Consider the following 67,078-nt stretch of genomic DNA (forward strand, 5'->3'; position numbering starts at 1 on the left):
ACGACCACGCCGTGTTCCTCACCAGGCAAGATTTTGGTCCCGCAGGTATGCAAGGTACTGTATTTGTCTCAATCAGGTACGTGCAGGTCGCTGGGGGAGAGCCAGCCCAGGGAGAGGACTTCTCTTCCGACGTGGTGCTGACGGCGCTGGCCAGCGGGTCTAGAAAAAAATGATAAAAATCAGGATTTTCTTTTTAATGTGCAACAGAGGAAGGAATTAGTCCAGGACATCAACAAGAGAAATGCCTTTTTTTACGTTCAGTAAACCTTTTGCTTTTTAAACCGCTTAGGCAGATGACCATTAAAGCCTGATTTTACATGGGTCGGTTTCGTGGCCATCTTGGGGCCCAACACTGGAGTGTTCGTGCTAAATTTGGGACTGAAAAGGAAGCTTGGGGCAATAGCAATGCCCAAACACGGGGTCAACATACTGAGGAGCCCAAGGAAAAATCAGCATGGGTGAAATACTAGTTTTTATTTCGTTTTTCTAGACCCTTCCTGGCGGAGCGACTGTGTCCCAAGGCCTTGGTGAAAGGACCTTTTTTGGCATGCGGGCTCAAGGACGTGCCTCGCTGCACTCCCTTACGTTGGGAAGGAGCCTTGAAAATTGGGATTTGCTTGGGAACATTCCCGCATGGTGGATACATGCCTTGAGGAACAGGCTGGGTTATCGGAGAGGGGGCCGAGGCTCCTTTCTTGCTGCTTCCTCCTTTCCTTCCCAGAGCTGCAGGTAAATCGCATGCAGAAGGTTCCAGCCCCTCTACTACCTAGACCAGGGCTTGGACTGCAGGGACCTGGAGTTGTGTTGGCTCCCATGATCCAGGAAATCTGATTTTTCTCACCATGCTTCCAGGCTCACAGGTGGTTGGCCCTGCTAAGTGGCAATGATGAGCTCACATCAGAAGGTGTTGATAAAATTAATGGAATAGCCCTGCTCTAGGAATGCTCATTCCAGCTCCTTGCCTTGTTCCCCATGGATCTGGCCTCTACTTGTGTCTCCGGGTGCCTGTTTGCTTTTGGCAGAACTTGTGGCTGTCATGTTCTTGTCTGGCTGTGTTGCATGGTCCAACGCATGGTTGATGTTTGCCCACCAGGAACTACCCTCCCTTTGGGCTGCTGGAATTGTAACATTCGGCTTCCTCTTGCTTCCTCTTCTCCAAATGATGTCCTTTCCCCTCCTTACCCTCTTCTTGGCTCAGAGTTACAAGCAACCAAGAGTCAGGCTGTGGTGCCTCCACATTCACAACACTTGCTGATGGAGTTTGTCTGCTGGTGGTGTCTGAGCTGCCTCTGGGAAGGTGCCAGAAGGTCCTGTTACCAGTTGTGTACCTTGTGAGTAACAGAGATGGGGTTAAAATTTGGGTCTTAAACCAGTGAAGTCCTCTCAAGCTGGCTCTGAAGTGATCTCCCCAGCTTATGGTGCTTGCTCCAACACCACGTCACCCTTGCACACGGCCGGTGGCTTTCTCCATATGGAGCTGCCTCACCTTGGCCAGCAGAAGAGATGACAAGTGACTGATGAAGCTTGACATGGGTCTTGGCGTGTGATTGCGAGACATTGCGGTCCTGTAGGAGAGCTCTCTGGTGCAGGTCCAGGCCGAGCCTTCGAGGCTCGAGAAGCCTTCTCCTGTGTGCATCTCTCTGTGCACGGGAGCGGGCCCGGCCAAGACTGAGTAATTTTGGAGAGCTGAGGTAATTACTGCTTTTTTGAATTAAAGAGAAGTTGGACGGCGTGAAGCGGAAGGACCACAAGGCAGAGCCCTCGCACGCGGACTACAGACGAAGCCTATTTTTTGATGCATTATTTTATAGTCAAGTCCAATCACCAGAATCTCTCTCTCAAGCTCTTAATTTGGCCTGCGTTGAAAAGATCCTTGCCATGGTGGTTTTTCTTGGAAGTTACCTGGCATTTTGCGGGCAGAAGTGTATTTTGCAGTTCACCTTAGGCTTTTGCTCTGGAAATCACATTCAGCCAGCTTCTGCTTTGAGTTATGCTCAGGGAAAAAAGAATCTCTTTCTTCCCACAAGACGCCCTGTGGATGTGCCCTGCAAGGGTTAGTGTCTGGGCTTGTTATGAAAAATGGAATTGTTGTGACAGGAGAGATTTCCTTTGAAAGTTCCGATGCAGGACGACACCCTGGAAAATCTTCTCTCTGCCGATAAACACCCGTGTCAAGGGAAACGCCACCCTGGTCCTCTCAAACAAGTAGCTTCCTCCATGTCTCTGTTGCTTAGAGGTTACACACATGGGTAGGAAGGATTGAAAGTGCTGAGCCCAGCTTGAGAGAGCTCTTGGTGTGGCTTGTTCAGCCCAAAATCCAGAGATCTCCTGCCTCTTTTTCCTACCCTTTTCTTTCTTCCTGTGTCTTGGCTGACGGCATTTTCCAGGCGTCCAGCTATGCGGTGGCAACATGTCTCTTGTCCTCTTTGGACATCAGGTCTTCTCAGTATGGCCATAAAGACAGCTATGGTTGACATTAGCCTCCCTAATGTCCAGATGGGGCTCGGAGATGTTTGATCATCAAAGTCCCCTCTCCAGCTGCAGCTGAGCTGCCCTCTTGACTCACCAAGCTTGACTCTTAGAGCTTTCCTATCGCAAACTGTGGAGATATCCAGCATGGTCCTGCCCTGCTTTCGCCAAAGCTCCTGCGAATTTGTAAGGACTTCTCTCCCCAGCTTCCTTCCTGTGATGCCAAAAAAGGTCTTTTCTTTGGAAGGAGGGGAGAAAAAGAGAAAGAAGAAAAGAAAGAAAAGGAGAGATTCATTGTAAAGTTCATTTTAGAAGGTGACCGAACTGGGCAGAAGTAATGTGTGGAGAAAAAGAAGAAGAAAACGGGCAACGAGGTGATGCTGCTCGTGGGAGAGGAGGCACCTGCTGCCCCACTGCACTGCACTTGATCGAAGGGTCATGCTGGGGAGGTTCATGGTCCTCCTTGCTCTGTGGTGCATGGGGATGGCCCGGGTTTTTGGAACGGAGGCACGTGCATGCACGGGTGCCTGGCCAAGGCCCATGGTGACATGTCTCTTTTTAGACTATCGGTGGCCTCAAGAGGCAGCGAGCGGGCTGGGTTAATCCCTGTGGCCCAAAGTTCTTTCTCTCTCTTTTTCCTCTCTCCCTCCTCTCTCTTTGGGCAGGGTACGCGCCGGTGACGGGGATGTGCCACCCGCTCCGCAGCTGCACCCTCAACCACGAAGACGGCTTCTCCTCGGCTTTCGTTGTCGCCCACGAGACCGGCCACGTGTAAGTCACCCAGGGAGCAGCTAGCACCGCTCGTGCCTCCCAGTCTAACGGGGAGCAAGAAGCCCAGCCTAAACGCCACCTTTAAGAGATCTTATGGGCTGATGTGAGGCCAAAAGTGGCTCACGGGCTTTTCCAACAGGTTGGGGATGGAGCATGATGGCCAGGGCAACCGCTGTGCGGACGAGACCAGCATGGGGAGCATCATGGCGCCGCTGGTGCAGGCCGCCTTCCACCGCTACCACTGGTCCCGCTGCAGCAAGCAGGAGCTGAACCGCTACATACAGTAGGTCGGGCCTGAAGGCCCTTTGGCCACTTGATTTGCATCAGGGCTGAGGAAATTCAGACCCCTTAATCTCAGGGAGAGGGGTGAAGGTAATGGAAGGAGTTGCGGGAGGTTGCTCCTCAGCTTCCCTTGCCCCCGCGTGGTGTCTGTGCAGCTCCTATGACTGCCTGCTGGACGATCCCTTCGAGCACCAGTGGCCCAAGCTCCCCGAGCTCCCAGGCATCAATTACTCCATGGATGAGCAGTGCCGCTTCGATTTCGGCGTAGGCTACAAAACGTGCACGGCGGTGAGTACGGCCCCTGTATTGAGTATCCTGCCGATGCTCCCCATGCGACGGGGTTGTGTCGCACCATCGTGGGCTCCCCCAGCCTTCCCTGCCCTCGGGGAAGGGTCTCGGGAGGGTGTCCCCTGCGGACGTGAGAGCTGCACTGCTGCCTCCTTTGCAGTTCCGGACCTTTGACCCCTGCAAGCAGCTGTGGTGCAGTCACCCGGACAACCCCTACTTCTGCAAGACCAAGAAGGGGCCGCCACTGGATGGGACCGAGTGCTCATCGGGCAAGGTATTGGCGCCAACACCACTGCGCCCGCGGATGGGCATCAAGCCTAGGTGCTGGGCTTTTAGACCAGCCTTTGGGGTAGGTCTTGGCACTAAGGAATGCTCCAAATCAGCCCTTCTCTTTACCGTGGCCAGCAGCAACTCCCTTGAAGAAGTCGCCTTGTGCATATTTTCCCCTCCAGTTATCCAATGCAACTGTTTTGAGAAAAGCTCATCTGTTGGGCAAGCTCATGTGTTGGGCAAGCTGGAGAAAGTTTTGGGGTGGATCTCCCCTTCCTGTCTCCCTGTTGCAAATTTGAGATCAGAATTTCCGATGTGTCACAGCCACAGTTGCCCTCTTCCCTTGGGAAGAGGCAAGCGTGCAGGCAACGCCGTCTCCGCTCTCTTGCAGTGGTGCTTCAAGGGTCACTGCATCTGGAAGACCTCAGAGCAGCCCTACAGCCAGGACGGCAGCTGGAGCTCCTGGTCCAAGTTTGGCTCGTGCTCCCGGACGTGTGGGGGAGGCGTGCGCTCTCGCAGCCGCAGCTGCAGCGACCCGACGTACGTCGGGATGCGGGAACAGGCCGAGAGGGAGCTCGAGGGGCTCCGTTGGGTCGGAGAACTGAGCGGAGCTCAGCCGACTCACCGTGTCTTCCAGTCCGGCGTACGGCGGGCGTCACTGTCCTGGGGCCACCTACGAGTACCAAGTGTGCAATCCCGAGGAGTGCCCGGGGCCCTACGAGGACTTCCGCGCGCAGCAGTGCGCCAAGCGCAACTCCTACTACACCCACCAGGGCGCCAAGCACGCCTGGCTCCCCTACGAGCACCACAACGGTGAGCGGCCCTTGTCTTTCCTAAAGCATCTCTTTGCTTCCGCTGACCAACCTTTGGGTGACCCTTGTCTCGTCTCTTCTCCTCGCCGCAGACGCGCAGAAGTGCGAGCTCATCTGCCAGTCAGCAGGCACGGGGGATGTGGTGTTCATGGAGCAGGTGGTTCACGACGGCACCCGCTGCAGCTACAGGGACCCATACAGCGTCTGCGTCCGGGGCGAGTGTGTGGTAAGGGGCTCCCCATCCCCGCCATCTGCTCCTGCTGGAGGAGGAGGAGGGCAGGGGACCCACGGGCACGTGTGGCAGAGAGCTGACGGTGCGCTTGCCTCCCGCTGCGCCGCGGCAGCACGTCGGCTGCGACAAGGAGGTGGGCTCGCTCAAGCAGGACGACAAGTGCGGCGTGTGCGGCGGCGACAACTCTCACTGCCGCACGGTGAAGGGCACCTTGGCCAAGGCGCCGAAGCAGTTGGGTGAGAAGGCAGCGGTGGCACGCGCCGGCTTGCTCCAGAGGTTGTGGTCCTGATGGCTCGCTTTTTCCTCCGTCCTCCCTTCCTCCTCCTCCTCTTCCTCACTCTCTTTCAGTGGGCATTGTGAAGATGTTTGAGATCCCTGCTGGGGCGAGGCATGTGCAGATTGAAGAGATGGAGCCAGCGCCCCATGGCATCGGTGAGTCGTGAGCTGGCGCCCACGGAGCGGGAAGCGGGAGCAAAAGGTTGATTGGGTGCCCGGGTCCTGTTTGGGTGAGATGAGTGGCCCTGGGCAAAGTCAACACTGTTGTGGCTAATGAAACCCTCTGACTGCTCCAACCGTCGTTTCATGCTCAGGGCGGCGATAGCAGGGGGCATAGGTGGGAGGTGTGATGGGACATGTCCAGGGTTGATGCAGTGGACGCCTCGGTTGAGACCATCTGCTTAGAGGAGCTTCGAGGGCTTGTGCTCCACCAGGATCGTCCTCACCTTGATGTCCTTCAAAGCTGGCGGCCAGAAGAAGTGACCTTGTAAATACCTGCTTTCTTCTCCAGCCGTTAAGAATCAAGCCACGGGGGACTTCATCCTTAATGCCAAGGGCAAGGAAGCCAAAAGCCACGTGTTCATTGGGATGGGCCTGGAGTGGGAGTACACTGTGGAAAATGGCAAGGAGACCTTGAAAACCAGCGGCCCCCTGCACGAAGCCATCAGCGTCCTAGTGAGTCCTGCCAGCAGGGTTTGGGCTAGATTTCACAAAATAACTAAATCCTGTGAAATTCTCCCCTTCTTTAGTTTCTTTTGCTCTTTTTATGCCGCATATTCAGTGCCACGTTGGCGTTGCCCACTGCTTTGTCTCCGATTCCTCCCATCTCCATCACCTCCTGCCGTGGTTTTCCTTCCCTGTTTGCTCCGCGCCGATGGTCCTCCCTCTTCCTCCAGGTCGTCCCTGAGGAGGAGGAGGAGGCGAAGAGCAGCCTCATCTACAGGTACATCATCCACGAGGACCTGCTGCCCATGATCGGGAGCAACAACGTCCTGCTCGAAGAGATGGATTCCTACGAGTGGGCCCTCAAGAGCTGGTCGCCGTGCTCCAAGGCGTGCGGAGGAGGTATCGCCCCGTCTTCGGGGCACGCTTGGGAGGTTGCCGGGGTTCACTAGGCAGCGCGCGCCTCCCCCTGCCTCCCGCAGGCATCCAGTACACCAAGTACGGCTGCCGCCGGCGCAGCGACAACCGCATGGTGCCCAGGAACCTGTGCGAGCACGGCAAGAAGCCGAAGCCCATCCGACGCCGCTGCAACGTGCACGAGTGCTCCCAGCTGGCGTAAGTGCCCCTCGGCCACCGAGCTCCCCCTCTCCCTGCCCCGTCCTAACGTGTCCCTCCCTGGCAGGTGGGCGCCCGAGGAGTGGGGCGCCTGCAGCAGGACGTGCGGCAAGCTGGGGCTGCAGGCGCGGGCCGTGCCGTGCGTGCAACGGCTGCCCAACGGCACGAGCCGCGCCGTGCACGCCAAGTACTGCGGCGGCGAGCGCCCCGAGAGCCGACGGCCCTGCGCGCGCCCGCCCTGCCCGGCCCAGTGGCGCACGGGCGCCTGGTCGCAGGTGAGAGGGCGGCGCCGCCGCTCCGCGCCGCTGCCGGCGCCGGCGCCCGTGCCCACGGCCGCCTTCTCGCTCTGCAGTGCTCGGCGAGCTGCGGCGAGGGCATGCAGCAGCGGCAGGTAGTATGTAAGGGCAGCGATGGCAGCGCAGCCGCGCGCTGCCCCGGCGGCAAGCCGGACGCCGTCCAGGTGTGCCACGCGCCCGGCTGCCCAGGTGAGCGGGGGCTGCGGGGCACAGGGCCTTCAGGGGGGCTCCCCGGGGGGGAACGCGCTCCGTGGCAGCCTGCGGGCGCTCTCCCGATGCCGCTCGCTCGCCGCAGGGCAGCTCCCTGGCGTCACGGCCAGCGCCGGCGCCAGCGAGCCCGTGACGCCCCAGGTGCAGTGGGCGCCGCCAGAGGGGCCCCCGAACCCCGTCAGCAAGGTCTCCTCCAGTAAGTCTGCCCCTCACCTCCTCCCCAGTCCCTGCGGGCTCCAAAAAGGAGTCTTTGGGGGGCATCGTGGTGGCAGCGGCGCCGCTGACATGGTGTACTTGGGTGCTGTCCCTCCTCAGAGGAGCCCTGCCTCGGGGACAAGTCCATCTTCTGCCAGATGGAAGTGCTGGCCCGCTACTGCTCCATCCCCGGCTACAACAAGCTCTGCTGCGAGTCCTGCAGCAAGAAAACCCCAGCCACCGGCTCACCGAGCGCGCCCGAGGAAGCCAGCCCCACTGCGCCAAGGGGACCAGAGGCCACCGGCTCCCCGGCACCTCAGGATGCCACCGTGGACACGTCCCCTCCGCCGAGCCGGCGCGTGGGCGCCGCACAGCCCGGCACCGTGCTCAGGACCGCCGCGCCGCCCGCCACGTGAGGCCCTCGGCCAGCCCCGGCCTCCCTCCCGCCGCCTCCCTCCTCTGCGTTGCCTCCCTCTCTCCTCCCGGCCACCTGCCGCCATTCCTGGGCGCCCTCGGCAAAGCCGGGATGCTTGGAGACGGACTGCCTCGCCCTGAGATTTCCCAGGGAAGCCGCTTCCTTCTTGGGATTTTATTGTCTCTCCCTGCCCTTCCCAGCTGCGACACTTTTAGTTCCGAACGGTGACGTGGAAAAAGGTCACAAAAGAGCAAAACGTGTCAGCTCGCTTGGCTGCGAGTGACCCGCCGGCGGGGCCGGCCTCTTACCTCCGTGGGTGCCTTGAAGCGACAGGTCCCTGATTTTTCCCTTGAGGTGCTACCCGTCGTGGCAGGGTTGTGGCGGCTCCTCGCCCACCACGATACCCCGAAACGCGATGCCAGGGCTGGCTCACTCCGGACGCCGAGAACATGGGGCCGGGGCTGCACCACGCTGTCCCCAGGGGAACCTGGAAAAGGGGCTGCATTCCCTGCCCCAGGGAGCTCGCCAGTCTCCGCGCGCGGCTCCGTGGCTTGGCGTGGGGATGAGGAACGCTGGGCGCGGACGAGCGCGCTTCCCGCACGCCGTTGGCCTTTGCACCCTCTATTTATTGAACCAAAGAGCCGCGCTGCAGCCGCTGCGCTGGAGGCAGCGACGAAACCCTGGAGCTCTCCCAAACGAGGGGACAAGGCGCATGGTGGCGGAAGGGAGGCCGCCTTGCACGCCACGCTGGGGCCGGCCGGGCGCATCCGCTCATCCAGGTGCTGTAACCCTGTCCGCTGGGCCGCTGTATAAAGTTTTGTACATACGAGATTCAGAGCTTTTTAATTTTTAATATTTATTAATATTTTTGTTGGGTTCTTTTTTTTTTTTTTTCCTGAACTCTAACAATATAAAAAAATAAACTAAAATCCACACCGACTGCTTTCAGTCTTCCGCGTTTGTGCCACGGGGTGGGTACGTGTTTAGCCCGTGTGCCGCGCTAGGCGTGGAAGGAATGTATAGGTAGGTATATACACTTAAATATATATAAAGAGGCGTGCACAAATATATAGCTTGGCTGTTCCAAAGCTTCTGCTGCACACGGAGCTGCCGCGCTCAGGGCCGTGCCGGGGCGGCCAGGCGCTGGCGGAGGCGGCCGATGAAGTCGGCCTGGCTCTGCGGCACCACGCGCTGCAGCACTGAGGCGGGGATCCAGCCCTTGGGGAGGGGGAAAGGAAATGCTGAAATGGCAAATAAATGGCAAAATGGCAAATAAATGAATAAAACGAGCGCTGGGTGGGCGCCTTGCCTTCAGGTCCATGCAGAGGAGCCAAGTGAGGTGGGTCCGGCCCGGATCCCCTGCCAGCGGCTGCAGGACCATGCAGCTCAGCTGGGCCTCGGCCCTGGCAGCGGGGAGCGCGTCAGCACCGGGGGGCTCGTGGGGCGCTCGCGGGGAGCTCGTGGGGAGCGTGTTTACCTGATGCACCCCGGGGGCGGCGGTGGGGGCCGCTCGCTGGCGGGGGCGGCCGTGCCCACCAGGTAGACGACGCTGCCGGCGCGGTGCCGGCGCCGCACGCTCACGAAGTCCCGGGCTCCCACGAGGTCCCCGGGGCTCCGGGCGGTCACCTCGTGCGTGAGCAGCGTGTCGGGCCCCGCGCACCGCAGCACCTGTGTGGGCATGGGCTCCCCGTGAGCTCGGCAGCCCCGCATTTCCCCCCGTTTCGTCCCGCTGGTGCCTACCTTGACGCGGCCGAGCGCCGGGTACCACTCGGGCATGCGCTCGATGTCCTCGAAGAGCTCCCGGTGCAGCCGCGCCAGCGGCGCGTTCAGCACCGCCTCGGCACGGAACACCCTGCCCAGCCCCGGCAGGGCCGCGCTGGCCACGGCGGTGCCCGCCGCCTGCGAGAACGTGGCGTTACCCTCAGCGTGCCGCCCCGTGTGCTGCCCCGCGTGCCCCGTGCCGCCGCTCCGTTACCCGCGTGCTTTCCATGCGCCAGCCGTGCTGCTGCTGCAGGATGCCCAGCGCGCTCTGCAGGGCCTCGCTGGCGCTGGGGTCCATGCTAGTGAGCCGGCCGAAGCTCGTGGCACCTTTCGCCTCCGGATCCGTGTCTGTAGGAGCAAGCCGGGCAGCGTGGTCATTGCATCCTCCACGCCTGCTCACTCCGGAGCGGAGAGCCCGCTGGAGGACGGGGACGCTCACCAGCATCCTTCCCTGCAAGCTGCTGGACACAACACGGCACCTTCGAGGGCTGCCGCCGAGCGCCCCGTAGCAGCATCCCTCGCACGTCCGTCTGCATCGCCGCCGCCGTCAGGCCTGGGGAGGAGAGGCGCGCGCGGCGGTCACGCGAGCGGTCGCAAGGCCCCGCGCCCCGGGCGGCCGCGCTCACCGGGCAGCCGGCGCAGGTGGTCGTGCACGATGCCACAGCACAGCTTGCCGGTGGCTTGCAGCATGGCCATGAGTGGGGCCGCCCGCCGAGCCGCCCGCCCTGGCGCCCTTTATAGCAGCCGGGCCGAGCGCGCGCTCAAGGACATTGCGAGCCCGAGGAGGGGCCGTCGGGAGCGCAAAGGAAAACGAGGCCTGGGGGAGGTTTCTTGAAAGGGACCCCCCTTCCCCTGGCTCTGAGCGAGGCGCCGAGGCTGTCTTGCACCTGATTTGGGGAGGTTTTGGGTCAAACAGGAGATAGGGGCACTGCTCGCGCGGGCACGCAGGGATCCTCCTGTTCGGAGCTGAGGGCAAGCGCCCAGGGAAATTATGGGGCGTCCTTGAGGGCCGCTCCGGACGGGATCGCCCCGTAACCGGCAGAGCCTTGGTGCGGGGGAAGCCCTGGTTTTCAGCAACGCTTTGGCCGGTCTCCAACACCCTCGTGGCGATCGCAAGGGGAGGATAAGCTCACGGCAGCGCGCGCCAGGGCATCCCTGCCAGAGCGCACCAGGTTTTGGGGACAACGTGCTGGTAGCCACATGTCTCTGCAGCGCCCTAAGGGTGGACCCATTTCCCTGTGTCCAGGAAAAGCTAAGGACCAGCAAAGATAGAAAAACACATCTCCTTTATTTCCGCTCGTAATCAAAACGCTCGGAATTAGCATCTCCAGGTCAAAAATCAACCAAATTTCCTTGGAAGTGCAGATCCTGTGCTACTTTTGCATCACTGTCACCATTTGGGCAATATTCAATGTCCCTCGTTTTCCTAAAAAAGCATGTTTTCTAGTACAAAAAAAAAAAAAAGGAGGGGCTATGAGAACGGGCTGAAGAAACGCAGCTCTTCCTTCGGAGCCCAGCTTTTGTGGAGGAGAGCAGGGTGACTCGAGAGGGGAATTCCAAACAGCAGAGCGATGGTTGCCCGAGTCCAGCTGCGATTTTCCTGAGCTGTCACCCCAAGCCCCCAAATCCACGCGGAGCTGCCCTATCTCTCCTGGGAACAGGGCCTTCCGCGTGGAGGCTCGGGGCGACCTTCTCTGCAGCGCCCGTCTCCTTTGAAAGAGCAGGGGAGCTGCTGCTCAGGCGATAAGAGAGGCCGGAGGCTTCTCCTCTACTATGTAAACTTGGCATCACAGAGAGAAGAGGAGGCTCCGGGCGGGAGCCACCCCACCACACATGACTTCTACGTGTGTAGGTACAAGAAGGGGGGCACGTGGCGGGAGGGGAGCGCCCTGGTTCTCCTAATCTTCGCTTGCCGCCAGCAGCAGGTTGCACATCTTGGAGTTGGCCCTGTGCAAGGCGAACTCCCGCCCGGCCAGGGCGCCCTGCCGGCCTTTCCGCACGGTGCTGCTCTGGCTCCCAGTGGATTTGGACACGGTGAAGATCTCTCTGTGGGAGCAGAGCGGGTTGGTCAGAAGGTTGACCCATCCATCTCCCGTACCAACATACCCCCACCTGGGACTTTGTATTTCCAGAAGACTTAATGTTTGGGCGTGGTCTTTCCACCCATGTCGCCATGAATTTGTGGAGCCCTTCCCTAGTCTCCCTTCTGGTTTTGGCCCACCCCGCGCAACAGGGCTTGAGTCCCATGGGGTTTCCACACTGTCCTTTGGGTGGGGAGGAAAGCAAAAGGGAGGTTTTTTTTGGGTGTCATCGTGCTCCTCATAGCCATAGGCTGAAATGGAGGAGTTTTTATTTGGGAAGAATATACGAGAAGGATTGGTACCTGTCAGTCCATGGTACCCGTGCTCTCTATTTGAGCTTTGTGCCTCGGACACCTAAAGCCTGACCAAGACTGATATATTTTATCGGCCCCTCTGAAAGACATATCCGGACGAGTGTAAGAAAGCAGAGCTCTTAATCTTACATATTAACAGAGAGATAAATAAAGCATAAAAACTGCACAAAGCAGTTTATTGTCTTAATACCATAGAAAACTACCTAGAGGTTTTCTGGGGAGAGGATATAGATGCCCTTTAGCTCAGCTCTTTCCCTGGGGCTCTCTGAGGCTCCCGTTGGCCTTCTCCTCACGCCCCCTGTTAGGAGGACCAACCTGTGCTTGCTTGGATTAAATTCTCACGGATGCTGAGCCACTGAGCAGAGAGGCGACGTCCCCGCTCCTTGGGCCTGGGCTGCTGGCTATGTCCTTCACCGCAGCTTCAGGACTCACCTGTATGGGACCTGGTCCTCTCTGAGCTGCAGACACATGAGCACAGGGCTCTCAGAAAACCGCAGGGCTGTGTCAAAGTGGATCGAGGTCTCCACCTCGGTCTGGCTTCTCACGGTAGTTTGGAAGAAAGGGGCATCTAGTTCTGCCTGGAAATCGATGGCTAGGCTGGCCCTGCAAGAGCAAAGAGCACAGGTCTGGTCATCAGGCCTGGTGCTGCGCCTGAGCACACTGCAAGCACCCCAATTTTAAGTCTACCTCTGGAAAGAAAGTGTTGTCAGTGCCCATGAGCCCCCTACCCACATCTCCACTCTTCCCGGGCAGAGGCAGGGCTGGACACACCGCGAGAAGGGCACAGAGACAGTTGCCAGGCAGTCTAAGCATGGGCAGCCCTCGCGCTGGGCCGTAAGACCCTTCTGGGTTGCCTGCATTCCCAGAGCCATCTCCCATCCGCTGACCTTGTGTTGATGCTGGTGTTCAGGTCCTGCTCCCATATGCTCACGTCCATGTTGGCTGAGATGTCAAGCCCAAGCCCACCCTGGAGTTTGACCACTACTTGTAGACCAGACTGGAGTGGAATGACCTGTGGGATGGAAAAGGCAGTACTTGCTCTGAGACCGGGCATGGAACTTTTGGTCAAGACGCTGATGTGGGCAATGATGTGAGACTACAGGGACAGTCTAGCCTAACTCCCCTGGCTGGATTTGCATGGTAGGAACTAGAGCTATGGGTGTCCCACAGCAGAGGACAGCCATGTAGGACAGCCATTACCAACCCTAGAAGGCCTTCAGTAGTGCCATTTCACTTTTTGATTTGGGTCCCCAATGAATAATATGACTCATCAGGTACAGGCACTCACTATACTTTGACATCTGTGGCCCAGTCTGTGGGGGCAGAGGCTCCATCCATTACCTGGTAATGGTCCATCAGCAGCAGATTCCCTCTGACCACACTCGTGGGTTCTCCGCTGCTTAGCAGGACCTTGGCCATCAAGTCTGCATATCCCTTGAAGAACACAACTGGCCGCAAGTGAACATTGAAGAAAGCGGCAGACATCCCAGCCATGAGCTCTGGCTCCTCTTCGCCTTCCGAGGTGTTTTCTCCCAGCATAGACTCCATCCCTTGGGCTTCAAGAGTGACCTAAGGTGCAGAGATAGAGCCGTGTAAAGCTAGTGAGGGGGTTTGATGCCTTGTGATGCTACTTGAAATATCACAGTTGCGTTGGTGGGTCGCTCTATAGGTTGCCCACCTCAGCCACGTGAAGCCAAAGGCCACGGCTGAACAGCGAGAAGTTGGAGATGCTCTTTCTCAGGAATCCACCCTCCACAAACAGAAGTTCCAGCCCGAAAGTGGAAAGCAGATCCTGGGTGACTGAAAGACAGAGAGGTGCCTATGAGCAGCCGGAGCAGCAAGATGGTAGCAGCAGGTGACTCACTGATTTGGGGCAATGAGTCATGGGATAAAAACAGATCACAAGGGGTCCAATAACAGCTGGAGGGGATCAGCGCTGAGGAGCCTATAAAAGAGCCCACTAAGGAGTTGCAGTCCCTGCTGAGGAGCAGGCAACTTGGATGACAAGAAGGTCCATTTTCCCATGCCTGGTGCAATGGTGCTGGTGCTCAGCTGTGCAGGTGGGTCCTTATAAAAAGCCCATCTGATTATTATTATTTTGCTTCCACACTCCCCTAACTAGAGCGTTGTAAGTGCAAGGCTAGAAGGAGATGGCTTGAAGAGGGCTAGAAGTGATTGCTGGCAGGTGGGGGTTTAAGCAGATATCTAGCAGGCATTAATTTCTGTGTCTCTGAAGTTTGATGGCTTTCTTTATCCCAGCCCAAGGATTCTCTGCTTTGAAATGCTTATTAAAAATACCTAAGGAACTGCCTTATCAGGCAGAGCCCAGAGACTCCCTCCCACGCTCTGCCACCTTCAGATGAAATTCCTCTCTCAAATGAGCAGGGGAAAATAGGTAGAAGTGGGTAGTTGAGAAGAAGCCAGAGGAAGCTGTGTATGTATGAGGAGAGGATGTGATTATATGGGGGTAACACCTGCTTTTGGGCTCTGCAAGATGCTTGGAGGAGATGCTTGGAAATCTCAGGCTAGTTTGGGGGGAGTTTCTGCAGATTGGAGCCACCCATTGGGCCTTTTGAGGTGGTGGGGGGAGAAGTGTGGTCTGTGGTGTTACCTGCCAGGGGTCCTGTGAAGGCAGAGGACATGCTGACTTTGGAGAAGTAGTTGTAGTTGTTTATCCGGGGGTCTCTCATGACATCCTTCACTATCTTTCTGGAAAGAAGAAGGAAAAGGTGCGTGAGAACTGGAAAGGAAGGAAGGGGAATTTGCAGTTATGGTTCAATAGAAGCCACATTCATCTCTGGGAAAATGTTAGTGGGCCTTAAAGCACAGGAAAGAATGAAATAAGAATTTTAAAACTGCAGGAAAAAAAAGTGCAACCTCCCAACCCTTTCTGGAGCAAGTGCTGTGTAGAGGAGTGCCCGTTTCTGTTTTACAAGGCAATGATCCCCAAAAGAGTGCTCAGGGTTTATCAGAGTTGGCCACTCAAATGTTTGTGTGCAACTTTTGCCTAGCTTGGAAATTTTTGTGCTTTTTGGGTTGTTTTGTGCCCATAGAAAGATTAAGCCTGTTACAAGCTGTGCACGGAGCTGCAAGCTGGAGCTTTGGCCTCCAAGGACTCTGCTGTTGGGCTTCTGCTGAACTCAGCAAGCGGCTTGGGTGCAGAGTTCAAAAGCCACAGCTGGGGTGCAGAGAAGGAATAAAAACATGGTAGACTGATGGTAGAGGGGTAAAAAAAAAACCCTCTAACTTTCCCTTCTTGACCCACCTTGCTGGGTGGTGCTCTGTGTGCAAGCTGTTCTGGACCTTTATCTGCAGGAGCGTGGCCATTTCGGCCTCCAGCTCCTTGGTGGCCAGTAGGATGTTGATGACATCCATGAGCAAAGGCTCATTGTCCAAGAGGATGTCAGCAGCAGCCAGGCGGCACGTCTTCTCGTAGCTCTTCCTTGTCTCATGGAAAATCCTCCTCATAGCTCTCTTCACCTGCTGTGAGAACACAAAACTGATGGAAATACTGACCAGCAATGTGCCAAGAGCGGTGGCCAAGCCTTGTGGGCTCTGCTTGGCACCCCCAAGTGCCTTCGTACCTCGCTGGAGATGTGCTGTGCAGGGAAGCTCCGCAGAGCAGCCACCGCTGCAGCTGCCACCGCTGCAGGGCCGTCCTCGGCATGATGCAGGAGCATGGGGATGGCCTCGGGCAGCGCGGCGTTCCTCAGCGCCACCAGGTACACGAGCACCTCCGGCTCCTCCTCGGTGCTTCCCAGGCCCCGCAGGAGGGTCTCCACTCCGCGTGACACCTCCTGCATGGGTTTTACAAGAGGGTCGAGGAGGATGAGGAAGTGGGGGATGCATTTTGTGTGACTGTGGAGGAAGGGGAAGGGTGGCCAGGCTGGAAAACCCAATGGGCATCCACTGGGGAACCCACCTGTGATCCGCACAGCTCCTGCTGACACAGTTTGCCAACAAGGGAACCTATGACAACAATCCCTGTCTCCCAGATCTCTGGTGCCAGCTGCTTCCCTTGGAGCTTGTCCTGGGGGGAGGATTTTTTCACAGCAGGTAGTCTGCCAAATGCATTTATGCCCATTTCTGGTGTCCGGCTTGGACCCTAAAGGAAAGTCCTCTACTTACTAACACCAAGGTGAGAAGCTCTTTGGAAGGCCGGGGGGAGAAAGCTGCTGCGTAGAGGAACGTCTCCAGCAGGGACTTGGGGGCCTTGTCAAAATCCAGGTAGTCGGAGAGAGCTGCCAAGGATGCTGTGGAGTGCGCGGCCACTGCTGCCTCCACAAAGAAGGGGCTGGAGTGAGAGGAGAGGGCTGTCAGAGCGGTCCGAGGTGCCCGGTGGGATCAGCCACCTTGCCTCAGCCCTGAGCACTAAGGAAAGCCAGGAGGGGGTCTGCACTGTGGAGGAAAAGCTGGGAAAGCTCCTGCACTAGGCATGGGTTATGGAGCAGCATGTCCAGAAGTGACCCCAGGGTCCCACCACAGGTGTGGAGAGTCCCAAGGGGGGCTTACACCATCTCTTCTCGAGCTTTGCTCAGCAGCTGCAGGATATCCCTTTTCTTGGCTGTGCGAAGCATCTGGATGAATCTCTGGAAGCGCCATGTCGTTGCCACCTTGGCTGTGTCCATCTTCATTTGCCGGTGGTCAGAAACCTTCAGGTACGTCCGGAGCTGCAAAGACAAGGTTTGCTTTACTACCATTGTCAAGTGCCATTTCTCCCCATTTCCCCAGATCCAGAAACATCCTGAAACAGTGGCACTGACAGAAGGGCAGTGGGTGCAGACCCTCCGGTAATGCAGGCTGGCTGTGCCCAGGGGCTGGTGTTTTCCCTTGGTGCTGGCCAGCACATCTTCCAGGCTTTGTCCTGGTACCTCTGCAGGGCCAAGTGTGGAAGAAGACACTAGCTCAAGTTGTTGCCTGTCGAGGGAGAAGCAGTGGGAAACATGGTTTAGACCCTCCTTGGCTTAGAGACTGGTTGGTTTTATGCAGGTTTGGAGAAGGGAGATGCAGAAGATGTGAGATTTTTGTGGAGGCTGAAGCAAAAGGAAAGCATCATCTTCAACAGCTGGATGGTCATCCTGTGCTGTCCAACATGGACACAGGGTCTTCCCTCACCTTGAGTTGATCTTGACACCAGTGGTGGATCTCAGGCTCAGGGACACCATGTGGCTCTCCTCTACTAGCACTGACTGGATGAGGTTGTCCCTCACCAAGCAGAGGCTCTTGCTCATGGGTTGCCACTGGACTCCAAAAATCTTAAGAAAAGGAAGACCAAAGGAAGAAAAAGTCAGTCTTTCTCACATTCTGTCTCCTCCTTAACTGTAGGAAGCAAAGCAGGTAAGGAGCCCGTCTCCTTGCAGGCCTGGGAGATGGTAGCCCCTGGTGAGGACCACAGTGTGCGGATACTCTGGCTGACATGATAGGAAGGCTGGTGACACCGTGTGGACGGTCTCTCTTATTACACTTATATTTGCCAACACTGGCTCTACAGCATCCCCAACAAGTGTCCTGTGTGGAAGGAGGCAGCACTGGCACAGAACACCTGCCTTGTCCCAATAAACATCTACAAGGGCCTTCTCTGAACGGAAGAGAAAGCTAAGCAAAAATAATCACCGGTGAACTTCTGTCAATACAGACTGGCTTCTTGGCTGTGCTGTGCAGTGTCCTTGGGGAGGCTGTCTGCTTTATTTTCCTCCCAAAAGAAGTGATGCATGTGCCAGACTTCACCCCTTGCCTCTGCTTCATCTCTTGGGGCTAGGGGCTCAAAGACCATCTGTAGTGCGGTTTGAGGAAGACTTAACTAATCCACCAGTGGAGCCTTCCCACCACCATCACTGAGAGCAAAGGACTTGCCTTGTTTGCGGTGGCAAATCCAAACTTTGGCTTTGTGCAGCTGAGGAGATCTTTTGTCTTTGTGGCTGAATTGTTGGAAATGGCATATGTGACTTGACAGCTGCCAGAAACGTCCTCCTGGAAGTTGGATGTAAGAAATCATGGTGAGCAGATGCCACTGCAACTTGAGAGCCTGAAGAAAGTGATCTAATCTATGCCCAGCTCCATGCCTACCTCCACTGCTGTGCCAGGATGGGGCTGGACCTGGAGCAGACTGACAAGGCCTCGCTTCAGGTTTGAGACCAGGGGACTCTCTGCTTCATTTCCATACAAGGCTTTGACCTGGAAGGATGAAATGGGTGTCTGGCCATGTGGCAGCAGGTTCTCCCCTGAAAGGTGTTTTCTCACAACCTAAGCAATAGGAGATACTCTACAGCCCTGAATAGCCAGGCTTGACTTTGTGGATTTATGCCTGCAAACATTCTATCTCTCTTTAAGCCTAGCTTTCATTTTTTTCTTTCTCCCCAAAACTTAGGAGAGAGGAAGGTGGAAAAGTAACTCCTGTCTGGAGATTAAGGCCTAGGCACTGCTAGAAAATGATGCGAGTCTGGATCGAGGCCCCAGATTGGGGCATCTGGGGTACAGCCTGTTCTTATTCCTGCCCCTTGGTCAGTTTGCAGTGACATGGTGGCTGCAGGCTGCTTCCAGCTCACCTTCCCACTGTTCCAGGAGATGAAAACTGGCTGCTGGAGCTCTGCTTGGATCTCCCGGCTCAGCATAATCTCCACGAATGGGTCTCCAGCACCATCCTGGCTCCTCTTGTGCTCTGGTGCATGGTGGGCTTTTAGATCTTGGATCTATAATGGTGGAAGAGAGCAGAAGGCAATGCTAATGCAATGAATTCACCATTCCCTACTTTAAAAAAAAAAAAAAAAAAAAAGTTGCTTCTCATAGCAGACTAACAACCCTTGGGCCACCCTGTGTACCTGCACCTGGAGCAGCTCTTCCCCTGCTTGATGCCTCCAGAGCCGGTGCACCTGAACCAATGCTTCAGCCTTCATCCAGCTTCCCTGTGGGGACGGCTTGGACACATAATCCAGCTGCACATCCAGGGAATAGCGGTACTGATACAGGATCCCTGGATGGAATGAAAGCGGCTGCAAGCTGCCTATGGAGAGAAGTTCTGGTGCTTTTAGTTAAGAGAAAAACCTGTCCTGCTCTGTGTTGTACCTTTCCCCCCTCATCTTTCACCTCCCTTTGAAGAGCAGCTCTGGCAGAAGTGCTCATCCTTAAATTAAATTGCGGGCCTCGGGATATGTTTAAGTGAACTGGGGATATGTTGAAGCGAAGTTGGTGGGACAGCTTTAGACCAAAACCATTCTCGGCCTTTCTTCTACCGTCTAGACTTGTTTGCAGTCACTTGTCTCATTCATATGCAAACATGGTTTGGGGAGTTTGCCCTTTTCTAAAGCTATTCAAATGCTTCTCCTAATCTGATGCCTTTTTCTGGGTTTCTGCAAGGATTGAAAGCATAGCTACTTTAAAATCCCTCTGAGAAATTATTGCATCCTTCAGGAATAGGGGGGAAAAAATGCACATTTGAGGATTTTTGGAGAGGAAAATGCAATTACCCTGCAATTGCTATTCCTGTAGCTGTTGCAGCACTAACTCTTCCCTTAGCATCTAGCAGCAGCTTCCCTTGCGGAGGGTGCTGAGCATTGGGAACCCATGTGTGGAGTCTCTTACCTTGAGCCGTTCTGCCCCAGGCCAAGCAAAGCAGGCAAGCGTATCCCAAAAGTGCCTGCGGACTCATGGTGGGATTCGGGAGCTGGGAAGGAAGGGGGTGGGAGGGAGAAAGGACTGCGCAACAAAAGCAGCTGAGATCTGTGCCCAGCCTCCTCCCTGTCCCCACGCCCAAGGGAAAGCAAATAATTAATCCTTGCACCAGCCCCCAGCGGCCACGGAGGGTTTGGGAAATCCAAAGATTCCTGCCAAAGGCCGGTGGGGGTGGAAGTTGCACAAACTGAGCTGCTGGGAGTGCTTTTGGGTTCATGGCAATGCTGGGAGCAGGGTGCTTGGAAAGCTGCTCTGTCCCTTAGCAGAGCATCTCTTCCCACCCTGCTGTGGGAGTGGGAAAGGGGAGATCGGGAGCAGGGACTGCTTTCCCAAAGGAGAGAGTTGGAGGGGGAGAAGGGCAGAGCAGCAGCATCTCCTCTCTGGGGAGGGTTTCCAGGCTCCAGTTACTCAAGAGATTCAGCTGGAAGTGGGGGCTATGGTCCCCCCGGAACCAGCCTCCAACCTGGCCAAGTGCGGGAGGTACAAATGGGCTTTTTTTTTTTTTTTTAATAAAAAAAATCCTGAGGGAAAGGGTTCAGAGACTGGTGATGGGCTCTCCACATCCAAAAGCCTTGCATTTCATTTAATCAGCCCCCTAGAAGTGGAAGTTTGGGTCAAGTGGAGGAGACTGGGGTTGGTAAATGCTTTAGGATCAGGATTTGGGGGGTGGGAAATAGCTTTGGCTGTGTTATTTACTGCTCTTCATGCAAGGGGAGTTGTGACAAGCCAACCCAAAGACCATTGAGCAGCCTGCAGATCTGGTTCCCAACAGGATCTTTATTCAGAAAGCAGCTAGAGTTGCACTGCAGAGCGTTGCGTGGATGGCACCTGGCTGCCTTGGCTTCTCTTCCTGGAGTGGATGGAGCTGCTGGGCCTCCGTGGTGCTGGTGTGCTCTGAGAAAACATTTGGGGTGGATTCAAGTCCTGCTGAATGTCAAGGAATGTAACTCTTTGGCTTTTTGAAATGTTCAGGAGAGCAAAGGAAGGATTGCCTAAGGAAGGGAATTTATCTGTTGCCCCATTCCCACATCCAGCGATGGGCTGGATGCCCTGCTGCATGGTGTCACAGAGAAGATAAGGTGGCAGTGGGCAGGAGAAGTGATCACATAGCTGGGAAGTCACAAGGGATGGCATTTTTGGGTCCTCAGTGAGTGTCTAGACTAACCCAGCCCATTCTGGATCCACCACGGAGTGGAGCTGGTCAGCGTGGCCGGGTCACCCTGCCGGGTCAGCAGGGACCTTTGTCACCCAGTTGGGACATAGAGAGTGGACTTTGGCAGAGCTGCAGGCAGGGTGGAGAGAAAGCTCTTGGCTTGACATCAGGCACCTCCCATTTGGATGGGAGGGAAGGGGTTAAACCCTGGCAGGATGGAGCTGCTCATCCCTATCCTCAAGGCAAGGGGACAACACGGTGCTAACCTGCTGGCAGCCATGGGATGGCCTTGCTGGGGGGGTCCCCGATTGGCATCTGCCTGCCCGGCAGGGACATGGGAAGCTGCTCCATAAGCTGGTAGTGAGGCGGGAGCGGGCTCAGGGCCGGCCCTTCATCCTTCACTGTGCAGGTGGGCATGTCGGTCCGGCCTGCGGAAAAGGGGAAGGACAACCATCAGGGAAGAATCCACGTAAATCCTGGTGTTTTCCATTAGGTCCTGCCAGGGTCAGGAATCTTTAGGTGCTGGCACTGTGGGATGGCCCCCCTGTTTGGGCAGGATTTTTAAATGATAAAAATAAGAGTGGGTTTTTTTTTTTTTGCATGAGAATTATTCCTCTGGGAATGTCCTAATGCACCAAATGGGATCTGAGGGGTGGGAAATAGAGGTATGGCATGGATGTATGGTGAGCAATGGGTGCCTCCTCCTCTGGCCACTCTGGTGTTGGGGCTCCCAAGCATCCTCAGGGCCTCTGCTACATGAGCTCACTTGGTTCTGCAAGGGAAAGAAATGGGGAAGAAAAGCAAAAGAAAAGCCAGTTGCTCACCCTCTGTGCCAGCTGTTGCAAGCTCTTGGTTCCCAGAGCACCGACCAGGCTCGTGACACCCAGCGGCAGCAAGCGGCTCGCTTGGGATTTATAGGGAGCTGGTGTTGTCACCTCTGGGCCAAGTGATGCTTCCCACCAGGAGAAGCGGCCGGTGACTCCGTGCCGACGCCAGGAACACGCTGAACCACTGAAAAAGGAGCCTGCTGGGAAAATCCCCGGAAAAAGAGCTGTGTGCTGATGCCGCTGGTGCTTTAAACTTCTGGAAATCAGTGCCCATCTTCTGGTGAACTATGCAGCTTTTCAGGGACCAGTTATTTGCTTTTTTTCCCCCCTTCTGGGAGCCATGGGTGAAGGTCCCTGGGTTTTGCTCCAAAACCTGCTGGGAGAACAGATCAGACTCAAACAGTTTGGGGAGTTTTTCTGCTATATGGGAGCTTTTTGTTTAAGCACTCGAGAAACCACGTGCTACCATTCCAGAGACCTCCTGAGGAGGTGACGCTGGCTGGATATGATAGCTTGATCCATTAGGGGAAAAGAAAAAAGGCCAGAGAAGCCAGCGTTGGGATCATCTTTCCATTGCCCATAACCCCTGGGAGATGCGTGTGGGTTGTGAGGCATTTTGCCAACTCTTTGCATTTTATTTACATTTTTTACAATTAAGTAGGTGGTGGATAAGATTGACAAGTAAGATACGATTTGGGAGCTTGTCAGATGGAAACCTCTAAACTCTCTGGGTGATTGAAGAGGGGGAGGACATGAAGGATGTTTTCCAGCGTGGGATTAGTGTATGTGCAGAAAAATATGGGAACTGTGTGTGTACAGGGCAGCTGAGAGGGATTTTTATTATTATTTTAATGCAAACAGCTGCTCCTGGGAAGGAGCTAGAGGCTGTCTCGGTTGTGGTTTAGCTGTCTGGGAGCAGCGCTGCTCTTGAGGCTGGGCTGAACGTATCCTGCTGCCAGTGGAAAGCAACTTGCAACACATACAGATTAATCCCAGTTTTTAAAAATAGTCATTGGGCAAATGCACTCTGTTTCTGTTGCACTTGGGAATTAGTGCCCTATGGATTGTGCAGGTTTTGTTTACTCTCCAGGCTTCCTCTGCAGCTCCTGGGGATGTCACTCGATGCCGTAAAAACCCCATGCTGCTCGACTGGCCTGGCCAAAAGCAGCAGGATGTGGTAATCAGTGGAATTGCTCCAAGCTGGGTGGGATCCCGGCAATCCGGGTGGCGAAAGGGTGCTTTTTTTCCCCTTCATTCTTGACTGCTTTCAAGCTGGGCTCTTCGCATCAACCCTTCACCAAGCTAGTCCTGCTGGTCTGGAGAGAAATGGAAGACCCCGTTCAAAAGACGTCTATAAATTCTGCTCCAACCCACCTCACCCCGTTTGGGACCACCCTGCGCTCCCATGGAAGCGCCTGACCTTGGGCTCCACTCGAGGAGCTTCTCGCAACAGCCGCGTGTTGCCGACTGACCTCCGTTTCCTGCCGAAACGCGGGTTTTGGGGGCAGAAGCAGCTTTTTTCGCAGCGGGGCGGTCCGCGGGGCGGTGCGCGCTCCGTGGGGCGGTGCGCGGTCCGCGGGGCGGGCGCTGCGCGGGCGCAATCTCGGCGCAGGGCGGAGCGCGGCGCAGCCGGGAGCGGAACGGCAGCGATGGTGAGCGCCTTTCCCTCCCTTTTCCCCCCTTTTCCTCCTCTTTTTTCCCTCCTCTCCTCCTCTGCAGACGCTCTCCCTCAAGCGGCTCCGCTAGCCGGCGGCCGTCAGGAATAAAGTCCCCGGGATGTGTCCCCAATCCGTGCGGCTGACTCCTTGGCTTGCCGATCGCGTTAGTATCGGCACAAGTGAATATTGCATGGCCTAATCATAGCAGTTAGCCCTTCCTCTAATAACCGAGTCTGCCTTGGTGCTCTGGGAATTAAGGGAAAATCCTTTAGTGGAGGTATTTCTCCTGTATTTCTTTAATGTACTCCTAAACATGCTCCTTCTTGCTGCGACTTGTGAAGTTGGGTGTTTTTTTTGCTGCGGGAAGGTCCTTTTAGGGGAAAGAAAAAGCATTATCCCCTCTGCTGCAAGGGGAAGGGGAAGCTTTTTGGGGAGCTTTATCTTTGCAATGCCTTCACAGAGATGCAGGCCATGGAATTGTGTACTAAATGCGGCGTTGCAATTGGGATATTGTGTGGAATTGCATCCTAAATGCGGGGTTGCGTTTGGGGTCTTGCATGGAGTTACATCCTAAATACGGTGTCGTAATCGGGCCCAGTCATCACCTTTAGCCTGACTTGATGGATGTTGTAAAAATAGACTGCACTTAAATGCAACCACTAGATCCTCCAGGGCTTAGTGATTCAGAAAGCTGAGGTCCCCCTTATCTTACTGAATACTTTGGGGAAAAGTGCTATAAAAACACAGAATATTTAGCCCAGGAGCAGGCAGTGGAAGGGTCCGGGGCTGTGCTGATGCCTCCTATTACAGCATGCAAGACTTGCTGTGGGCACTACACAGATAAGTGGTTTTATTTTCTTTTCCCTCCCTCTCTGGGAAATGGAGTGATTCTGGGGGGAGGAATGTGCAATTTTATAGCAAGATGTGGAACTGGTTGGGGGCTTCTGTCTGCATCCATGAGTGTGATGAGCTCGTTGCCAGGTTTATTACTGGCCTCATGTGATTTAGGCCTAAGATATAATGTGTTGGTTTGAGGCCTACAGCTTACACTATCTTTTTTTTTATTTTTATTTTTTTCTTTTTGGGATGGGAGTGGGAAGGAATATTAAATGCACTGCTCTATTCTGGATACCGCAGCATTTTCTTGTCATCAGCTGAGAACAGGAAAGAAGAAACCAATGCATTAATGGCCCTGCTTACATCCTCTTAAGTGCAGTTTTGGAACTGGATGATGGCCAGGCTCTAGCTCCCGTAAGCTGAAGTCATTGCTGCTGGTTTCTGCACATTAAACATTCCCTCCTTGGTTTTCCCCCTCTTAAGAAAACTGAGCAAATGCAATGAAACTCAATAAGTGCTTTGGGTTAGCCGGAGCTGGCAGGTCTCGCTCCAGATCCAAAACTTAAATCAACCTCGTGGCCACTGGGTTGTGGGACTGGGCATGGGCTCTGACATTTCCTAATTGCGGTGGTTTATGCGGGCAAAATAGCTGGCGTCTCTTTAAATTGCCCCATGCCAAGGAAACGGGTGCTAATTTGCTGCCTCAGAGCTGCGTGTTGCTGCTCCTGAGGAGCAGAAATGTTCTTGCCTAATTTTGGGGCATTTTCTTCATCCATGGTCTTTTATAACGGGTTGATATTTTTACCCTTATTTCTGCCGTTTTGGATGTTTTGGGCTTCCAGGTTTGGCAGGATGTTAAAAGGGGAGAAGGGTTGGGAAGAGCCTGAAGGAGCTTAAGAATGGAATAAAACTTGGGAGCATTTGTCTGTAACAAAGCAGGACCCCCAAATATTTATTCCATACAACTCCATGCAACATGTGCCTACCTGCACTCTTCTCAGCTCCAGAGGGAACCTTCTTCCAGGGTATTGACATTGCTGAAGACCTTTTCTTGAGGGAAATGGCCTTCATCCATATGTCCCCCCAGTTTCCCCTCACCCTGTTCTTCCTAAAGCCTTGAAGAGAACACGCTTTGATGCTCTTGATAGTCCTTGGCCCTGCCCTACACTAATCTCTGCTTTAGCCTCATGGTTACACCATGATTTTGCTGGGCTTTTTTAACCCCTTCTCTTCTAGTGGCCTTAGTCTCTGCAGCCCTCCCTTTACTTGGGATCTTACAATTAGGTCTTGAACTTGCAAAGCTACTTGCATCTTGTTCAAAAATCTAGTCAAGGGGTGCCTAGATGGACCTGTTTGGTGCCACCTGGTGAATGGGGACACCTCTCTTGCACTCCTTGCTCTTCTCTGTGAGTATTTAGTCTCTTGAGCTGTGCTGGAAATGGAGAGCTATCTCCTGCCCCTTGTGCTCAGGAATCAAGCCGAGTGGGTGGTCTGCATGCTGAAAATCACTTTTTTAATAGACAGTAGACATGTGGGAGGCAGTTTTCAAGAGTTTCCAATGCCCTGTCTGTGTCATTTGAGCGCAACTGTTTCCTCAGTATCATTCACCGCATTTTTCTTGGTCTAGGATGGCATTACCCCCTACAAGGAAATCCTCCAGATGTGCTGGGAGAGAGCAAAGAGCTTCGTGAATGCCTGGTGCGAGGGGCTGGAGCCCTGGCAGCTGATTGCGCTGACGGTCGCGTCCACTCTCGCCGCGCTCTGGTTGCACGGTTTCCTCTTCCAGGCCGAGAGTAAGTATCCGAAATGGGAGATTTTCATATGGTTTTATCATGGGGTGGGAAAGAGGGAGCAAGGAGACCAAAACAGGCCTTCTGTTGTCAGCTGGTTAGTATTAATGACACCTTTTCCAAATTAGGGTTAAGGCTTGTTTGGGCAACCGGCTTCTCAATTCCTCCCAAGGGTGTGGTGGGCTTGCCAGGAATGTTCCTCCATCTCTTCCCCTGCTTTTTGTCTCCCTTGAGCTCCTGGCTAAGCAATTTCCCTGCCATAAAGCTCTCTTCTGGCTCACAACCTGGAGAAAAAGACCCAGGAGCTGGGGTCTCCTGAACAAGTAGCTAGGTCAAAACATAGGGGTAGCTCCGGCTCTGTCATTCCTCCTCCCAAGGAGGAGACTGTTTCTGGTTTGGTGCTGGAAGGACACTTCATGCTTGGGATGTTTGAGATAATTGCATTTTTTTTCAGCCCCTGTCCCTGCTTGGGGTGATTTCTCTGGTGGGCTGAAATGCCCAGAGGACTTGCAAAAGTATTTTGGTGACAAAAAAAGAAAACAAACTCTGTCATCCTGTTTTCATTTCTGCTTTTAAAGTTACCCCAGGAGTTTTCTGGTGTTCAGCATATCTGACTCCTGTTGCAGAAATTTCCCACAGAAATGCTGAGCTCTGGGGTCTGCTTTGGTGCTACTTCAACTGATGACCTTTCTCTTCCAGGTTTAAAATCCCGAATGAAAAAAAAGTTCTTCAAGCTCTTGCGGAAAGCACCTTTTGTTGGGACAGTTGTAAGTGTTTTAACTGCTTTTCTTAATATTATCCTTGCCTCGGTCTGCATAGCTCTGTCTTGGAGAGCGATCCAAGAACATGTGTCTGGAGCATCTTCTGCTGCAACACGGTTTGATGAAAAGATAATTTTTTTCCTTCATCTTTGAATATTGTCGCTCAGAAAATGGGAACGCTGCTGCTTTGTAGCCCTTAATCAGCGAGTGCCGTCATGAGACTCTGATGTCTTGTTGGGTTTTAGGAAAATAACTCGATTCATTGGAGAGTGGGACGGGACTTGGGCTGTTCTGCTGAAACAATGTCTCTTTCTTGAGCGATGAAAGAGCGGGGCCTCTTGTGCAACCTGGAAGGACAATTTATTTTGATCTGATGACTGGCCGCGACGAGCCCGGAGCTCAGCTCTCTGGGAGCAACAGTTAGCATTATAGCCCAGTTAGCATTATAGACATATCAGGTGCTGGTGTAATCATTAAAGTGAGGCAGGCTTCAGGGTCTGGGAGATGATCTCTATGTGAAAGCTTAGACCTACAAATGTCAGCGTTTTTTCGCACCTATTTCCTGATCCTTAAGTTGCTAACATGCTTCTTGGTTTATTTTTCCTGGTAAATGATTGTATTACACCTGATGACTGTCCTTCTGCTTGATGTGTAGATAACTTTAAGTGCTGTCTTAGAGGAGGGCCAGGGCCAGGCAACTGTGCCTCCAGGAGGCCTTGACTTTGAGGCATTCCAATGTCCAAAAGTCCTCTGAGCTGATAATATCCTCCCAGCCGGGTTGTCTTGTGGCTCTGGAAGAAGACTGTCTGTGTAGGAAGGTGATTTGAGGAGAAATCCAGGCCTCCTGGCCTTGTAGGACCTGCACAGGGTATGTGAGAGGCAGCCAACCCCATTGCTGATAGGGCTTCCCTTTTGTTTGTAGATTCAAAAGAAGATTGATGAAGCCCTGGTTGATATCACCTCCAGCTTGTCCTTCCTCAGAGATGAGAAGGACTATATCAAAGCACTGCCGGAGCAAGGCATGAGCCAGGCTGAAGTGCTTGAGAAGATGAAAGAGTACAGCTCGAAAGGTAGGCCCACAAGCCGGTGCTGCCGCTTCCTGCACCACATGTGACACTTAAATGAGCTTCAGCCGCTCCTGCTCATGGTATCACCGTAACCACTTCTTTCTTGGTGTCCCTCACCTGCAATCAGATGCCTGGTTTCCTTTTGGAAGTGACCAAGGAGGGTATGCATGGATTTTAATACTACATTTGAGTATTAACATTGAAATTCCCTCCTTTCCCCAAGAGATTAAGGTGGATAATGAGAGAGCTGAGGAGAAGGGAAATGCTGGAGGAAATAGACTACATGCAAGTTTGTGAGTGTTTCTGAGCAATTACGTGGATGGCTGGCTTTTACCAAAAATGAGTTTGCTATAAAACTCCCAAATCTTTTCTAACAAAAAACTCCCAAACAGTATTTTAGGGAATTTCCAAGGACTGGCTCATTTCATTAACATCCTACTGGTTTGGCCTTCAAAAACTCCCTTTAAGGATGACAAAGCCATGATGTTCCCCTGGCTCGAGTCCACACAAGCAGTGTCCAAAACTTAAAGTGCTGCACTGATGCAAACACCCCCAACCCATATACCTCTTACTTCTGGTATGGAAAATGGTGTTTTGGGGGGTTTGTCTTCCATCTGTGTGGGTTTTTTTCCCCTCATAATTTCCTTCTTTCTTTTTTTATTGCCCCCTTCTCACTCCTGCTCCAAAGTTGATTCTGCTTTGCTTGATGGACCCGTTGCGATGCGATCCCGGCTGCGTGGGCAGCAGCTTGAAGGGGGATTAGGAGCTCTCTGGGAAGGGCTGCGGTTGCAAGCCACGTGCTTTTGTCGCTCCTCTTTCAGGTGACATCCGCTGGGAGGACGGCAAGGTCTCGGGGACCGTGTACAGCGGCGAGGAGAAGCTCACCCATCTGCTCGTGAGGGTAAGGAAGTCAAGCGGTCCAATGTGGGACCTGCAGATACCTTAAGGGTCCTCAGAGTGACCAAAAGCCTCTCAAAAGGGGGCATAAAATTGCTGTAGGTCACATTCAGCAGGACCCTCCGATAAATGTGACCTAGCAGCAGTTTGCTGTGACTGTATATCCAGTTATCTCATTGCAGCGATGCTCTGGAGCTTGGGATTTGGGCAGCTTTTTCCTTAGCAAAACTGAGTTTCTTTTGACTTGAGCAAAAATAAAAACAAAAGGAAGTTTGTGACGTGTTTTGGCATCACTATGTGGTGAAGTCTTTGTTAGGTCTGTTTACCTAGCTGGGAATTTTTCCCTTTGAGATAGGCAAGAACAATCTCAGCAGCCCCAAGGTCTGCTTTTAAACATGCTTACTTCAAAAACTTCCCTGCTGGAAAGGGAAAACTAACTTTCTTGATCCTATAAATCTTGGAAGTAAGATTTATAACAGTTGTAGCGAGTTTGCTTTGGTGGTTGCTGCTGTTTTTTATTCTCCTGCCTGTGGTCTTCCTTGAAAACTGGTTCTGCAAAGTAACTTACTGGGAGTTGCATACCAACCTGCTCTGTGTAAAACAACAATAGCGTGTGTATATATATCTGATATGACAATCTTTTTTTAACTAGCTAAGCCATTAAACCCGTCTGTACAACAAGCGATATTGCTTTGTTATATAATAATTGCAGAGCCTCGAATGCCCTACAAAAACAAATATATTGTATTTTCTCTAGCTGTAGCTTCCCAGCTACTATTTCCTTTTAGTAGGATAAGCAGTGCACATCTCCTCGGACTTGCTGTGGCCCAATCCAATTTTTTGGGGCTGCTTTTTTGGATGGCCATGGTGAATTCCCAAATCTGGACCTCTTTCCTGATAACCCAGAGGCTTCCCCAACAAGGCTAACTTCCTTTCTCTCTCTTGAAGGTGTACGAGGAGTTTGCCTGGAGTAACCCTCTCCATCCGGATATATTCCCAGGTTTGAGGAAGATGGAAGCGGAGGTCGTGAGGATTGCCTGTACGCTCTTCAACGGGGGCCCCAACTCCTGTGGTGCTGTGAGTAGCCCATATTCTAGTGTCCCATGGGTGCCTGCGCTCTTGCTTTATCTCTCTGATAAGGTTTATCAGGTTCTTCAGGCCAAGTCCTCTCCCTTCCCCTTTTTTGTGGCACATGGGACAGCGAGGCCGTTGTCTGCTGCTGTGGTCCTCAAGAGCTATTGCTGACATGCTGGTTGCTCAATAACTTGCTGAGAAGTACTTTCCTTTGCAAGAAGAGCTCAGAAGGGACTTTTTGGAGATTGGGTGTGAAGTGACTCTTCCCTAAATGTGTTAGGGAGGGAGAAAGCCGAGAAAGGCCTCAGACAATACAGGAGGACACTGTTGATCCAAGAGTTGGTAGGTGAGCTGGCCTTGAATGGGCTTATCCTGAGGGCCGGGAGCTCGGTTGTGTTAAGTAGGGAGGTGCCAGAAGGGCTGTTTAATGGGGCAATTTGGACCAAACTGCCACTGAATCAAAGACTCAACTCAGCTGGTGTCTGACTGGGAATATAGGATGTGACTCCATGGATGTGGCAGGAGGTGACACCCTGTGAGCACCCTCCAGTTTGGAGACCGAACGTGTTTGACTGCATCTGGAAAGTATTTCGACGTGTCTCTCACCCCTGTTGACTTGCCCTGCTGAGGGCAGGTTAAATCATTTGTGGGGAGGGCAGAGGCTGTTGAAGCTCATCTCAAGCTAACGTAGAGATGTGGGCTGCTGTGATGGTGGTTGCATGACGCCTGTCACCTGTGCAGGGACCTTTGCCCGCTGGAGCCTGTGAGACATGTACAGGTCTTGTTGTGCAAAGCGTGTGTTGTAAAAGCGTTATCTTTGGCTGAGATCTGAATCAAATTGCATAAGAAGAGAAAAGCTGCTCCACGAGACCATGGTGGTCACGGCCAGGATGGGAAGCTTGGCACGAGCTCTCTGGGCGCTTCCACTTTTCCTCTGCCCCTTCCTCCTTCCTGCCGTACGGAAGAGCTGAAAGACTGAGCAGAAGCTGAGCAAAAGGGGAAGTGGTCAGAGGGAGGGGTGAAAAGTTGGCGGGCCGGAAGCACCACATTAATTGTAGCCCTGTAATTATCATGTCCAAACAAGCCTCTCCACTGCACCTTCCTCTCACGCAGCCCTTCCTGGCTCGGGGGTGACCAGAGGAGCCTGTGCTTCATGGAGACACGTGGGAGGAAGCATGGGGTCTGCTGTTCATTCCACTTTCAGTGTTGCAAATTGAAACGAACTTTTTCCCCTGAATTTCATTGCAGCTGTGTCTGAGAAGTGATGGGTGTGGGTGTGTGTGTGTTGTCACCTCCTTGCCCCCTGGCTTTACTGTCCCTGGCACTTCCTGTCCAACTCAGTGTCCTATGATGGTCCCTGAAGGCAGATGTTGCTTGCTGGTGTTTCTGAAGAGTTTATCTGCAGCTGTGCTGGGTGGAAAAAAGCCATGTGCTTTGCTAACTGCAAGGTGTGTGCCATGGGCAGGGACACCAAGGTGGCCTTGCCAAGGAAATTGGAACTGGGACCGTACCTTGTATTGCTCTGTTACTCTGCACCCTCAGCATTATCAGGGTTGCAGGGAGCGAGCAATGGGATGGCGATGGATAAATGGGCTTTAGGAGCATTTCTTTTGCCCTGTGCTTGCTCTTCCTTTGTGAAAGCAGATAAACCAGGAGCAGATGACGGTGTTTGTCTGCCTTTCTGCCTGTGTTGCACCCAAGATACTTGGGGAAACTGTGTTCCTGCTGCCATCTACTTACCATCCCCAGCATTATTTTTCTCCTGCAACAGCTGTTGATTCCCAAAGCACAGAAAAAGCAGGACTGGTTTGGCTGTGGCGATAGTCGTTTGCACATGACTCCAGCCTGGCTTGTGATAGGGACAAACGCAGCGTGTGGTTTCCACCTAGTTGTTGTTCCTCATCTCTGTACTTGTGTTTGTCACTGTTGTGCCCTTTTTGCACTTGTGTGGGGCATCGCAGCGGGCGGAAGAGCAAACTTCAGCCTAGCAGCGAGCACGGGCCGCGCGCTTGCATCTTGCTGGCTCTGTGCCTCGTCCTGGCAGTGCTCCAGGGCTCGCTGTTCCCATACCGAGGTGCCTCGGCACTGAATCAGCCGCGTTACTTCCGTGTACGTGGCGCAGGCAGCCTGCGAGCCGGGTGAGCCACGGTCAGGTGCGCGCGCTAAGCGCGTGCTCCTGGTCACCAAGGGCCGTCCTCCCTGCCAGCCTGCCGCGCTGCCGGCTATTCCTCACTTTGGGATGATTTTTCCCTTTAATTTAATACACCCTTTCAAACTGAATGTTAGAAGTCTACCTTGGGCTGTTCGATGGCCTCTGCTGTCCTCACAAACCTGTGCAACTTCTCAGTGTCTCTGAGCAGCAGCGCTGTGGCAGCGTATTTTTTCTTCCCTTTTCTGTAACATCCGTGTAGGTGACTCCCTTTTTCCTTTCTTGCTCCTTCCCCGCAGGTGACATCTGGGGGCACAGAGAGCATCCTGATGGCCTGCAAGGCGTACCGAGACCTGGCATACGAGAAGGGTATCAAACGTCCAGAAATGTATGTGATGCTTCCACTTTGGAGGCTCTTGTGGCTTAGTTTGAGTAGAGGTGACGGCTGAGACCCCAGCTTTCCTTCATCTCATAGCTCCTTCGCATTTCTTCTGTGTTGGAAGGACTGAGCGCAGGAGGGGAGCACGGCTCTGCTGTGTAGATGTTTTAGCAATAGCTGCATGCTGCTTTAGGAGGACACTCGTGAAGCACTTTGGAGGCACTTTTGAAGTGCCAAAGGCTTTTAATTTATTCTGTTCAAAGGCTGAAAACTCTGGGACCAAAGCTGGGGCTGACTGGGGCTGTGATGGGAATTTGTGCTCATCATTACCCTACTGGTGTGGGATTTGCTCCCCCTGATGTGCATCTCTTAAGTGGTGCCTCAAATTTGCTTCTCTGGTTAATTGCTTCTGAGGGGACAACATGGGAGATGAAACACTGCTCAATTCCTGTGTCTTCTGCAGCTTGGACTCTGCTCCTTCCCTAGGTTGGTGCCGATGAGCGCCCATGCGGCGTTTGACAAGGCAGCGCACTACTTTGGGCTCAAGATTGTCCAAATCCCCTTGACCAAGAGCATGGAAGTAGATGTTCAGGTATGGCTTTTGGGGAGGAACAAGCGGCATACAGGAAATACTCAGACAGACGCCTGCTGTTAAGTTGGCAGGAGGCAAGAGGAAATAAACTACTTTTCCTGGAACTACGGAAAAGCTGTAAGAATAAGTGTCCATTGCTGCATATAAAGTCTTATGGTATGGATGTAAGTCATCCCTCTATCTCCCGTCTTCTGAGTGATCAGCATTTCCAAGTGGAGGAGTTAAATGATTTGGTCAATGTCTGCTGATGCTTGCAGCTCATGGCCTTGGTTTCTATGGGCACTTTAGTGTTGGCTTGTTTTTAAGAAGTTGCTTGTTTTTGATTATCTCTTTTTTTGATGGGACTTGGTAAGCAGAGCGTGAGCATCTTCTCTCTTCAAACCTTCAGGCGATGAGGAGAGCTATTTCGAAGAACACAGCCATGCTGGTCTGCTCTGCTCCCCAGTTCCCCCATGGCATTATGGACCCCATCGAAGAAGTGGCCAAGGTAGGACACCCCATGGCTTCTGGGAGCTATAACGGTAAAAGGGGTATATCCCAATGCAGTGAGAGGGTGGGGTGGCTTATTCTGTTGTAAAACTTGGGTCTCTCCATGCAAGATGGCATGGATGTGTCTTAAACTGTCATGAGCTGCTTCTGAAGCTGTACGTATGCATGAGCTAGAGCCTGGCTCTGTTGCTCATTTCTCTCCCTGGTTGCGTGTGACTCGCCTGAACCTCCTGCTTGCCCACAGCTGGCAGTGGAGTACAAGATCCCCTTCCATGTGGACGCCTGCCTGGGCGGCTTTCTCATCGCCTTCATGGAGAAGGCCGGGTTCCCTCTGAAGCACCGTTTTGACTTCCGCGTGAAAGGTGTCACCAGCATTTCCGCAGACACCCACAAGGTGAGGAGGGGAGAGGAACCTCTTGCAGTGCTTTTGTTTAGGGGGAGCGATTCCCAACTCCGTGACATGCTGCAGCATCAAGATTTTAGGGGATCTCGGGGACTGTTGCAGTCCACGTGTCTCCTGCTGCATTGTGATGCTCTGCCCTCCTCTTGCAGTACGGCTACGCTCCCAAGGGCTCCTCCGTGGTGCTGTACAGCAACAAGACATACAGGAGCTACCAGTACTTTGTGGCGCCCGACTGGCAGGGGGGCATCTACGCCTCCCCCACCATAGCGGGCTCGCGGGCGGGCGGCATCATTGCCGCGTGCTGGGCCACCCTGATGCACATTGGTGAATCTGGCTACGTGGAGGCAACCAAGAGGATCATCAGAACGGCTCGCTACCTTGAATCCGAGTATGTCTGTGGCTCAGCTTTTGATCACGCTCTTTGACCCCATTCTGGACCCCTGCTCCCATCCCTGTAACTCTGATCCTTTTTTTTTTTTTTTTTTTTTTTGCCTCTTTAATACTGTTTCAAGGTTGAGAAAAATTGACAGCATCTTCATTTTTGGGAAGCCTGAGGTGTCTGTCCTCTCCATCGGCTCAGACACCTTTGACATTTATCGATTATCCAATTTGTTGGCAGCAAAAGGCTGGAACCTGAACATCCTGCAGTTCCCACCAAGGTGAGTTTGTGGTCACGGTGGGAGCTGTTGCAGACCAGTGGAGTGATGTGTGTAGCCCAGATCTACAAGATGGTCCTCTTTGGACCATGTAGCTCTCCATTTTCAGTGATCTCTCCAGCCTGATGTAAAATGAGTGTTTGTCAAGGATACTCCTTGCATGGGTGGAAGTTGTGGACACTCTTGGACAGCCTTGGCTGGAGAGGAAGGGCAGGGAAATAAGGGCAAGCGTGGTGCGTGCCTGGCATGGCTAACCCCTCTGCCTTCTCTCTGGCCTGCCCAGCATCCACCTCTGCATTACGCAGCTGCACACGCGGCCGGGGGTTGCCGACCGCTTCTTGAAAGATGTCAAAGACAGCATCGAGGAGATCATGAAGGACGTCCACGCCAAGACCACGGGCATGGTAAGGGCGTGTTTGGGCCAAGAGGGTTGCATAGAGCGATGTGGGTTTCTTTCGTGGTGGTAACGCGCTCTTCCCCTCTCCGTAGGGAGCTATCTACGGCATGGCCCAGTCCATCCCAGACCGGAGCTTGGTAGCGGAGATTTCCCTGGCATTCCTGGATGGTCTCTACAGCACGGATGCTCCTTGCAGTGACAAGCACATGAACGGCTCTCCCAGCCACCGCTGACCATAGTGCCATGATTGGGGCCTTTCCAGCTGGCGCCCAGGCGGCTCCAATGTTTTTTCGGGGGGCCGAGATTGCAGTAGGTCTTAGTTCCCACAAGTGCAGGTCTGATGGCAGCTTGGAACCTTCCTTCCCCACCTGTGTCTGCTCGGAACTCTGTGTTGTTTTCATGCCCAACTTCAATTTTAGGGCTCCTCTTCTATCTGCCTGTTTGCATCAGGATTATGGATGGTGAGCTGAATGGTCATTCCACACCTCCAAATTCCTCAGTTCTTCTACATGTTACTTGGTTCCTTGCCGTTCTTCTCTTCAGACCTTGATTTTAGCTGATGTCTGGCCAAGGGGTAGATTCTAGTTCTGACACTGTGTCCCAAAGCGTTGATCTTCCCAGAAGATAGAAAATAAATTGTATGTTTTGTTTTCTGAGTATTCCTCCAAGCTACTGCATTGAATGGACTGTGCTAGGAGCCTTATATCTGTGTTATGCAGGGTTGATGAATTGGCAAAAGAAAGGTGATCAGGGAGTCTCTAAAAATCCCCCCAGGCGATCTCACATCTGTTGGAGGGAAGAGAACAAACAACAATGCAAAATCCTCTTCTGGAATCCCTTGAATAGCAGCAGGAAAAGGAAGCAAGCAGGTGGTGCAGGAGGAGGTACTCAGTGGTACTCCAAGCAGTAGGTACTTGGCATCTGCTTTGCTTTCCTGCCCCTCCTAGAACATGTGTGTTTGCCACCTGGATTGCTGCTCTCCAGGTCCGGAGGGATGTGCAAAAGAGCAATTCTGCTGTTCATAACGTGAAGGTTTTGCACTGTCTCAATGCTGTAGTGGAGTCAGTTGAGCCCTGGTGCACCTCATGGCTACGGACTTCATACACAAATGTATGGCACCAAAGTTGACTTTTTTCCTAACGTAATCTTTTGGTATGAAAAGGTGACTTTTGTAATAGAAAGTAGCAATTGCTGCCTGCTCTTTGCACTGATTCTTTTAAGGCACATTCTCAAGAGGGCATTCACCACTGTGCCTTGAGACTCCCTTGGCTTTCCATGGGACGCCGGGGGAGCTGGAGGGTTCAGACTGTGATGTTTGCAGTCCTTCCCTTACGGTACTAGGCTGAAAATAACCTCCAAGGCAAACTGGCCTCAGGTAAAGCATGCTTGCCCATAAGGTAGGATAGTAGGTGTATTGAGCCAAGCCCCTTCAGTATTGCAGAGATGCTGGAAGATGGATGGTAGGAAGCAAGTTTGAGAGTGAGCCTTGGGTGTCCACCCTTCCTATTTTTCTCCAATATTTTTGCTATGTGAGAGTTTTAACAGCACAACTTGTGAGGCCATTGTGGCCTTAAGGACCAACTGGAGTCCATCGAGTTGGGTAATAGCGGTGGCTTATTCCTCCAGGGCTTCCCTGTGCCTTTCTTCCCAGCTTCGGCAAGCCCTCAGCTGACCCTTATTGACTTGGCACAGCCGGAGCACACGCTTGCACAATACTTACTCTGTATGGGAGGGTTGCTTAACCAAGGGCAACCTTGGGGCCCCAAGCCTGCAGGGAGAAATATTTGCTTTTTAACAGGATTGTTCTTCAGTGCCATTGTATTTTTGGCTATCCCCTGTCATTCAACTGCTGGCACTATTTATGTCTTGGAGCCCTCCTGAAAGCAGATGCTCTCTCGCTGGTGCTACCAGCTTGGGTGGCCAGCACTAGCGCTGGAACGATTTATTCTGTTAACATCTTGCCAACACGACTTAGTGCTGTGCTTTGGAGAGGGATTCTGCTGGGTCTGGCTGCCGCAATCATTCTTTGAGCTGAGATTTGAAAAACGAGGGAAATGCTCTGTTTCTGCTTTAAAAGAAGGGCTGGGGAGGGAGGGATGGAGGGGGAACAGTTGGGATAGGGATGGGGGAGATACCCTACCCTTCCCTGCTTGTGTCCTCCAAGGAAGTAGATGGACCTAATGGATCAGTGCTCCATTTCATGTTTTTGGATGTGTTTGAAGATGTTATTTGTAAGTCAATGTGCTCCATTCTGGGCTTCGACTACTAGTAATATTTGTGGGTTGAATTGTTTTATGTGCATTTGTTCTCTACTGTAAATGTAATCTTCCTGTGGTCAGGAGGAGACCACTGTACTTCACTGCATAGTTTTGTTCATCCTTGCCATTCAATATGTAATTGGCATCTCCTTTACCATGCCACGTGGTCTAAGGAAAATGATGAGACTAAGAGGCTGTACAGTTGCTTAAAAAGAGTTTTGTGGACTGGATTATGCTCCGAAACTGGATGGTACTTTAGGCTTGGAGGGAACTTCCTGGCTGTAGAATCCTGCAAGATTTCTGGCTGGTTTGGTTTAGCAAGCAGCCCATTGAAGTCGTTACCTGTACAAAGCACTCCCAAGGGAGCTGGATGCTCCAGGGTATCAGACTGAAGAATATCCAGTGGGATGGACCAAGAAGAGATATCCTCCTTCATGCCGTGGATTTCACCTGCACTTTTCTGCTGATTTCTGGGAAGGGGGCAGGCACTGACTGTTTTTAATGAACTTCTGGCACAAGAGTTCACCTGATGGCAGTATTTTGTGTCGCTCTGGTTTGCCACTGTGTAAATTGTAGGCTGAAGTAACTGAAGAGATGATGACAGAGGGCCTAGTTTGCATTAAAAAATGGTACATTTAGCTACATAGGCTTGTTGAACCTTTTTCTGATTGAATGCCTGGGGACTGGATGGGGACCCATCACAAGCAGTGTGTTGTGTGCTTTGAGTGCACCTGCACGTTATTGCCAAGTTACTGTGCACCTGGAGTGAAGGCCTGGTGGCCCCAAATCCACCCAGAACCTCTGTGCTGATGTTATCCCACTGTAATCAGCTTCTGACCCAAACCTGGACTGTTTTCATGCCTTCTGGCTGTCCTTTGCCTGTTTTTAACCTTAAGTATGGAAATTATGCTTGTTTAGCATGAACATTTTCTGCCCTATCTGCTCTGGCTTTTTAGGCAGTGCTTTAATAATCTCATTTTCTTTTAGGCCCCACTTTCCTGCAGGAGAGAAGACCCAGGCCAGTGCCTGGCTTGGAAAAACCAGCTGCTGTAACTTTGAAAAAAAGGAGCCTCCTTCCAAGCTGATGTCAGGTTAACCAGGAACTTTATTGTAAACACTTTTTCCTGGTTCTTTACCAAAAGGCCACAGTAGGGGGTGAGCTCCCAATACCTGCTTTTAATACTGCTCGAAGAAGGTTACAGCAATAAACACATTGCACGTTGCGTGGGACAAGGTCAGGCGTGGAGGTGTGCGAAGCAGTCGAGGCTGCCTTCCCACTGCAGGAGAAGGGTCTCCATGGGGTGAAGCGGTGGGCTGCAGTGGGATGTTGGATGGCCCATGCTATCCTGGTCTAGAAGCAGCTTGGAGCACATGGTGAGGGGCTCTAGGTGAGATGTGGGATGTCAGTTTGGGTTGATTGGGCCTTTATGTGTTCCTCTCCGGTCAGGATAGAGATGCTGCGACCTGCTCTATGAAACTGGCCAAATTGATGTCTCGCTCAGACAAGCCAGCGCATTCATGGGTGCTCAAGGTGATGTGAACCTAAAGCAGACAGAGACCAAGTGTTGGCAGGAAGGGAGAGAGTGGGTCCCCTACCTCTGTGTCCCAGGCAGTTGTCACACCATGGAGCAGGTAGCCCTGTCACTTTCTGCAGGCTTGTTGGTGGCATCTCTGGGGGTGGGAGCAATGCCTGGTGGCATCTGGAGCCTGGTGGGGGTAATGACTCTTCCGTTATTTCACTCTGCCCCACTTGCACCCCCTATATCCAAACCAGAGCTTCCCCAGCCCTGTCTGGTAGTGATTTAGAAAAATGGCCTGGTGGCAGCCCTGCCAGCTGAGCTGGCCAGGACGGGAGGAGAGGACCTGTGTGCAATAGCCACTAGCCACCTGTAATATGCAGATGGAAGGGTATCCATGGGAGGAAAAGCTACTGCTGCTCTTGAGGCTCTTCTGTTCCTGCTAAATGGGAGCTGCGACGGGAGAACCCTCCCAGTGATCCCTGCATCCATGTTTCTTACCTTATTGTACACGTTGAACCACTCGGGGTGGTGGTCCAGCTTCTCTGCCTGCAGAGCCACGCGGGTCATGAAGCCGAAGGCCTGTCCAGGGTGTTAAGAAGCAAAGTTAGTCTTGAACAACTTATCCTGGGATTATTTTTTTCCCTTTGTGGCCCGTTATCAATGATTTTCCTCCCTGTATTGCTAGCAAGTGAAGCAGCTCCAAGGCTTGGTTTGTGCTGTGTTTTTGGAGGATTTCTTTGAGAAGAAAACCCCAAGAGAAGAAACCCCACTCAAACCAACCCATGTGCTGGTTGTGTCCTTTGGTGTCCCGGTGGTGTTACCTTGCTCAGTCATCTGCTTTCAAGAGAAGCAGAGCAGGGTTTCTGTGCCCGAGCCATGCAAAGGGAACCCCCTCATGCCATGTTTTCCCCACTGCCTGCCACCACTGAACTCGGCAATGCCGCTTGTACCCGATTGAAGTCCTTGAAGTGGAACTCCTTGTAGATGGCGTCTCGCCCTTCCACCTCGTTCCAGCCCACGGCGCGCAGGTTGGGGAGCAGCTGCTCCCTCTCCTCCGTGCTCAGTCGGTGGGCTTTCCCTGCCTGTGGATGGGGTTGGAAAGGGGATCGGAGGTAACATGGAGAGAGTGCTCAAGTGATGGAGGCATCCTCTGGGTTATTTGCCCAAGCAGAGCCTCCTGGGCTACTATGGAGTGTGTGTGTGTGCAAATACATAAATATATGTAAAGATATATATATATATATAATACATATGTGCATCTAAGCTGCTTTGCTTTTAGAGGTTGCAGAGCCACCCATCCTGAACAGGAGGGTTTTTATTTCCAGAGCAGTGTTGGCGGAAGGCCCCTAACGAGGAGTGCGGGGAGGCTGAACAGCAAACACAGCTCCGTGCAATAAACCCACGGCCCTTGCCCTGCTGCCATGGCCCGATAAGCCGCCTCCGGGTCCCCTAGCAACGGGCACAACGTGGGCACGGCTGCTGGTGGCCCCCTTGTTGCTCGCAGGCCCAGTTTGAGCCCTGCAGCGGTCTGCCCGCTCCATGAAAGCTCATGAAAACGTCGTCATGGCCGTGCAATTACTGTTTTTCTTTCCGCCTTTCCGCAGCCCGGACATTGGATCCCGGCGTTACCCATTAACCGCGGCGCCCCGCATGCCTCCGCTCTCCCGCCTCCCTGCGCGCTCCGCTTACCATGGCGCGGCGGGTCCCCCACGGTGCCGGCGGTGCCCGCGGAGCGCGGCGGTGGTGACGGTGGTGGTTGTGGCCGTGGGAGGCGTGGCGAGGAGGCTAGGTCCACCCCCGGGCCACCCCTTGGCCTCCTGCGCTCAGAGCCGTCCCCAGGATGAGGCTTTGGATGCAGGCCCTGCATCCTAGGAGCTTGCTTGGAGGTCTCTCCTGTGGTGGGACCGATGCTTGTGTGTTGTGGCTGGTGGGGAATGACTGCTTGGCCACCAGCTCCAGGGCCTTGGGGATTTGTTGGAGACGTGTTTTCAAAGCTCGTGTCTGGTCTGGAGCAGCTGAGTGTGGAAGAGGCAGCCTGTGTGTGGAGAAACAGGTTTTGAGAAACACAGGTTTGAAATCCTCTAGGAAAGAGTTAGACTGGGGTAACATTGCTCTTGGTTTGTCCTTGAAATCAAGTGCCGTGACATGACTGAGTGATGTGATGACTGCCAGCTGCTTGTGTCATGAGCGTAATTCTCCACGTCCATGGGATTTTGCTCTGTGATCTGAGAGAGATGCTGGGTGAGATCGTGCTAAGGCCATAGATTGTGTTTGTCCAAGGGAAGGTATCAAAAATACCTTCTCCCCACCCTTCCCATCGTCCGTTCTGGGAATGGATCAATCATGTAACCAGGGAAGCTTGGGGAAGGCTGGAGCCTGCTGCGAGGGAGCCCTCCTGTATTAACTCGTTTCCTTAATTGCAGTCCTAATTTGAGGTTCTTTGCTGAACAGGTTGGATTTGGGCGCTGCGCATTAAGATGTGGCTGCTGTAACAGCTACTTCTTGTCACTAGAGGTCAGGAAAATGCTAAGAAACTGGTGATCTCCCTGGATTGCAGCCTCTTGCATTGAGGGTGTAGAGCTGGGGCCTCAGAAACCCATCGACCATGAGAAGATGTTGCTGGCATTATCCTCAAAGGTATCCTCTGCTCCTGCCTGGACCTGATGACTGGGCGCCGTCTGAGTCATGTCTGCCCTCTCCTCGAAAGCTTGTTCTCCCAGTCATTGTTGTGTAAAAACCATGCAGCACACGGGAAACAACGTGGTGGATCATGGTGAAGCTGTATTTGACATGGGAATAAGCAACCTCTTGAGCTGTTGTTCTGCTCAGGGTGTGTGGCCAAACAGAGAAGGTGGAAGGGGAAGGCTCCTTGATTTTCCAGCCTAGCAAACCAGAATTGCCCTGGTGGCTTGTGAACTTGCTTGGTGTGTTTGTGTGGGGATCTTATCGTGACTCCCAAGGCGTATGCTCCTTATAGGTAGGTAAGAGGTAGGGTGGCAGGTAGGGTGTCTCCTGAGCCATGTTACTACAGGCCTTTGGCTACTATTTGTATTCTTAAGTCCTGGAAGTCTTTGAGCTTATCTTCAGCTTTCTCATTTCACGTCTTGGGAGCATCGGTTTCAGTTTGGCTCCTTTCTCTTGTCCTCAGTTAGACTAGGCTTGAAGCCCCTGCTCACCTGACTGCCTTGACTTCTAAGGAAGAAAGGAAGGAAGAGAAAGAAAGAGGAGTTAATTGTTATAAGATAAAGGCAATGACGATAGAGGAAGGGGGAAAAGGAGGTGCTGAGCTAGGGAGATGGAGATACCTGTGAGACAGAGGCAGGTAGGGTATGGTGGGGGATTGGGGTGAGATTGCTGGAGAGGAATGATGCTCAGGCCCACGATTTTTGCTCTCCAGAAGAGCTGACCTGTGACTTATATTTTCCACATCTGTTTTTGGGAGTAGTTTTATAGATTTTTTTTCTTCCATATCAGAGCTGAGAGAGCAGAGATGGAGCGATACTTTTTTTTTTTTTTTTTTTAATTACTACTTTGTGTGATAAACAGTCTGCTGGTTGCTTGGTGTGCTTGTCCCTCACAGATTGTCTGTGGGAGTTCACTGGGACATGCAGTGGCTCCTTAGCTTCATTTCTGTCCCTCCCAGAAGGGTGAGCATAATATTGATGGAAGCACCGGTGCAAAATCCAGAGATGGAGTGTGGTGTACCTACTGGGGATATATTGGCAAGTTTTACATGTTTTTGCTCAAGTCTGGTCTGTCATGGAAGAAATTAATGTGTGAAATTCATGTCGTGTAGAGTACTGTTTTTATTTTCTCCCCTCTTCCCTGTTAGCATTAAGCACATCCTTTTGATGAGGTTACTCTCTTATTTATATTGCCACCTCTATTTCTGCCTGGCCTAATGAGTTTGTGCTGCTTTTTGCAAACTGAATTCATCTGCTTTGCTTGTTCGCACCGTTAGTGGGAACGACCACTGGACCATGCTGCCTGCGCCGTTTGTTTGAAGCAGGATAAAAATTAATGGGAAAACAGTGTACACAGCATCTTAAGGAACTGAAATACCACCGTGCTTCCCCCGTTGGGGGTAGCAAATTAAATAACCCAGCAGCTCATTTCAAAGTGCAAGGATAAAGTGTTTCTTGGGCAGGCCGGGTAGGAAGGGAAGAGATGAAATGCTGCAAATTGCCACTGATTTGCAGCCTGGACTGCAAATCCAGGCTAGAATTCAATGTGCTAGGTGGAAAGGGAGCTGCGCTTGAATTCCAGCTGCCTCTGTTCCCTCTTGGACAGCTCTGTCTGCGGAGAGATTTGGGGCAGGAGGATGGTTAATGGTAGTGGCTTGCCTGGTCCCCTGGACCAGGGTGGTCCTTCTGCATATGCCAGAGGCTCCTGGGTGGTCTGGGACCATCCAAGGGAGCCAAGTGAGCTCTTGTGGGGTGTTGCTTCATGGCACTTGATGCCCTGTGCTGGTATCTCAGACCTAATGTCCCATGGTGAGATAGCCAGGAGCAGCCCACAGGGCGAGCTACCTGCTACATCGTGGTGATTTGGATGACAGTGTTGCAAATAGCAACGCCAGGAAGGAGCATATTCCTGGGAAAAAGACTTGCTGATTGCCCAGGAAGGAGGAACAGGGAGTGTATCTCTCTAGGAATCAGCTGATATTAGAAGCTCTAGGTCCCAGCTGTGTTGGGTGAGCTTGGCTCCCGTGTGGACTCTTCCTGGATTTCTGCTCGAGGTTGCGGACTGGAACTTAAGGCTCCTGTTTCTAGTGGTGGCACTTTATTTTACAAAATCATTCAATAAAAACTCTTTCCACAGGGCCTATGAACTGGAAAAAAAACAGATCTCGTAGAGCTGAGGTGGTTCTGGGTCACGTTTTGCATGCAATTCACTGGCGGAAAATAACCAACCGTCAGGAATGATTTTGGTGCAAGATTTTTCCTTTCGTTGCATTACCATCTCTGATGACATTTAAGGGGCAACCTGATATCTGCTCTGTGTCTAGCCTAAGAGTAAGAAATAGTATACCACTTTCTATTCTTTTATTCATTTTCATTTGCACTGCTAGAGGATTTAGCCCTGTTTTAGAGCTCAGAAAATCTTTTATAGAGCTGCAGAGTAGGTGTTTTAGAGCTTGGGGGAAACTTTAACCAACTGGAAAGCAGGCAAGGACCTTTCTTCTTTGCCTTGTGCCTGTGTCTTCCCTGGCAGTAAAGATGGTGCAAAGGGGCTGTCTTTATTTTCCAGATCACTATAGCCGGTGATTAAGCCTGCCGTGTCAACAAAAAGCATTAAGACCTCTGCTTTCTGCTGATGCAGAACAATAATTTGTGGCTGAGGCATTACCGAGGCATTAGACACCGAAATTATGACCGCTCTGTCAGATTGGCTGGATAATTTTTACTCCTAAGCCTTCCACCAAGATGATTTTCAGTGCTTGGAAATTAGTCTTATTCTGCGGAGCTGTCAATGTCTCCCAGCTGTGTCAGTATTTGCTCTAACAAATGTGTGTATATATGATACAGCTATTTCATCATAATTCTCTGCACTTCTCCAGGCACCCAGGAAGCTTATCTTAAGTGCAGCTCTCCTTTCCCGGGGGTCAGTTTTGCTAATTCTCTTTTTTCCTGCGTTTGTTTTATGGCAGTGTAGACAAGCCTCAGAACAAGCTTGTTAGTTTTTTCAGCACGCGGAGAGATTTCCTGCTCCAAGCAGCTTATGCTTGAAAGGGGGCTGCTGGGAGAGAGAGGAAAGTCTTATTTATGCAGGTAGGAAACTGAGGCAGAGGGAAACAGAGAACCTGGCTCCTCAGGGGTGGTAGAGCACCAGTTTTTCAGGGAAAGCTTCTCCCTGAGCACTCCCGGGCTCCGTAGCAGCTCATCCTGCATCATCCCTGGCAGGAGGTGGAGATGCCGATGAACCCTTGGGGAAGAGTTGCTGCCTTTGCCACCCGCAATGCAGGTGAGCGTGGAGCCTATGGTGGCACCACCTTCTTTCCAGACACGCTTGCTGACCGAGTGGACCTCTCATCAGTCACTCTCCTCCTAACTCTGCTAATTAATCAGTGCTCTCACTGACAGCTCTTGACCATTAAATAACTTTCATTAGTATCCAAGGCCCGACTGCATGGACGGACCCATCTATCTTCATTAGCTCTTGGATTTCGATGCCATGAAGAGCAGCCCTGAGTGACAGTAAAAGGACAGTTTCTTGTCTAGTCCCTTTATCATCTTGCTGAAAACTGACCTTTCCGATCTCTTTTTATTCCTTGTTGCACGTGGGCTGAAGGAGAAGATGGGCAGGAACTTCAGCTCCTCTCCCTGTCCCAAGGGATTATCCTTAGTGAGGGAAAAACAAAACACAGGATCCTCTTTAAAGGCGAATAGATAACCTATAATTATGCTCATTTTGTAAGTAATCCGAGAATGCCTCTCAGGTCAAGAAGGAAGAAAGTGAAGATCAATACTTATCGATGTCTGAATTACCTTCCCCTGTGCTTAAATAACATAGCCAGCTGTGTGGCCGCGGGCCCCCCAAGGCAGCTCTGTGCTGGCCAAAATCTTATGCACAAGCTCAAACCAGGAAGGCTTTAGGCTGCTTGCAAGAGCTCGATAACTGCTTTGCTCCCGACCTTGCTGAACATCTGGTGTTTTCCTGGAAGCGGTGCCGAGCCGTCGCTGCGCGGGCTGGGAGGGCATCACGGTCCGTGCTCATCTGCAGGGTTATCTCGTCTTTCAAGGGACCTCTCTGAAAGCCAAAGTAAACCAACATTGTGCTCTTCCAATCCTTGACGTGCACGTGAGGCTTCAGTGAGTGGGAAGGGCTCTGATTTCTTTATTACATTGTCGGAGTTGGTTTCTGTTACAATTAAAGTAATCCCTCCTTTTGTCAGATTAATATTATTTTGAGTAAGGAGCTAAAAGGCGCAGCATGTCTCAGCGATCTCCTGAGATGCTGAGGTTGGTCTCCCCTGCTTGGAGGTGATGTGGCCCTCTGCTCCACAAGCATCATGAGAAGAGGTGGGTTTGGGCCTGTCAACCTCTTCTTTCTACAGAAACGTATCTTTTTTTGTCCGCTGGAGGGGAAAAAAGGAAGAAAAAGGCCAAGCTTTGAAGGCCTCGGCTGTCTGAGCAGCTCTGCCAGCTCCTTGCTCCCGTCGGCTGTCGTGCGCTGTGCTGAGGTACGCTCCGTGCTGCCCAAAAAGCCCTTGTTTCCATAGAGACCGTGTCCTCCTGACGTGATTTCAAAATCACCTTCGAGAGGAAAGTGACCCCAAAGCTTTCGAGCTGCCCAACGCTGGGTTTGCCCTCCCGGTTCGTGTAAACCCTGCCCAGGGGCCCTCCAGGCTCTTTCCATGTCAAATCCCGTCCCTTGGGAAGCCAGGGCAGTTCAGCAATGCGTAGACCTTGCAAACCGTGGTGCTCCTTGAAACAGGGAGAGCTTTTGGGTCTATTTTTGGTAAATAATGCAAAAATGCAAAGCAGGCTTTGAGGGTATTTTTTTTTCCTTCTTTCTCAGCTTTTCCAATTATGTTTCTAGGAATTTTTTCTCTTGTAGCACTCACTCAAGAGTCACCCCTGTTGATGCATGTCTATATCTGCTGAGATGCCTTACACAAGGAGCCTGCTTGAAACCACCAGTAAGTTATTTATAGAGTGATTAGCTAAAGCTTCAGATATTTAATGCAACCTTTAAATCACATATCCAGAAACAGCTATCGGTCACATAAAATTTCATTGAGTGTTATCTATCACTTACTGTTTTTCTTAGCGTGTGCATATGTTTAATTTTCTACAGATCTCTCCAACTGTTATATTCTGCTGACTAAATAGTAAATTGAGAGACTTCAGGAAATATTTTTGTTGCATCGCAATGAGTGAATTATTTGCAAAGAGAACATAGAATATAAAAATTCATCTTGCAGAAAAAAAAGTTGCTCTTGTATAAATCCCACATGCCTATGCTAAAATAGAATCAAACCTATTTTTGTTTTCGTGGAGCATATGTAGCTATTAAGAACTCTTCCAACCAGCTGGCTTTTAAATATTGAATTTTGTTGGGTTTGCTTCTGTTCTTTGCTGCTTTTGCCTCACTTTATTGTATGCTTATGGGACAGCACGGTCCTCTCCCCTTCTGGGAGGACTCCTCATGTCCGTGATCGTGATGACCAGGGGAAAATGGCCCAGGAGGAAAGCAAGTGCGGTGGAAGAGGGGAAGGAGGGAGCCCCATTGGGTGGCAGCACAGATGGTTGGGTCGCCATCGCAGCTCATTAATTGATTTGACGAAGCAAAAGGGAAAGCAGCAACGAGGAAGCAAAGCTATTCTTGAGATGCTCGTGTTGGATCCTGGCGACGTTTCCCTCCCCCTCCTTGGAGCTGTTGCTGTCCCCGTTCCCCTTGCCCAAGGCTTGGTAGATGTTGAAGTCTCCTCTCTGGCTGGAAGGAGCTCGCAATGGGGATTTTGCTCCTTCTGGAGGCCGTGTCCTGCGGCAAACGGGCTTCGGGCGGGTTTGCTGCAACCATGGCAAAGGCCTGTGCCATAATTAGACCATTAATTAAAGAGCTCTCTGAGTATTTCCTCTTCACCCTGTCTCGAAATAAGAATGGAGGAAGGCTCTCATTTGGCCAAACGATGCCTGGTGGGGCTCACAAAAGCACAGCAGCAGGTCAATGCAAGTGCTCGACTCAACCAGGTTCCTCTTCCTTATGGCAGCTGTGAGTTTTTTACTCCAAGACTCCTCAAAGGAGGGGATTTGCCCTCTCTTTCACCGCTGCTGGGTATTGCAGCCATCTCTGGCGTTATGTGGCTGGCACTAGGAAAGGGAGAGGGATCCGTAGACCTGAGTGGGTGCTTTCCAGGTGTGAAGATGCCCTGGCTATATATAAAGTTCAGTGCGAGAGGCTGCCTTTCAATATACTGTATTTAACTCCATCCAATTCTGTTCCCTTGTTCTGCGGTGATAAAAACACTATCACTCTCTCATCTCTACCCCTTTCTTCCCGCGCCGCTTCTGTGCAATTGGTGTTTGGGGGCTGTAAATTACAAAACGGAGCCCTGCGTTCCTAAAATGCTTTATGCCTCCTTCCATCGATATTTCAACGTGGAGCGTGGACGTCAACATTTCATTTTAATTGCGCCGCAAATTTCCCTGCGGCGAAGGAAAGGCTGAACTCTAGAGCCAGCCCAGCCCTGCTCCCTGCCGTGGCATCCCTGCAGCATCCCGTTGGGATGGGGGAGATGGTCCAGCTCACCTGGCATCTCTGCAGCAAGGGCAAGCTAGCGCAGACAACAGGTTTGGGCTGAGCTGGCAGCAATTAGAGGCAAGGGAAGACTCCTGTGCTATGGCAGGTGTCATGGTTTTCTTTTAAACTGCCTTTTTTTGGGTTGTCTCACTTGCCAGGCCTGTTTCCTTTCACAGAGGCATGAAAAAGGACATGAAGGAGGCACTCAAGGCAAGCATGATGACCCGGGCAAGGGAACCCATGCCCCTACATAGCCTTTCCTGTGATATTTCTATTAAGAGGCAGTGTGTGGCATACTCAATTAACTAGTTAACTTGCAAAACTCATTGCCCGCAGATACCACCAGGTCTTCACGCGTAGCAGATTTCTGCAAATTGAAGCATTTGCAGGTGTGTTGGCGCGGATAAAAATATAAATGACGGAGCGCTTTGGGGAAGGGGCAGCTCTGCAACGGGCACGGAGGAGACGTGTTCCTCGTGGTGGAGCTGTTCCATCACTGTCAATTAGGAGGAGTGTTAAATGTTCCTCTGCAGCAGCTGGCGTGGGGTATTACTGCGGCGAGGGTATTAAATCAGATGGGTTATCAGGGTAATTCAATATGACAATTGCTGTGGTCATATCCCGGAGACAGGGGGAAAAGTGGGGACGGAGTCGCATCTGTGACATGCGCAAATGCTAACTGGAAGGGAAAGAAGCGTTCGTTTCTTGTTAGCTCGTGCAGATGCAAATGCACTGATTTATGTAACTTTTCCAAGCCAGCTGCTGGCTGGCCAGAGAAGCCTTAAAATGCATATCTGAAACAGGGTGGTATGTATCAGGCTGCTCCAAGTAGCAGCTTTGTTTGTAAAGTCAGTGTTTTTCTAACTGTGTTTTTAAAAAGTCCTTGAAAAAACCTGTATGGAGAAATAAGTGTCTGTGTGTTGCTGGTATCAACAGGTTCCAGGTGGTTCTGAAGTCCACCTTGCCAGAGTGAGCCCACATGATGGTGAAGGACAACCTGTAGGACAAGTGTTGGCATCCTCAGGTTTGTACCATCACAATTTATTCAAGTCCTGTAATACCAAAGAAGTGATTAAAAAAAAAAAAAAAAAGGCATTTCTCCATTTTGACATGCCTGAGCCCAACAACTTGGAATTCTGCAGTGAAGGGCGACGTACCTTGGAGGAAGATGGGGAGCGTGGAATGTGTTATGCTTCACTCAACTTCTTATTGTGGTTTCTGCTCCAAGAGGGATAGGTTGGAAAGTAAAGCGTAACCACGATCTCTGCTTTTAGCACTGGACTTTCCTTTTTTCACCTGGTAATGGGTATTTTCCTACTCAATACGTGTGCTTAAAAACGTATGTACAGTGCCCGATGACATTAGGACAGGAATAGCTACTTCTACAATTGCCAAGATCTCCAAGTTCCCCTCGAGAGAAGCAGAACTCTCCAGGAGCCATCCCCATGCAAAAATCAAGCTGACCTTAGCGAAGCCAGAAGGACGGGTACAAGCAGAGACAAGGCAGAGGGCCTTGAAATGAAGCTGATTTGCAGGCTGATAACGAGAGGTCGACAGGCAAGTCTTCACTTGCAAGCCCACAGTATTGCATGAGCTTTTTATTTAGACCTGAAACAATAGGACTATTATATTGTAGATGTCAGAAAACGGGGAAAATAACGGTGTTTTCTGAACTCCCCTCCCCAAAAGCACTTTGGCCTGTTCCGGCGCAGTTCAAGAATAAGTGGTGAGTATCTGGTTATTAGTTGTAGGTCTGCCGTCCTTGGATCCTGTTTGAATACACTCCGTCCCGGAGTTGTTTTGCATTTCACCAGGGAGTCTTTTGTCTAAAGGGCATCGCCGCTGCAGCAGAGCGGAGCGCGTCCCCGCTGCCGCTTTCTCCGGTGGATATCACATTTCATTACCCTGATGAGCCGGAGCGAATTCTCCCGCTCGTGTTAATTTGCCCCCAAGCCAGCCCGTGTCACGTCCGCAAGAAGCCTCTGACATTTCCTAGCCTCCCCCCGTCCCTCCTGGTTTTGAAACCCGGAATAATCGGCGCAGCCTCGTCCAATTTCTGCTCGTGGCTTCTGGGACAGCGCGGAGAGGATGGGAAGATGGCACTGCTGTGGTGGCCCTGCCACCCCAGGGCGAGAGAGATTGGGTGGATTCGATGCTTTTTCCAATGCGTTTTCCTGAAGCAAGGGTGGATCTGTAGAGTAGAAGTCTTGGAGCAGAAGGGCAGCCATCTCTTCTCTCATTTGAAGCTTAATCCATGTTTCCAACTGCATTAAATTAAAATAATAGTATCCCCATGTCTAGAAGAGGTGTGCTGTTTCTGCCTGGGTCACAGACAGTATTCTGGTATTAAATTTTACTTGAGATACTGAAACTTCTGCTTTAACTAATGGTACCATTAAGCAGTAATAATTTTGCTCTTTTAGCCACCCCGCAGTAGAGCCATTTGAAAATCAGCCTAACTTTAAGGACAGATATTAATTTCTTGAGAAGTGCAACGAGCTCTACCAGGACAGCAAAAATCAGCTGCTGATTCTTGGCAGGTTTTAGCAGAGATGATGGACTTTTTCAAAATACTTCTCCTGCGATTATGTCCCTCTTAACCCAACCCAGGAAGGGCCTTGAGCTCTCTGTGTGGCTTAGCCAAGCCTCGCGCTCTCAGCTCGTAATTAGGCCTCTCTGGATAGCTGCTGTTCTCTGATCTCACGTTTTCAAGACGTGAGGTTAACGCGCCTTGGTTCGTCAGCAGCGTTTCGAATGCCTCGAGGCGCTTCGTGCTGAACGCGCGAGAGCCTCGGCCACATGTGGACAAGAGTTACGCGCGAGAGCCTCGGCCACATGTGGACAAGAGTTACTTGGCCATGGAGCACCTGCAGCCAACTGAGAAGGAATCTCGGGTTAAGTAGATGAAGGGGCCTTGAATTAATTTGGCTGCAGTGGAAAGCTGCTCCTTGGGGAGCAATTTGGCAGGAGAGGCTCAGATTAAGAAATGGTTCTGTGTTGTATCAAAAACAAGGTCTCACAACCCAAGGTGAGTCTCGCTGTTAATTGCGCACCAAGACCAGGGTATGGAGGCTGGGATAAAAGATGATGATGGGCAAGAGCAAGTGCTACTGAAATTTGAGTCTCTGAAGAGCTTAAATCCTGATGAAGAAGCTTCAGGACCTTCCTGCAGCCTCAAAAGGCCAATAAGGGAGGTTTTGAGGGAGGAGGGAGGCTTGCTAGACGTCATGGCTGTCCCTGCTAGCCCTTGCAGGGAGGTCTGAGCTTCACCCCTTGACTGAGGGCTCAGTGCCCATGGACACAACCCTACCCTCATAGGCAAAGAAGGTTGTAGCCCAACCTGGCAATGAAGAGATAGATGTTCCTGTGCTCATCCGCACGTTCCCCCGCACTGGCCAGGAGCTGTTGTGGCAGGTGATTTCTAGCCCAAAGTGATGCTCCTTCTCTTGGCATCCCTTGGAGATGGTTTCCTCTGCCCTGCAAGGCTTCCTCCCTGCGTGTTGAGTCATGCTTGAAGAACAGCTTGGTAATCGAGCGCTGCTAAGCTTTGCTTCAAACAAACGAAGCTGATTTAATAAGGCTATAGAACAGCCAGGTATGTGTGTTATTTAAGAGTACTGGCGCTTTGAAGGCCAAGTGCTAAAAGCACTTCGTTTTTATTTCGACTCTTAATTGAAAATTGGCTGCTTTTTGTGCTGTTCCTTCTCCCGCCCCAGTCTCCCCCATCCCCCTCGAAGCTCGGCTAACAGCTGTTAATGCAACAGTCCTACACAACATGTTAGGAAAACGTGGCACGAGGCCAGGCTTTCACTTGTGCTTTATTGGTTTAATTAACCAGGGTCTTGCAAATACTACTTTGTGAGGCCGAAATGGAAGAATCTAATGGTTCTTGTGCTGGATGCTCACATCATTTTTTAGGTACCTGGCGAAGGCACCAAGGTGAAAACTTGGCTTCCTTGACTGAATTCAATAATACCTTATTGCTGACCTTGTGGTTTGTCAGCTTCTCATCTTTCTGATTTGTCTTTTCTTCCTCCATTTGCAATAACCGAAGTGCTTGAAAAAGGTCTCCTGCCTGCTCATGAGAGAGCTCCTCTACTTAGTGACACCTTTTTCTACTTCGCAATCTATTTCTCTGTGTTTTTCTTACATTTTGCACACCCACAAAATTTGCATGAAAATAGCTACTTAAGAGTTGCTTGGAGGTGACCTTGTATATATTTTTTATGCATTTGTGTGATGATGTACTGAATGCTGCCAGCCACAAACCTCATTGGGCATTTGTTTGTGTGAAAACAAAGCAAAAAGAGACCCCTCTGCCATGTGCTGTTTTAGGAGATGATCTTGATCCTGAGATGAGCAGCATCAAAGCTGGGATGTCTGCAGAGGAAAGCCCAGGTGCTACTTGGGTTTATATTGGTAATTTGATTTTTTTTTTTCTTCCAGGTTCTGATATGATGACTTCTCATGATTAATGTGTCTGTGTTACTTTTGGATAAAGCACGAAACAGAGGATCTGAGCACTTAACCTTTGGCATCTTTTTAGAATAAGCTCCAAGGTCATGTTTGGAGGCGTGTGTGCAGCAGAAATCCTTTATAGATGAAAGGACAACATGGCCAGGTCTTGAAGTCCTTCAAGGATTACTCCTTCAAGAAACCCCGGGCTTGTTGCAATTCCAGTTTTTGGATAAATATTATCCACCCTTCCTTCTTGCAGCTTCTTTGACTTCTTTTTTTCTTCTGTACTCCTGTCGAAGTGGTACTCGGTTGCTGTGATCTTCCCTCCGAGGCGGCAGGAGTGATTCATATGTGTGACTTTCTAATGATCTTGAGGGTGATGACCGCCTTACGAGAGCGAGAATATTGATCGTCTTAATTGACATCCTTGTGCAGAGACTGCTCCAGCCCCTGCCAGTGGCAGGTCACATTCCCATGGGCCTGGGGGCATCTGAAGTGTGATGCTAATTTCTGGGAGCATCTGGTCAAGTGGGTAAATAGTGTTGTTGTTTTTGAAAAGTCTTGGCTTTCTGTGGTAACTTTTCCCATTGGAGCCCACGATTTCTATCTGAGAAGTGTCTCCTCTGCTAAGGACGGTGAAGCGGAAATGTGAAGCTTGATTTAGAACTTTGGCAAGGAAAATGCCATAGCAGCAGCATCTCCCGTGGGACATGACCCCTCCAGGACCCAAGTCCAGGTAAACATGGGATAAACTTGTGAACTATCTGAGATATAAAAGGAAAGGAAAAAAAAGAAACAATGTGGTGTCTCCAGCGTTCTCCAAAACGTGGCCTGCCTACATGGCAGCTGCCTTGTCCCTTCCTTGGACTTTTTGTGGAAAACTGATGTTGTAACTGTGAGTCATGGCCAACCGAAATAGCAAAGTAGTGTGCTTAATAGCTGGTAAAACGTAGGTAGACGGCAGCGACAGTAATTACATCACTCTCCATTTCCTCTTCTCGCCTCTTGGAACACCTCTGATGTCCCTTGAGTAGCTTGACAGTGATGGAGCCACGTGTAGGAGTTGCCTTTGGGAACTGTACTTGGTGCTAATTTTGAAGGGTTTGGAGTTTGGGCTGCGGGCTGAGGACTAGGAGAACTGCAAGCCATGACCTCTGTCTTGGTTATCCTGGTGTTCTGCGATGGGAGCGAGCTCCTTGGGAGACTGGAACGTGCTTGGAAGCTCCCACAAGCATGGAACTTGGCAAATGTGTCGCTCTGGCACGTTTCCCAGCTGGGAATGCATGTCGCAATGCCGCCTGCTTGTTTATTGTCTGGTGCAATTTAAGATGTTGACTGGAAGTACAAAGCCCTGTGAGATGTGGTTTCTGGCTACCCAAGAGAGAGCTTCTTGCTTGCGTAACGCTTCACCCCTGCAAATTGCAGCCTTGGTACAGGACGTACAGTTCTCTGGGTTTATGTAGGACCATCTTATTTGGAAATCGTTGTCTTCTCCCTGCTAACACTCTTGCTGAGCTGTCAGATGCATCGTAGGTTGTAATCATTTTTCTAGGACTTGGAGAAAGGGGTGCTTACCAAATGGGCTGCTCTATCTTTCCCTGGGAGAGACCGTAGTTCAGGAATATATCAATATAGAATTTACTACCTGCGGGTCAAGGGGAAGTCTATGTGTATTTTTAGAAGCACAGATAGTCAGACCGTTCTGTTCATTTGTCTTTGGCTTAAAACCACTTCTTGTCTTTAGAGAATCATAATGGCACTAGATTAATGTATCCAGGAGTACTGTTGTGAGCGGCAGCTGAGAATGAGAACTTGATGGGATCTAAAATGAAAGAAAAATGTTTGCAATCAGATTTGTGCTGCTTTCTCCCCTTACCCCAGCTACCGAGATGTTCAACACGCAATTCTACAATTATGTGTTTCTTTCTCTTTTAAAAAGAAAGGTACTGTTAGTCTTCCATAAGAAACTCTCAAGATGCTATTTTCATGCAAATAGCTTTGTGTGCTAAATTGAGGAACTTAAGAAGCACAGATAAAAAAATATATATGAAATGTAGGCAGAATGCATTCTAAATGTGAAAGTTTCCTGGGTGTTGTCAACAGCTCTTTAAGAAACCTATTGCCTAGACCTTTCAGCAGTTTTTCTTTGTGATTATTGGGAGGAAAAACAACAATTACTGAAGTGAAAAGATTGTTGTTGCGCTGAGGAGCAACTCTTGAGAACCGCTAATGGAGCGGGCTGATGTTCTGCTGTGTTGAGGAGCCTGAAGATGATGATACCCAAAGTCTTTCTCTGCTTCCCAGCCTTAGGAGGATACCCCATGTATTTCCTATGGGTTTTCTTCTAGATGGCTTTTCTCAGAGGCATCTCTGACATCTCCTAGTGCTTGTGCCTCCCTTCCCGAGGGCAAAACCAGCGTGGGAAGCATCCCGTTGGATCCGAGTGATGTGGATGCAGTGATGAGCTCGCTCTACTCCACTGCTGCGGATGATTAAGGAAAACAATTGCACCCTGACAACACGCATTGACATTTTAAAAGGAAAAAGCAATGAAGAACAGGTTCTGGGAGACTTGCCGTCATTGATAATGGATTTCCCCAAAAGGGAGACGTCCTGCAGGTCTGATTTGGAGTTTTTAGTGCTGCCTGGAGCAAGTTGTCATGTCTGTGCTGGTCCATGTGTGTTTTTCTTTGGAGAAGGCTGCTGCTTTGATTAAAAACAGGAGGAAAACAAAGGAAAATGACTTTAAATGATCCCTGGCATTGCGAGCATCACCTGCAGTTCCACGACATCAAAGGAAGAGCTTTCCAGACAGGTGTAAAATCCCTTGCAGCTCACTGTTCTGCTGTGTGAATTCCCGCTCGTGGCGGTGCTAACTCTTCAGATGCAGGGATGAAATTGGGACATTTACAGCTGCATCTTTTTATAGGCACCATGCGATAAGTAATTTTACGTGAAAAATCTCTTTAGGCCCCTGATGGAGGAAATAAACTTAGGTGAGACTCATTCTCTCCGACAAATTCTTGGCTTGCCATAAAAGAAAAGTTGCGCTTTTCCGAAATATTGGCTGTAAAGCTTGTGCCTTGTTAAAGTTACAGTCAGAGCATGCAATAAAGAGATTATTTAAGCCCGTGTTACTACGCGATGTTCATCTCTGCAGTACTGGGCTCTGTGCCTGGCAGTCGTGTGGATGCAAAATGAGGGAAACTGGACCTGTGACCACCCTGGTGTCCCCAATGGGCTCTCCAAGGACCTTTGGGGATGTCTGTCCGATGCTGCCTTTCTTACTTTTCCCCCAGTGTTTTGTTTTGGCACTCCAGCTGCCACTTTAGAGCTCTAGTTTTCTCCGTGCTGCTTTTCCATTTGAAGAGAGATGCAAGAAAATCACCCTGTAGCAGCCAGGGCTGGGAAACGTTTCCAGCCTTTGAATAAGCAGGGCTGATTTTTTTTTTTCCTTCCCTTTATTTTCCTTCCACGCTTGCTGTCTGCGTGGTTCAAGGCAGGCTTAGGAGATGCCGATAATTCAGATAAAATGCACCACGTTTGGGTGTTGCGGGGTTATCTGCGGGGAGGAGAAGCGGCCTGTAGCAGAGCTTTGCAGCAGATTGATGCCGGCAGAGGAGCAGAAGTCGCTGGCGTGGAGTTTTCTCGGGAGCTTGGTGCAGAATTTTTATGCATGGCTTCCGATGTAGCCGCGCTAGGTATTTATCTGCGATATAAATAGGAGATTGGCATCTTTATAGATCTATTACAAACGTGCTCTCAGCTCAAGGTCGCCGTGGTCCTCGTTCCTTGCATGGGGCTTGTTTGCTGGCTCTCCCCGTGCCACAGCCGGGCTTTGGGACTGCTGATCCCTGCTGCCTCTCCGGCTCCTCGGATCCTCCTTGGCTGCGCTGCGTCCATAGGGATTTCTCATGCGAGCTGTAATAACGCGCCAATGCTTCTCCTTGTTGCTGTTGATGCTATGTGGGTAGTGTTTTTTCATTTTCAAATTGTGCAGTTTTTTCAGGGGAGAAACTAATAGGATAGGGGGTTGTTTCTCTCCTGCGCTTCCCTCTTTTGGGTTTTGGCTCTGCTCGCGGGCTCCTCACGGGAGCTCCGAAGATAGAAATGTGCAGCTCTGTCATGGAAACTTGCTTCTCCAGGAGCTGCACGCTGCTTTGGTGCCATACGTGTCTCCCATAGGATCGCCAGTCCTGCTAGGTGATGGCTTCCAATTTGTTTTCCCCTTCCTTTGGGAAGGTGGCTCCGAGCGAGCAGGGAGAGCCAGCTAATTTGGATGCTTCTGCATTATGAATGTCCCCATGTATCAACTCGGTCTCATTTTAAAACATTCTCCGATATAGTTATAAAATGATGTTTCAGTGTCCTGAATGCAGAGTGAGTATGAGTTGGGGTAGGGAATTAATGCAAGCTCCCAGTCCTGGGGAAGCTGCATCCAGCCTTGGTCCTGCTCTTGCAAGAGGAAAAATGGGCAGGTTGAGGGGGCCGGATGATGAGTTGCAGGGTGTTTTCACCCCCTTTATCCTCTGTGGTCCAAGAACCAAAGCGCCGCTGGGATGCGGCCTCGGAAGCCATGCGAGATGCAGCTGGATCCATTTTAAAAGGCTTTTTCCTGGCCCCAGGCTCCTCCGAGGATAGTGCAGTGCCAGCCCAAACTCGAATTCGGGACTTTCCTGATGTCCCCCGCTCACCTGTCTGCCTCTGCCTTTCAGTCATCTTCGCTTCTGTCGACTGACCTTCTCTTTGCTATTTCTAGCCTGCTTCTTGGGCCCCGATGGAGCTCGATTTCTGCTGGGGGGAAGATGGAAAAGGTCAGGCTCTCGCCAGCAAACCTTGTTTAATTCGTGGTGGGTTGTGCCCGCGGGTTGTGCGCTCCCGGGACCCGGATCTCCGGACACGTGGGCCCTGTGTTTGCTCATTGATTTCGTTCTTCCTGCTTTTCCTTTGCAGGAATCTGGCCCAGTATTCCCACTTTTTGGTTACAAGAGCCGTTGCTCAGGGAGGGAAAAAAAAGAAAAAACGACAGTCTGTGTTCAAAATAATGCAAGCTGTTCCAAAAAGGATCTGCAAGGATATAATCAAGCTAAATGTGTTCCCCCTTCATTCCAGCTGCAAACCTCTGCAGCAGCTGCTCGGGGCAGGGTTTGCTCTCTGTTTTTGTGCAGATCAAGGCAATATTTTGGGGGCTTGGGTTTTGCCACTCTATTTTTCACAAGAAAATTGCCCGATTGACTTATACTGCTCTGTTTTTGCAGCCAGACTGACTCCTAAAGGTGGGACCCATCTCCTCGGAGACCTTGCAATAGGTCAGAGCAGCAGCTACGCTTCGGGGCTAGGGAAAACCCTCTCTGCTTGCAGATGGTGTGCAGTAAGCTCTGGGTTTTAATGACTCCATGCAATTTATCCTATTCAAAGTAGCTGAGCCTCTCCAGAATTGGTAGCTGATCCCAAAGTCTCCAAGCAGATCATAATGAATTTAATACTTGGACATCTTTTGTGCTGCTTTTTTTTTCCTCAACGGTGTTGAGCATGAGTGCAATAGAAATGCAATATAAAAGCAGTACACACTTTTCATAAAAGCTTTTATATTGCAGTACACATTTCCATGTTTTTATTGAAATAATATGATGTGGAAATGGCTTATGAGCAGAGGTATGCTGGGCTTCTGACTCTTCTGGTAAAGGGCCCTGGTTATTATTTTTTGGTTTTGATTTTTGTCTTTTTTCTTGTCTGGGCAGTTCCAAAAAGCAGAAAGGATGGCAGATGTCTTCACTCCTGGCGTGATGATGCAGCTGGCTGTGAGAGACCTGAACCCACAGGAACACAGAAGGACTCATTAGCACAGGTCAAATAATAAGGCCTGACTTGCAGAGAAAGGATTTTAATTTTCTAATTTTTTTTCTTTAAAAAAGTGAGTTGGATTGAACTGAAGAGGCAGCACTTACCTGAATGCTCAACAGAATCTTTTTTTGGACTCGTATGTGAAAAAGGCAAGCTCTGCCATAGAGTTATTTCTGTCTTCAGAGAATTAGAGTTGTCTTACCAACAGCTTGTCTCAACTGCCTTTCTTATCACTGCTTTGGCCAGGAGGACCACAGAGGGACCTGTACTTCTCCTTCAGCAGCTCTTCCACAGCCAGTGGACACCCCTGGAGAACTTGTTTTTTGTGACATGGCATCTGAGGACTCTTGGGACACAGCACTGGGACATTCCACCTCACTGGTTCCCTGGCCCATTTTTGCTAAGGTAAGAGGAAGACTTTGGCAGTTCAAGTAACTTTTTCCCCAACCTTCAGTTGTTGAGCTGATCCTTCATTCATCTTTATTTCTATTTTTCTAATTCTCCCCTGGGTTCCTAATGGCTGTGCAGCACATTTCACATACCATGGAAATGATTTTTGGGCCCAACTCTGCCTGTGCTCGGAGGATCATTAAAGATATTACTTTTTGGAAGTAAGGTTTCTTCCCCTCCCCTCTCCATTTCCACTCCTGTGTTAACCTGCAAAGTAATAAAACTCCGGAATTTATTAGGTTGCATTAATTAATAATCTCTATAGCAACATGCACACCACTACCATAAATATGGGAATTCGGCAGCACAGCTGGATGGAGCAATCACTTGAGCGTTTTTAAATGCTTGGATATCTACAATAGCTAAAGAAGCAAAGATTCCTAGGAAGTAAGCTGTTTTGCATGGATTTTTTGACCTCTGCTATTAGCATGGTGTCAACTGAATCTTCTGCATTACGTAGGTCCAATGGATTCCCATGCAAAGGTATTTTTTTCCAAGTAGTAATGCCATCTTTCCAGCTGTTTAAAGCACAAGGTTATCTATTGGTTGCTTCTGGACCAACACTTGGAAATCCTGTTTTTGCTTGCGGGAGGAATCCTTTTTATTCCGGCAATGAAAATATCCGCAGGATGCTTCTGCTGGCAGGTATAGCCCAGTGGCACTGGACTGTCATAGCAGTTGCTATTGCTCTGCATAGTTGCAAAGCACTGCCGTGCTCCCTGTTTAATTATTAAGCATTTAATTAATTAATTACCCAAGCCAGGGATGCTCTAATGCTGAGCACAATGAGCTCTGCACAAAACTCAGCCTAAAAATCAGTGTGGGCTGCTGGGGTTACGCACAGAAAGGGTTAAGCTGTATACAAACAAAGCCAAAATCACGCTGACCCATGTTATAGAAATTAGAAAACCTGTTAGCGCAGTAATATTTTTGTTTTTTGGGGAGAAGTGTTTATTTTAGAGCTGCAACTCTTCTAAAATGCTGCGATTTCACAGCCACGCGTTCATGTTCCCAGCGAAGAAGGAGGTGAGATTTTCAGAGGTTCTCTGTTCTTATTTCAGCGTGGCTGAAATACTCAAAAAATACTCAAAATACTCAAAAGAGCCCAGTTTGCTGACATAAATGGGGTTGCTGATGTGCCGAAAGAGGGGGAAGTGCCTGAGAAATATATTCCTGCCTGGGTCTAAGTCTTTCTCGGTTTATCTTTCGACTCCATATGTTTTTTTCCGTAATGAGGGGAATTATTTATTGTGAAAGTGATATATAATTTGAAAATTAAACTTAAAATTAATGAATGCTTAAATGAATTTCCTGACAAAAATAAATGTCTATCCTTCAGATCCCATAATTTTAATTGGAGTGGGCTTACAGCTTAATTAACATGTATTGATTGTGTTCCTGGGCACATCTATAGGTGGATGCGCTGTGTGGCAGGGCTGGAAAAACGCCTGCTCACAGATGAAGGTGTGTTAAGATTTTTCTGATAGCAAATCTGAACAATTCTCCTGTGGAAAGGCAGGAAAACCTTTGGTCTCAAGCTGTTTTCTATGTGGAAAGCTGAGAGAAAATTATGTTGTTTGAAATTAAGGCTGAAATTTGGCACGGCTGCTTTGGAGACGGGAAGGATTCCTGCTCCAGAAAGATATTAATAATGTGAATCATTAATTACATGCATGAAAAGTGGAAGAAAGCTGTACAAAATGAAGAGTTGACCCAGTAGGAGCTCTATGGGGAAGAAAAAGGTAGGTTTTTGTTTGATCTTGGGATCTTTGTGTGTCTACAAGCAGGTAATTTGGGTCTTCAAGATGGTTGGGGGCCGGTGCGCGTAGTGGGAGTTGGGTTTGTTTGGAGAAAAGGCCACGAGGAAGAAGACTCAACTGAGATCTTCAATGAGCATGGAGAAGACAGGGAGGGTTTAAAAAGTAGTCATGCACCTTAACTTTGCTTTATCAGAAGAAAATATGCAGTGGAGATGGTCGGTTTATTTATTTAATCAGCAACTTTGCTTTAGGCTCTCTTAGGGCTAGGAGGTGCAACCTCATCTCAGGAGGGTATCCCACTAGCACCAATGCCCATGGGCATTTCTAGTGGTTGGTATCTATTTAGCCTTTGTATTTTTTTCCTTTTCTGATATCCTGGCTCCTTTACTGAGCTGTTTGTTCCATCCATTTCTCTCAAGCTGGAACCCAGCAACTAAATTAGTGGTTTTGTACAGTTTGGGTGAAAATTACTTTTCCCCCCTCTTTTCTCCATTTTTTTTCATGTACGTAAGTGCATTTCCTGAAAAATACATTTTCAAGTCAGCTGAAATTATTTGTGTTGAACTCTAAATAATTACAAGAGAAAGTAGCAATAATAAATGATTTCTTTTTTATCTGAGCAGTTTTGAAATGAGATGCTTTGGCTTCTGCTTTTTGGGGTGATATTTTGAGTCTTTAAGAATCTAATGCTAACCTTGGGGGGGAAAAAAGATCAACACCCCATGGTGAACCTTTTTAGTTTTTTTCCTTTTCTCCTTGCTTTTAATTTTGCTTAGAAACATGTAAATAAAACTTTGTCTCAAATTGCCTCAGGAGGCTCCCCCTCTAAAAAAAAGCCTGGGATTTGTGCGGTTATTAACTGGTTGCAACCGCTGTGAATAGAAGCACAAGGCAAAATGAGAGCTGCCAAGCAGTTGACATTTTCATCCTGGTAAATATTTGCTTTTTTTTTCCCCTTTTTTTCATTTAGTTGCTCAAGTGCTGATTCAGGGAGGAAAAAACATTGCTCACATGCTTAATGTTGCAACCGTTTTGGGCATTTCTTCCCTTAAACTAGGGGGCCCAAAGGACTTGTTCAGGATGTCCCCTTAAGTGCATGGTCTTAAGGAGGATATGGTTTAGCAGAAGTCCTTGGAGATGCAATGCAGAATGGTCACCGTGTGTGTGTGTATATATGTGTATATGTACGCATATGTCTATATATTTGGATATTATAGACCCCGTTTTGCCTTGCCTTCCCAGGCGAGGCAGGCAGGTGAGTTTGAGTCAGTTTGTCTTTTTTATCATATTGATGGGTGAATGGATTTTGTTTCTCGAAGTGTCTTGTAGACTTTAATTAAATCAGGAAGATGCTCTCTGCAATGGCTCCCTGCTGCTTATCAGCCTCTTAAGGCCTCGATTCATTACTCGGGATTATTATTATTATTATTCAGCTTGAAATACACTTTAAAGACCTGTTATTGAAGAGATTAAAGTTATAACATAAATAAACTCCTATGCGTGTTGTTTCTGCATAGAAAATGCTTTTAGGAGTGTAGTTAATGTTCCAAACATTGCTTAGGGTGAGCTCTGCAGTCTGGTTGCCTTTGAGAGGAGAGATATGGACCCTGTTTGATCTGCTGCTATTTGGGACTTCTGGTTTGCTTTTTTTTGAGGTGGTTCTTTAGTAAACAAGCCTCTTTCCTACCTTTGCAATATATTGAAGCCCAAATGCTGTCCTGAGTAGCCTAGCTTGGTTCCCTCTTCCCAAACTCCTCGGTTAGCCATTGGCTCCCTGTTGGCTTCCGAAGGCTTTGATCCAGGAGGGAAAAAGCTTCTACCCTGCATCGCGATGATAAATCCTACCGCGAGCAAGGGAGAAGCGTCTCATCTCCCCGCTGCCTAGATTTAGCTGGGCCATTAGCAGGACCCTGCCCATAAACCTAATTTTTATAATTTGTAAAACGTAGCCGAATGTTTTTATAGAGGCATGTCGGGAAGTGATAAAATGCCTTCGATAGATTTATAAAGGAGTTTAATGCTGATAGCTCTCTTCTCCCCCTTGGCTCTCCACCTCCGGCTTGGAGTTGCATGCAACAAAAAAAATCACGTCCGCAGTAAGGACTTTGTGGCCAGCTCTCAGGCCTTTAATTTTGCTCTCACAAGACAGGTTTACGATGCTGAGAGGACGGGAAAAGCTGCAAGGCATGCACAAGTTGCAAGGCACGCACGCTCGAGACGCTCGCGCTCCTGGAAAGCTTTGGACGGCCTCCAGGAGATGCTCAGTGGCCAAGAGGGACAAAGACTTTGCTGAGAGCGGGAATCCAGCCAAGCCCTCGTGCATGAACATCCCGTTCCCATACCCTGGGAGACTTGTTGGAGTGCAGGACAGCTGGAAAAGGTGACTCCACACAGTGCCTTGTGTTTCGGGCATGTTCTGGTGGTGTGAGGTCGCGTGCTGACGCGTCCGGGCTGCACCCCTTCATCTTGGCCATTCTGCTTTGGGAGAGCTTCAACAAGGGCTCTTGAGCGCTGGGGCTTGAGGATGCGCTTTATTCACAAGGAATCCTTGCTTGAAACCTTTTTAATGCATCTTGTAAAATTGGGACAGATGTGGAGAGAGGCTGCTTTTCCTGTGTTTGTGAGATTGCACCATGAGATGGCTCCTGGCTGTGTTGGAGATGACGTGGGCAAGCGTGGGTTGCAATTAAAAGCTAATATTTCAGCAGCCCAAGAGGCTTTCCAGTCTTTTTCTTGATAATTTTCCATTGGGTAGGAGGCACCTCTGCTAGGTCTTCTCATTGCTAGCCATAAGAACCCCATGGCAAGGTGGTCTCAAGTTTCTATAGTGCATACTGGTCTCCCTTGGTGGAAATAGTTGGCTTGGAAAGACCTCTGCAACCAGAAGCATAAAAATCATAGGTGGAACGAGCTGTACAGAAGAACTCTGACCGTTTGCTTTATTTTTAACACCTGATCTCTGCAAAATCCCCTGCTGAGGTGCTTGAAAACAACATTTTTTTCACCTTCTCTTATTTTTTTTCCTCCTAGTTTTGTCATTTTGACAAATTGTTGATGTGTTGGTTGTGTTTCTAGTGCTGGAAATTATCGTGGCTTTTGTGTCTTTTGAGGCAGCCTCAAATGTGATTTTCACAAAGAAATGAGAGCGAGCGGCTGGAGATAACGGTTCCTCTGGATCTATTGCACCCCGCTGCTATCCGGTCTCCTCTGAGTAACACCTTACTATTTTACATCTTGACAACAGCTTTCCTTATTTATTGAAGGGCTAAGGGATTCTTCGAGGATATCTCCGTCCTTCTCTGCTATTTTTGGCAGCCGTGCTGCAGCAAATTGGTCTCCCGCTGCACCTTTTCTCCTCCAGTCTGACTGGTGGGAGCCCGTCTTACTCGCCGGGTGATCAAAAAACCTCCCGTGAAACATTACCGAGTCCTGCAACAGCCCAACGGGGGGAAGAAATAATGCCTTGCTCAGCAGTGATGGGGTGGCACGTGGAAGCGATATGGTCCTGCATGAGGAACAGGGCTGTTGAGCCACCGAGCTGTCCTGGTCGTGGGTGGGAAGCATGGGTAGAGAAGCAAGAGGATGATTTCTACCAGACCGGTGTGCAATTTTGGATGGGTTGAAAGCTGGAGCTGTGCTTTGACAGTGTTGTCTTAAATGTCAGCCTGATACAGGCTGCAGAGACATGGAGCGCCGGTGCCTCTGCTTTCCCGAGGATGTCATGTTTGGGAATTGGTTGCCTCTGAGATGTGGTTGCTTCCCAGAAAGAACTGAACTGGAGGGGAGGAAACGAGGCTCTCAACCTGTCTGTGGAGCTTTATTTTCATGGCCTTGAATGTGCTTGGCTGCAAAGGGTCTGTGCAAAGACCCTGGTCAACCTGTCGACCCCCTCAAAACCTCCCAATTATCAGCCCCCCATGGACACTGGGACCGGGGGTAGACCTGATGCCTTTGCAAAACAAGCTGCAATCCTTAGGATCAAGGTTTGGTTTCCATCCTTTTGCAAGGCCCCCAACAAACAGGGAGATCTGGGGAGATTTTGCATCTTTCTTTAAACATTTGTCCTGGCCAATTTTGGGGTGTCTTGGTTTCTTTGGAGAGGAAAAAAAAATGTGCATTGACACATCTGAAGCAACAAAATCAAAATGTTGCTCCAGCAACACTCTTACCTTTCCTAACCAAATATTGAAGCCAAATAGTACAAAGTCTAGTTTCCTTAAAGCTCTATTGATTTGCTCTTTTTTTAGTGTTTCATGCTGACCAGTGTCCTGTTTTACCTGCACTGGAAGTTGCCAGGACTTTCTTTTTTTCCCTTAAATCTACCCCATTTACATATATTTAGGTGCCATTAGTTTTTTCCAGCATTCTGGTTCTTACTGAACACAAACATTAAGTGGTCCAGCCTACTCCTTGGCCGGCTATTTGAAGTCTGAACCTTGAACACTTGAGACACATTGTGCTTCAGTAGGTGCCATGTAACAGTCGTCTTGGTTGTTTTTGCATCATCTTTAGTTGCTGTGAAATGCATTTTTAAAAAAAATCCTTAAATGCAAAGGGAATGGGAATTTACATTCCCATCTAGTCTGCTGTCTTTCCAGAGTAATAGCAGGAAGGAAAGCTGATGTTGTCCTCGCCTCTGCAGGGCATTGCTTTCTTGTTTTGCAACATGCACCGCTGTCCCATCCCAACTAGGGTAATGTTTAATCTAACGTGCATCGTACAGTTTTGCAAAGTGGCATGGTGTAATTGGGGGAAAAAAAGAACAGTTTAGGATTGTGGAGCGAGAACTTAGCCAAAATGGAAGCTGGATGCATTGCAAGGCATTGCAAGGCCTACTTGTGCTCCAGAACGCCATTTATGATCTATAAATGATTCAAAAGGGCTAACAGGCTAAAATGTGAGCCTGTCTGTATTATTTTGTGACTAGGCACTCGGTTCCTTGGCCCCTGTTTCGGAGGAGAGGTGCCCGTGGGTATTTTTACGGCTCGCGTTGCCCCTCGAGGGGATGCAAAGGCTGGGAAAGGCTCCTGGTGGGCTAAGAGGGATGGAGCTCGTGTGTTTGGAAGGGAAGAAGGCCTGCTTTAATTAAATTAACCAAAGGGAAGCTGGGGAAGATTGCTGCCTATAAATACATTGGCTGAAGACGGGGAGGGCAGAGCGTTGGCGAAGGAAAACTATTTATGCCCGAGGACAGCGCTGGCACGGGAACAAATGTACGTAAACTGGCCCAGAATAAACGTAGCCGGGAAATTGGGAGATCGTTTCTGACAATTAGAGAGCGATCAGAGTCTGGCCCAAGCTCCCAGGGGGAGCGGGGAGGAGAAGGCTCCTCCTGCTCTCAACCAGAGCTTGCAATAGCGCAGGGCTGGAGCCGATGAATGGGGGACACCAGCTCGTCCTACACACCTTCCCCTTTCCTTATTTCCCTGTCATTTCTGCCTCGGCCTCGTGTATATGACAATTCTCATCACGTCGCACTCTCCTGCCTGTCCCCTGATGTGTATCTCGGTTGCTGGCTTCATTCCCTTCTGACACAAGTGCCTTTCTTCTAAATAAGTATTTTTTTTTTCTTGTGGAGACCACAGTATTCTGGATGCTTTCTTGATTATCGCATTTTCAGGCTCTCTGCTCAGTGATCCTGCCTCCTTGTGAAAAATGACTGAAGTTTTATAAAGGGAGGCTGGCTGGGACCCAAGGTGACCTGCATGCGGGCCTGAGGAGTTGTAAATTTTTCTCCGTGCTTGATCCTTCTGTCCATCTGCTGGTCTTGCACGGAGGAAGATGTTCCGAGGATGCAGGCCTCTGTCAAACCCACGGTGAGTGAGAGGAGTCCGTGCCCCTCTAGGCTGTGCAGGTGATGGACAACGACATGGATTTCCAGCCGCAAGGCGCTGACATCCGTCAGGAGCTGGACGGCACCGCATGAGGTTTTTGCCCATCCTGCTTGAGACGCGATGACAATCCGCTGTCCCCCGTTGCAGCAACCACTGAGTGACTCTGCTTGACACGGGGCCGTTCCCACTCCCAAGGCGCACAGTGATGCTGCTCTTGGGCTTTCTTGAGCTACTTTCCGTAGAGATCCTGCCGGTCGCGGCCAACCCGCAGAGGTGGTGGGCTTGACAGCAGTGCGTGTGGCTTGATGAGGACCACGGGCACTTTCCTGAGCTGCCTGTGTGGCTGGGTGTCCTTAGAGGCAAGTGGACTGCGATGGAGATGGGGGAACTTGGAGGGAAAAGGGGTAGAGGGAAGTGGATGGGGTGGGAATGATGGTGGATCTGCTGGTTGGATCCTTGCTTGTCCAGTGGGATCTCAACAGCTTGTGGGTAGGTCCCTGGTACCTCATCGTGGGGTAAACTCACTAACCTTCCCTTTGGAGGGAGGAAAACGTAGCTCTCTGACTGGAGGCGCCAAGTTTCACAGTGGTGCGGATGAGGTTCAAGGACTGGTTAAATACTGGAGACTTCTTGGTCTCCCTTCCTTACCTTTCCTTGCGACTGAGTTTGGGGCATGGGAGAAGGACTGTGGGCAGTCCTTCCTGCACGCTCTCCATGGCATGGCTTCACCAAGCCTTTGGGAATCTCTACTTTCACCTCCTTTGGGCTTTGGAAACCCGTTTGTGCATCTTCCCCAGGCCTTGCTTGCTTGCTGAACCTCCCTACTCCCCAATAACTTCGAGAACCTCATGAATTCCTCCAGCTGCTAATCCTGGCTGTTCACCATGTATTTTTAACGAAGCACCAGCTGGATGAGGATCTCCTGAAATGCATACTGTGTAGAAAAGCATAACCCCATTGC

At 50.7% G+C, this 67,078-nt stretch overlaps 5 protein-coding genes across 5 annotated transcripts in view; 2 read left to right on the top strand and 3 right to left on the bottom strand.

The window, feature by feature from the left end:
• The window catches only part of ADAMTS14 (ADAM metallopeptidase with thrombospondin type 1 motif 14), a 13,679-nt gene extending 5,884 nt beyond the window's left edge, over positions 1-7,795 (top strand). Inside the window, exons 6-22 of the mRNA XM_088524888.1 lie at positions 1-54; positions 3,135-3,240; positions 3,380-3,523; positions 3,678-3,810; positions 3,971-4,084; positions 4,472-4,620; positions 4,718-4,893; positions 4,985-5,118; positions 5,237-5,360; positions 5,473-5,556; positions 5,912-6,075; positions 6,297-6,465; positions 6,546-6,678; positions 6,746-6,953; positions 7,031-7,163; positions 7,270-7,380; positions 7,500-7,795. The exon at positions 1-54 is cut by the window's left edge and continues 103 nt beyond it. Coding sequence (XP_088381014.1) covers positions 1-54; positions 3,135-3,240; positions 3,380-3,523; positions 3,678-3,810; positions 3,971-4,084; positions 4,472-4,620; positions 4,718-4,893; positions 4,985-5,118; positions 5,237-5,360; positions 5,473-5,556; positions 5,912-6,075; positions 6,297-6,465; positions 6,546-6,678; positions 6,746-6,953; positions 7,031-7,163; positions 7,270-7,380; positions 7,500-7,795 — 2,432 coding nt within the window. The remainder of the gene's footprint in view (positions 55-3,134; positions 3,241-3,379; positions 3,524-3,677; positions 3,811-3,970; positions 4,085-4,471; positions 4,621-4,717; positions 4,894-4,984; positions 5,119-5,236; positions 5,361-5,472; positions 5,557-5,911; positions 6,076-6,296; positions 6,466-6,545; positions 6,679-6,745; positions 6,954-7,030; positions 7,164-7,269; positions 7,381-7,499) is intronic.
• A 1,115-nt stretch (positions 7,796-8,910) lies between these two features.
• LOC148596245 (steroidogenic acute regulatory protein, mitochondrial-like) lies at positions 8,911-10,245 on the bottom strand. Its single transcript, XM_088524895.1, has 7 exons — positions 10,182-10,245; positions 9,995-10,108; positions 9,770-9,903; positions 9,535-9,693; positions 9,272-9,462; positions 9,104-9,197; positions 8,911-9,012 (listed from the first exon to the last, which is right to left on the bottom strand). The coding sequence occupies exons 1-7, from the start codon at positions 10,243-10,245 to the stop codon at positions 8,911-8,913; spliced, it is 858 nt and encodes a 285-aa protein (XP_088381021.1).
• Positions 10,246-11,453: 1,208 nt separating this feature from the next.
• LOC148596246 (microsomal triglyceride transfer protein-like) lies at positions 11,454-19,595 on the bottom strand. The gene is made up of 18 exons (XM_088524658.1): positions 19,529-19,595; positions 18,769-18,950; positions 18,496-18,639; positions 18,017-18,124; positions 17,804-17,920; positions 17,066-17,205; positions 16,714-16,867; positions 16,463-16,620; positions 16,079-16,244; positions 15,873-15,980; positions 15,535-15,747; positions 15,216-15,430; positions 14,562-14,659; positions 13,629-13,750; positions 13,292-13,519; positions 12,838-12,962; positions 12,383-12,553; positions 11,454-11,601 (listed from the first exon to the last, which is right to left on the bottom strand). Exons 1-18 carry the CDS (start codon positions 19,593-19,595, stop codon positions 11,454-11,456), a joined length of 2,664 nt encoding a protein of 887 aa, XP_088380784.1.
• Positions 19,596-21,186: 1,591 nt separating this feature from the next.
• SGPL1 (sphingosine-1-phosphate lyase 1) lies at positions 21,187-35,396 on the top strand. Its single transcript, XM_088524902.1, has 14 exons — positions 21,187-21,240; positions 25,721-25,886; positions 26,583-26,650; positions 27,567-27,714; positions 28,533-28,612; positions 29,557-29,685; positions 32,131-32,219; positions 32,697-32,802; positions 33,191-33,289; positions 33,536-33,685; positions 33,844-34,082; positions 34,207-34,353; positions 34,634-34,754; positions 34,840-35,396. The coding sequence occupies exons 1-14, from the start codon at positions 21,187-21,189 to the stop codon at positions 34,978-34,980; spliced, it is 1,737 nt and encodes a 578-aa protein (XP_088381028.1). The 3' UTR covers positions 34,981-35,396.
• Positions 35,397-38,445: 3,049 nt separating this feature from the next.
• Positions 38,446-40,228, bottom strand: PCBD1 (pterin-4 alpha-carbinolamine dehydratase 1). Its single transcript, XM_010223611.2, has 4 exons — positions 40,215-40,228; positions 39,476-39,607; positions 39,024-39,104; positions 38,446-38,547 (listed from the first exon to the last, which is right to left on the bottom strand). Exons 1-4 carry the CDS (start codon positions 40,215-40,217, stop codon positions 38,449-38,451), a joined length of 315 nt encoding a protein of 104 aa, XP_010221913.1. The 5' UTR covers positions 40,218-40,228; the 3' UTR covers positions 38,446-38,448.
• Between the last annotated feature and the right edge of the window lie 26,850 nt (positions 40,229-67,078).

This window comes from Tinamus guttatus, unplaced genomic scaffold, assembly GCF_059628265.1.
Source record: "Tinamus guttatus ecotype Peru unplaced genomic scaffold, ASM5962826v1 Tinamus_guttatus_pri_ptg000023l, whole genome shotgun sequence".
NCBI lineage: Eukaryota > Metazoa > Chordata > Aves > Tinamiformes > Tinamidae > Tinamus > Tinamus guttatus.

What these genes read in the sequence shown, in the direction of transcription:
- LOC148596246 (XM_088524658.1), bottom strand. Translation starts at nt 19,595, where the DNA reads ATGAGTCCGCAGGCACTTTTGGGATACGCTTGCCTGCTTTGCTTGGCC. An exon ending in AAAGCTCGAGAAGAGATGGT is followed by an intron (nt 16,245 to 16,462) that starts GTAAGCCCCCCT and finishes CTCTCACTCCAG; the next exon opens with CCCCTTCTTTGTGGAGGCAG. An exon ending in ACAGAGCACCACCCAGCAAG is followed by an intron (nt 14,660 to 15,215) that starts GTGGGTCAAGAA and finishes TCTTCTTTCCAG; the next exon opens with AAAGATAGTGAAGGATGTCA.
- PCBD1 (XM_010223611.2), bottom strand. An exon ending in ACTTCAAGGACTTCAATCGG is followed by an intron (nt 39,105 to 39,475) that starts GTACAAGCGGCA and finishes CACCCTGGACAG; the next exon opens with GCCTTCGGCTTCATGACCCG. An exon ending in GGTTCAACGTGTACAATAAG is followed by an intron (nt 38,548 to 39,023) that starts GTAAGAAACATG and finishes TGTCTGCTTTAG; the next exon opens with GTTCACATCACCTTGAGCAC.
- LOC148596245 (XM_088524895.1), bottom strand. Translation starts at nt 10,245, where the DNA reads ATGCTGCAAGCCACCGGCAAGCTGTGCTGTGGCATCGTGCACGACCAC. An exon ending in CCACCTGCGCCGGCTGCCCG is followed by an intron (nt 10,109 to 10,181) that starts GTGAGCGCGGCC and finishes TCTCCTCCCCAG; the next exon opens with GCCTGACGGCGGCGGCGATG. An exon ending in CCGCCCCCGGGGTGCATCAG is followed by an intron (nt 9,198 to 9,271) that starts GTAAACACGCTC and finishes CCCCGCTGCCAG; the next exon opens with GGCCGAGGCCCAGCTGAGCT.
- SGPL1 (XM_088524902.1), top strand. Translation starts at nt 21,187, where the DNA reads ATGTCGGTCCGGCCTGCGGAAAAGGGGAAGGACAACCATCAGGGAAGA. An exon ending in GGTATCAAACGTCCAGAAAT is followed by an intron (nt 32,220 to 32,696) that starts GTATGTGATGCT and finishes CTCCTTCCCTAG; the next exon opens with GTTGGTGCCGATGAGCGCCC. An exon ending in CCATCGAAGAAGTGGCCAAG is followed by an intron (nt 33,290 to 33,535) that starts GTAGGACACCCC and finishes GCTTGCCCACAG; the next exon opens with CTGGCAGTGGAGTACAAGAT.